At 47.7% G+C, this 70,994-nt stretch overlaps 2 protein-coding genes across 5 annotated transcripts; one reads left to right on the top strand and one right to left on the bottom strand.

The window, feature by feature from the left end:
• The first annotated feature begins 3,267 nt into the window (after positions 1-3,267).
• On the top strand, positions 3,268-23,572 carry dgke (diacylglycerol kinase, epsilon). 3 transcript variants are annotated; one of them, XR_009646057.1, is made up of 11 exons: positions 3,268-4,161; positions 5,143-5,262; positions 6,943-7,086; positions 8,623-8,780; positions 12,994-13,042; positions 13,386-13,499; positions 15,603-15,674; positions 17,525-17,652; positions 21,348-21,459; positions 22,020-22,296; positions 22,825-23,572. XR_009646057.1 is itself a non-coding variant. In XM_060844653.1 (11 exons), the coding sequence occupies exons 1-10, from the start codon at positions 3,439-3,441 to the stop codon at positions 22,191-22,193; spliced, it is 1,794 nt and encodes a 597-aa protein (XP_060700636.1). In that variant the 5' UTR covers positions 3,268-3,438; the 3' UTR covers positions 22,194-22,210; positions 22,825-23,572. The 3 variants fall into 3 exon arrangements, 2 of the variants coding, with proteins under 2 accessions (XP_060700636.1, XP_060700635.1); XM_060844653.1 differs by having other exon boundaries at positions 22,020-22,210; XM_060844652.1 differs by having other exon boundaries at positions 22,020-23,572.
• An 8,573-nt stretch (positions 23,573-32,145) lies between these two features.
• Positions 32,146-70,128, bottom strand: trim25 (tripartite motif containing 25). 2 transcript variants are annotated; one of them, XM_060844650.1, is made up of 11 exons: positions 69,436-70,128; positions 63,255-63,350; positions 59,845-60,078; positions 56,991-57,165; positions 49,122-49,172; positions 45,602-45,694; positions 44,906-44,974; positions 44,200-44,292; positions 38,674-38,742; positions 38,157-38,210; positions 32,146-37,459 (listed from the first exon to the last, which is right to left on the bottom strand). In XM_060844650.1, the coding sequence occupies exons 1-11, from the start codon at positions 70,039-70,041 to the stop codon at positions 36,936-36,938; spliced, it is 2,064 nt and encodes a 687-aa protein (XP_060700633.1). In that variant the 5' UTR covers positions 70,042-70,128; the 3' UTR covers positions 32,146-36,935. The 2 variants fall into 2 exon arrangements, with proteins under 2 accessions (XP_060700633.1, XP_060700634.1); XM_060844651.1 differs by lacking the exon at positions 45,602-45,694.
• Between the last annotated feature and the right edge of the window lie 866 nt (positions 70,129-70,994).

Genomic DNA, 70,994 nt, shown 5'->3' with positions numbered 1-70,994 from the left:
GGCACTGTCGGAGGATCAGTGCTGAGGGAGTGCCGCACTGTCGGAGGGTCAGTGCTGAGGGAGTGCCCACTGTGGGAGGGTCAGTGCTGAGGGAGTGGGTACTGTCTGAGGGTCAGTGCTGAGGGAGTGCCCACTGTGGGAGGGTCAGTGCTGAGGGAGTGGGTACTGTCTGAGGGTCAGTGCTGAGGGAGTGCCGCACTGTCGAAGGGTCAGTGCTGAGGGAGTGGGCACTGTCGGAGGGTCAGTGCTGAGGGAGTGCCGCGCTGTCGGAGGGTCAGTACTGAGGGGGTGCCGCGCTGTTGGAGGGTCAGTGCTGAGGGGGTGCCGCGCTGTCGGAGCGTCAGTGCTGAGGGAGTGGGCACTGTCGGAGGGTCAGTGCTGAGGGAGTGCCGCACTGTTGGAGGGTCAGTGCTGAGGGAGTGTCGCACTGTCGGAGGGTCAGTGCTGAGGGAGTGCCGCACTGTCGGAGGGTCAGTGCTGAGGGAGTGCCGCACTGTCGGAGGGTCAGTGCTGAGGGAGTGGGCACTGTCGGAGGGTCGGCGCTGAGGGAGTGCTGCACTGTCGGAGGGTCAGTACTGAGCGAGTGGGCACTGTCAGAGGGTCAGTGCTGAGGGAGTGCCCACTGTGGGAGGGTCAGTGCTGAGGGAGTGGGTACTGTCTGAGGGTCAGTGCTGAGGGAGTGCCGCAATGTCGGAGGGCCAGTGCTGAGAGAGTGGGCACTGTCGGAGGATCAGTGCTGAGGGAGTGCTGCACTGTCGGAGGGTCAGTGCTGAGGGAGTGCCCACTGTGGGAGGGTCAGTACTGAGCGAGTGGGCACTGTCAGAGGGTCAGTGCTGAGGGAGTGCCCACTGTGGGAGGGTCAGTGCTGAGGTAGTGGGTACTGTCTGAGGGTCAGTGCTGAGGGAGTGCCGCAATGTCGGAGGGCCAGTGCTGAGGGAGTGGGCACTGTCGGAGGGTCAATGCTGAGGGAGTGCCGCACTGTCGGAGGGTCAGTGCTGAGGGGGTGCCGCGCTGTCGGAGGGTCAGTGCTGAGGGAGTGGGCACTGTCGGAGGGTCAGTGCTGAGGGAGTGCTGCACTGTGGGAGGGTCAGTGCTGAGGGAGTGGGTACTGTCTGAGGGTCAGTGCTGAGGGAGTGCCGCACTGTCGGAGGGCCAGTGCTGAGGGAGTGGGCACTGTCGGAGGATCAGTGCTGAGGGAGTGGGCACTGTCGGAGGATCAGTGCTGAGGGAGTGCCGCACTGTCGGAGGGTCAGTGCTGAGGGAGTGGGCACTGTCGGAGGGTCAGTGCTGAAGGAGTGCCGCGCTGTCGGAGGGTCAGTACTGAGGGGGTGCCGCGCTGTTGGAGGGTCAGTGCTGAGGGGGTGCCGCGCTGTCGGAGCGTCAGTGCTGAGGGAGTGGGCACTGTCGGAGGGTCAGTGCTGAGGGAGTGCCGCACTTTTGGAGGGTCAGTGCTGAGGGAGTGGGCACTGTCGGAGGGTCAGTGCTGAGGGAGTGCCGCACTGTCGGAGGGTCAGTACTGAGGGGGTTCCGCGCTGTCGGAGGGTCAGCGCTGAGGGAGTGACGCACTGTCGGAGGGTCAGTGCTGAGGGAGTGCTGCACTGTGGGAGGGTCAGTGCTGAGGGAGTGGGTACTGTCTGAGGGTCAGTGCTGAGGGAGTGCCGCACTGTCTGAGGGTCAGTGCTGAGGGAGTGCCCACTGTGGGAGGGTCAGTGCTGAGGGAGTGGGTACTGTCTGAGGGTCAGTGCTGAGGGAGTGCCGCGCTGTCGGAGGGTCAGTACTGAGGGGGTGCCGCGCTGTTGGAGGGTCAGTGCTGAGGGGGTGCCGCGCTGTCGGAGCGTCAGTGCTGAGGGAGTGGGCACTGTCGGAGGGTCAGTGCTGAGGGAGTGCCGCACTTTTGGAGGGTCAGTGCTGAGGGAGTGGGCACTGTCGGAGGGTCAGTGCTGAGGGAGTGGGCACTGTCGGAGGGTCAGTGCTGAGGGAGTGCCGCACTGTCGGAGGGTCAGTACTGAGGGGGTTCCGCGCTGTCAGTGCTGAGGGGGTGCCGCACTGTCGGAGGGTCAGCGCTGAGGGAGTGCCGCACTGTCGGAAAGTCAGCGCTGAGGGAGTGACGCACTGTCGGAGGGTCAGCGCTGAGGGAGTGGGCACTGTCGGAGGGTCAGTGCTGAGGGAGTGCCGCACTTTCGGAGGGTCAGTGCTGAGGGAGTGCCGCACTTTCGGAGGGTCAGTGCTGAGGGGGTGCCGCGCTGTCGGAGGGTCAGTGCTGAGGGAGTGCCGCACTGTCGGAGGGTCAGTGCTGAGGGAGTGGGCACTGTCGGAGGGTCAGTGCTGAGGGGGTGCCGCACTGTCGGAGGGTCGGTGCTGAGGGAGTGCCGCACTGTCGGAGGGTCAGTGCTGAGGGAGTGCCGCACTGTCGGAGGGTCAGTGCTGAGGGAGTGGGCACTGTCGGAGGGTCAGTGCTGAGGGGGTGCCGCACTGTCGGAGGGTCGGTGCTGAGGGAGCGCCGCACTGTCGGAGGGTCAGTGCTGAGGGGGTGCCGCACTGTCGGAGGGTCGGTGCTGAGGGAGTGCCGCACTGTCGGAGGGTCAGTGCTGAGGGAGTGCCCACTGTGGGAGGGTCAGTGCTGAGGGAGTGGGTACTGTCTGAGGGTCAGTGCTGAGGGAGTGCCCACTGTGGGAGGGTCAGTGCTGAGGGAGTGGGTACTGTCTGAGGGTCAGTGCTGAGGGAGTGCCGCACTGTCGAAGGGTCAGTGCTGAGGGAGTGGGCACTGTCGGAGGGTCAGTGCTGAGGGAGTGCCGCGCTGTCGGAGGGTCAGTACTGAGGGGGTGCCGCGCTGTTGGAGGGTCAGTGCTGAGGGGGTGCCGCGCTGTCGGAGCGTCAGTGCTGAGGGAGTGGGCACTGTCGGAGGGTCAGTGCTGAGGGAGTGCCGCACTGTTGGAGGGTCAGTGCTGAGGGAGTGTCGCACTGTCGGAGGGTCAGTGCTGAGGGAGTGCCGCACTGTCGGAGGGTCAGTGCTGAGGGAGTGCCGCACTGTCGGAGGGTCAGTGCTGAGGGAGTGGGCACTGTCGGAGGGTCGGCGCTGAGGGAGTGCTGCACTGTCGGAGGGTCAGTGCTGAGGGAGTGGGCACTGTCTGAGGGTCGGTGCTGAGGGAGTGCCGCACTGTCGGAGGGTCAGTGCTGAGGGAGTGCCGCACTGTCGGAGGGTCGGTGCTGAGGGAGTGCCGCACTGTCGGAGGGTCGGTGCTGAGGGAGTGCCGCACTGTCGGCGGCTCTCTCTCTCCTTTCCTGCCCGATGCTGCTCTCTGCGGTTTAACGGTCTCCCGTCCTCGAGGGCGGTTTGAATCGGGCGCGCGCCTCCTGTCGTTCCCGCAGTGCGCGCCCTCGCCGCTGCCTGAGCGTGTCCCGCGGTGGGGCCCGGCTGGGCCGGGCCGGGCCAGGCCAATGGCTGGAGCCGGCTCCCAGGAGGAGGCCAGTCCGGCGGCAGAGGGTGAAGCCGAGGGCGAGGCTTCAGTTTGGGCCTGCGGCGAGTACCGGCTGTTGGTGTGGACGGCAGCCGCCGTGTTACTGCCCGTCATACTCACCCTGTGGTGCAGCGTGAGGAGGGCCCGGCGGGAGGAAGCTCTCAGGAGAGGCCCAGGCTTGGGTCTGGGCCTAGGCCTGGGCTCATGGCCCGGAGCCTCGGTGCACAGTTGGCGCTACACCGACCTGTTCACGCGGCCCACTTACTGCAGCGTGTGCGGCCAGGCCACTCTCCGCGGCTCCTACTGCCCTTGCTGCGGAATCTGTGTCGATGACTCCTGCTTGGCCCAGGCCGAGCGGCGGCTCCGCTGTAAGGAGGCGGTGCAGCCGCCCCCGGCCCCGGCCCCGGCCCAGGCCCAGCCCGAGGCCCCGGCCCCGGCCCCCGCCCACCAGTGGGTCCGCGGGAACCTGCCGATCTGTAACTCGTGCTCGGTGTGCGGCGCGCAGTGCGGCTGCCAGCCGCGGCTGTGTGATTGCCGGTGTGTGTGGTGCCAGCGGGTGGCCCATGATGACTGTGTGGGGCAGCTCGCTGCTGCCTGTGACCTGGGCCCGCTCCGCCGCGCCATCATCCCCCCGCGGTATCTCTACATGGCCCAGCGGCGGAGGCGGCAGCGGCGGCCGGCCCCCGGGGAGCAGCTCAGCCAGGTACCCGGGCTCCCCCCGCACTCACACCCACACCCGCACCATCACCATCCTCCCCCCCCCATCATCCTCCACCAACCCCCACCCCACACCTGCTATCATCCTCCTCCCCCCCCGCCATCATCCTCCTCCCCCCGCCATCATCCCTCAACCCCCCATCCTCCACCAACCCCCCACCCCCCTGCCATCATCCTCCCCTCCCCCCCGCCATCATCCCTCAACCCCCCATCCTCCACCAACCCCCACCCCACGCCCGCCATCATCCCTCCCCCCCCGCCATCATCCTCCCCCCGCCATCATCCTCCCCCCGCCATCATCCTCCCTCCCCGCCATCATCCTCCCCCCCCCCCCGCCAGCATCCTCCCCCCCGCCATCATCCTCTCCCCCCCCGCCATCATCCTCCCCCCCCGCCATCATCCTCCCCCCGCCATCATCCTCCCTCCCCGCCATCATCCTCCCCCCCCCGCCAGCATCCTCCCCCCCGCCATCATCCTCTCCCCCCCCGCCATCATCCTCCCCCCCGCCATCATCCTCCCCTCCCCCTGCCATCATCCTCCCCGCCCCGCCATCATCCCTCAACCCCCCTTCCCCCCCATCCCCACCCTCCCCTGTTCGCTCCCCCATCCCCACCCTCCCCTGTTCGCTCCCCCATCCTCACCCTCCCCTGCTCGCTCCCCCATCCTCACCCTCCCCTGTTCACTCCCCCATCCTCACCCTCCCCTGTTCGCTCCCCCATCCTCATCCTCCCTTGTTTACCCCCCCCAATCATCCCCATGCTTGCCCTCCACTGTCCCCATTGTCCCTCTCCCCTCTCCTCATCACCTACCACATCGACCCTTTCCTTCTCCCACCCAACCTCCTCTTCCCTCCATTATCCCACATTCCAATCTGAATTCATATTGTGTGATCGTCTTTGTAATGTGATGCTGGTTGGTGTGCTTTGATTTCTGCACTAACGTGCTTCTACACTCCTCCTCTCTACAGTTCTCCTATATGTGCCCAGAAAACTGGAGCCCAATTCTGGTCCTGGCGAATGCTCGCAGTGGAAACAACATGGCTCAGCATCTGATGGGAGAATTTCAAACACTCCTTAATCCCATTCAGGTAATAATTTGGATCTGTGGGAGCTTCATGATTGACAGGTGAATGAAAGGAACATCAGCAGCACCTTATCTGGCTTTTCAACTTTACATGTGATCCATTTTGAAGATTCAAGTTACAACAATGAATGAGTAACTTGCTTTTGGGGGAAATATCATGTCATAGTGTACCCCGCACATTGTGCTGGTGGTGAGGGATTTATTATTTTCCTCTTTTCAGATGCTAACTAAAACTAATCTTATCTCTTTATGTGGGATGGTGTTAAATGTTTTCACATATTTCTTTGAAGTGTCTCATCTCCGCCTCATTTTATTAAGGGTGCTGTTGTTATGACTCCAGATGATATTATTCCCAGACTGACATCTGGCTTGATAGATCACGTGTTTTTTGGTTTTAACAAGATAGCTTCTCACTGAAACAGAAACCAAGCATGCAAGGCTGCAGATTCTGTTTTCACAGTAAGAAAGTTTATTATGCAAAAACAAATATTCACATCACTCATATATTTAAAGATTTTGAAATGTTACTAACCCTATAAGGAATTCTTTTCTTTATCATCCCTCCTTTTCGCTGTGCTGTTCAGCTCCTAGCCTTCAGAATTGATGCAGTCTTTCGGGGTCCTTCATACAACTGAACTCAAAACTTATTGAGCTTCAAGTAACTCACTCAGTGTTTTAACCAAATACGTCTGATCTGGAGCTTTTACTAAAACCCTAATGTTGGCAGCATGTTGGCTCATTGGTTAATACTACAGCCTCCCTCTGCCACGGACTCAGATTTGATTCCAGCCTCGGGTGAATGTCTGTGTGGAGTTTGCACATTCTCCCCGTGTCTGTGTGGGATTCCTCCGGTTTCCTCCCACAGTCCAAATATGTGCAGGTTAGATGGATTGTCTGTGCTAAATGCAGGTTTACAAGGATAGGGTAGAGGGGTGTGTTTGGTGGAATGCTCTTCGGAGGGTAAATGTGGACTTGATAGGCCGAATGGCCTGCTGCTTCACTATACGGATTCTGTGATTCTAAGGTAGCCTATTTTTTAACAATTCTAAACAATCTACATAAATCAATTCCTGACCTTCCAAACTGCGATCTAATGCATAATGTTTACCATTTTTGATTGTAAAATTCTCCCAACCTACACAAAAAAAAATCATTTGTCAAGAAGGCTTTCTCCTACTATGTTTCAAAAAGTATAACCATGGACTCAGAAATGCTTATAAGTTAATTATTACACCCTTCAGATGCACAGAAATGCCACTGATAAAAAATTTTTAAAACTCAAAATAATTGACATTTTAATGCATTTAAATCACATAATGAAAATATTAAATTTTTGCTGTGTTTGAGGTGATGTGGTTTACTTGGATTTTAATGAGATGTTTGACCAGGTTGCATGAGCAGACTGGTCAGATAATTGAAACCTCATAGGGAGCCAAGGGAAATTGGATTCAAAATGAAGGGTGCTTATCTTTTCTTTTGGCAAGGGCAGTGAGTGAGTTGCTCCTCTCTGTCTGCATTGTGAGGGGGACATTGACATTTATCTGTGTCTGTCTGTGTATGTGAGTGTGCGGGGGGTGGGGGGGTGTCTCTGTGTGTGTGTCCATTCCTGTCTCTCTCTGGTGGATGATGGGTGAATGAGCGGTTGCTGAAATTGTCCCTGAATGTGTGCGTTGTGCCTCTGCAGGTTGTTGATCTTGATTCCACGACTCCGTACAAAGCTCTGCAGTTGTGTACACTTCTACCGAGCCACAAAACGAGAGTGCTGGTTTGTGGGGGAGATGGGACAGTGGGCTGGGTGCTGGACGCCATTGATGACATGAAGTATAAGGTATGAAAAATCATAATAAATGGGAACGAATAAATACTCTGTTTGGCCCCTCAAGCCGGCTCTGCCATTCAATAGCATCACAGCTGATCTGGCTTACTTCACATCCACTTTCCTGCCCTTGCTCCATAACCTTTGATTCCTGACTGAGAATCTACCTATCTCAGCCTTAAATATATGCAAAGACTCTGACCCCATAGCTGTCTGTGGCAAGGGGTTCCAAAGAGAGATAACCCTCAGAGAAGGAATTTCTCTTCATCTCAGTCTTAAATTGGCATTCCTTTTTCCTGTCAGCATTTGCTCTGTCAAGTCTCTTAAGAATCCTGTATGTCTCAATGGGATCATCTCTGTCCTCTAGACTCCCATGAGTAGGGTCCCATTCTGTTTAGCCTTTTCTCATAAGACCAGACCAGGGATCATCCTAATGTAATGTCTCTGAACTGCCACCAATGGAATGATTTCCTTCAACAAAGGGACTAAACCTGTGTTCTTGTACAGTTGTGGTAAGACTTCCCTCGTCTTACATTCCAATCCCTTTGAAGTAAGGGCCATGTTTTAGTCTTCCTGGTTACCTGCTGTACCTAAGTGCTAGCTTTCTTTGTTTCATGTATATCTACTCTGAAGTCCCTTTGTGTTACAGCTTTCCAGAGTTGTTGTTTTGTTCTACCTTCCAAAATGAAAAACTTCATTTCTTCCCACGTTATATTCCATTTGTCGATATTTTGTTCACTTACAAACTCTACCAAAATCTCTCTGTGAACTGTATGTATCCCTCTAGCAATATACCTTTAGTGTCATCTGTAAACTTCGCTATGGTACATTCAATTCCCTAGGAGAAAGTGAGGTCTGCAGATGCTGGAGATCAGAGCTGAAAATGTGTTGCTGGAAAAGCGCAGCAGGTCAGGCAGCATCCAAGGAGCAGGAGAGCTTCTTCAAGGAAGGCATCCTTGCAAGAGAATTCGCAGTAGGTTAAAATCAACTAGGAGAAAGTGAGTACTTTCTCCTGAAGAAGGGCTTATGCCCGAAATGTCGACTCTCCTGTTCCTTGGATGCTGCCTGACCTGCTGCGCTTTTCCAGCAATACAGTTTTCAGCTGCATTCATTTCCCTCAGAGTAAAGCTTCTATTATTCTTTTCATTTGAAAGAAAAGCTAACTCTTTTAAACTGAAAGTAAGGTTTCATCTATACTTTCTCTATCAAACGCACCTGGGACAATTGCAGCACAGAGTTAGATCCAGAGTAAAACTAACTCTACTTTTAAACTGAAAGCAACACTCCCTCTACCTCATTCCATCAAATTTTCCCAGGACAGGTATTGCAAGGAGATAGATACAGAGTAAAGCTCTCTGTATACTTTCTCCATCAAACACTCCCAAAACAGGGACAGCACAAGTTGCAAATTCTATTTTGGATAAATATGGGTTGTAATTTATAGTAGACAATTACTGAAGGTCAGTGATGTGTATCTTATTGGCAGTGCTTGATTCTGATCAAACTCATGTGAGCATTGGCAATAAACCTGATGTTGTCTTTGTTCAGGGACAGGAGCAGTACATTCCATATGTTGCTGTTCTCCCTCTGGGAACTGGCAATGATTTGTCAAACACTCTCGGCTGGGGAGCTGGATACACCGGTGACATCACAACCGAAGAGATTCTTCAGAGTGTTCTAGACGGGGAGGTAACCAGATTAGATCGGTGAGTTCTGGGTTCGCTAGCTGAGAAACATCAGCAATCAGCTTTTCTGTAGGAAAGATGTCCCAGAGAACCTCCTGTGGCTAACCTGTGTAAAGAGATTGCCACGTGGTGGGGATGTGTGGAGCAGTAACGAACACTTGAGCCTAAATGGGTTTTAAAGAGCCTCTTAAAGAAAGAAGATCATTAGGGTGCGGCAGTGGGATTTAGGGAGGCAACTGGGTCAATTAAGAGATGGCTGGTGGTGGTGGTGGGGGGAGGGGGGGTGGGTGGTTAAGACAATAAGAAAATGGAGCAGGAATAGGCCACTGGCCAGTCTGACCTGCTGCACAATTCAGCAGGATCATGGTTGGTCCAACATTCCACTTTCCTGCCTTTTACCTATAAATAACCCTTGGTTTCTCTACAAATCAAGAATCTGTCTATGTCAGCCTTAAATATACATGGGGATTGTACCCCCCCCCCCCCCCCAAGTCTCTATGGCAAAAACTCTTAACCCTCAGAGAAGCAATTCCTCCGTATCTCAGTTTTAGATTCGTACGGGTTTATTCTGAGATGATTCCCTGTGGTCCTAGACTCTCCCATGAGGGGAAACATCCTCTCCTTGTTTACCTTTTCATGCCCTTTGATCCTTTATATCTCAGTGAGTTCACCTCTCATTCTTCTAAACTCCGGTCAGTAGAGTCCCAACCTGTTGAACTTTTGCTCATAAAACAATCTCTCCATTCTGGGAATTGTCCTAGTGAGCTTTCTCTGAACTGCCTCTGGTGAAATGATATGCTTCCTTAAATGAGGCAATCTAAGCTGGGAGAGGTGATATGTCACCGAGGTCTGTACTGTGTGAATTATCTGTTCAGTGTGGGGGCTGTCCGTTTTGTAGGAATGCAGCCGATAACTGGGGAGGGACAGAGCCAGCAGAGGATTTAAAAGCTTGTGGGTTGGAGATGGACAACAAGGTAGGGGTTTTTGGATGAAAGACACTTGCTGCAACATTATATACAATAGAATCATAGAATCCTACACCATTCAGTCCATACTGACCCTCTGAACAACATTCTATCGAGACCTACCCCCATAACCCTGCATTCCTCATGGCTAACCCACCTAGCCTGGACAATATGGTAACTTTAGCTAATCCATCTAACCTGCACACCTTTGGACTGTGGGAGGAAACTGGAGCACCCGGAGGAAACCCACACAGACGCAGGGAGAATGTGCAAACTTCACACAAACAGTCACCAGAGGCGGGAATTGGACCCAGGTCCCTGGAGCTGTGAGGCAGTCGTGCTAACTACTGAACCACTGTGCTGCCGAAACAGAAGGGTTTTGGAGAAGCTGGATTTTCCAGGATGAGAGAACAGTTAGGAAAGCATGGAATGCTTTGGCAGTGAAAGTCCTGATGGAGAGGAGGAGATGGACAAGTGACAGTGTTCTTTGTTTTTCTAACCATTCTCCAGAGCCCCAGTGTTGATGGTGAGATAGAAATGTCACAGTATCCTTGAAGCTGTATACATGTAGCTGGGCACTGGGTACAAGACTGGGCTGCTCATTGACAATGAGTTGGGTGTTTCTCAGCTACAGTGCAGCTGTGTTTACAGCACTTGCATCCTATGTGTATCTGCTATGATTTCACTCTGGCCACTGGAACTATTTCAGCTCCCATTTACATTCCTTACAATACATCTCTAAGAACTGCTGTTGTCTATCTCTTTTGTTGGAATCAGACTGTATGGGCAGATATGCCTCAAACCAACAATTGTAAACAGCAGGACAAGAGAAAGTTAAATCAACAAGTTGAGTTTTAAAATGGAGGACGCAGAGTAACTTTGACCTGTTGGACACAGTGGTCTTTTAATCCAGAGACTCGGGTAACGTTATGGGAACCCGAGTTCAGATCCTGCCATGGCAGATGGTGAAATTTGAATTCAATAAAATCTGAAATTAAAAGTCTGATGGTAACCATGGATACATTATTGATTGCCAGAAAAGCCCATCTAGTTCACTTATGTTCTTTCAGGAAGAGAACTTCAACCCTTACCTGGTCTGGCCTACACCTGACTCCAGACCTACAGCAATATGATTGACTCTTAACTACCCTCTGGGCAATTAGTGATGGGTAATAAATGCTGGCCTACTCCTTATCCCATGAATGAATAAAAACAAAATTGAAGTATGAGTGAGCTGACAGGAAGGAGAAAGTGTGTGGGGGACAGGAGCTATGAGAAAGTAATGGTCACTGGATGCATGTTAGGTAGCAAGATAAGACCTAGAGGACCTACTTACTCGGGGTAGTGTCTTAGGCCCAATCATCTCCGTCTGTTTCATCAATGACCTTCCCTCAATCATAAAGTCAGAAGACTGAATGCTAAGCACCATTTGTGATTCCTCCGATACTGAAGCAGTCCATGTTCAAATGCAACATAATATTCAATGGTGTTACTGTCCCTGAATCCATCACTATTAACATCCTCTGGGTTACCATTGACCAGCAACTCAACTGGACTCACCACATAAATGCAGTGCTACAAAAGCAGGTCAGAGGCTAGGAATGCTGTGGCAAGTACCTGACCACCTGACTCCCCAAAACCTCTCCATCATTCTGCAAGGCACAAGTCAGGAATGTGTTGGTCCAATCCTCACTTGCCTGGATAGGTACAGCTCCAACAACCCCATCCAGGACAGAGCAGCCCACTTGATTGGAACTGCATCCACTCCCTCCTCCACTGACATTCAGCAGCAGTGTGTACTACCTACAAGATGCACTGCACACATTCACCAAAGATCCTCAAATAGCACCTTGCAAACCCATGACCACTTCCATCTAGAAGGATAAGGGTGGCAGATACATGGGAACACCACTGCCTTTATGTTCCACTCCAAGCCACTCACCATCCTGACTTGGAAATATCTTGTCAGTGTTGCTGAATCAAAGGCCTGAAATTCCCTCTGTAAGGGCATTATAGGTCTACCCACAGCAGGTGGGCTGCAGCAGTTCATAAAAGCAGCTCACCACCACCTCAAGGGGCAACTGGGGATTGGGCAATAAATGCTGGGCCTAGCCAATGATGGCCACATCGCACAAATTAATTTTAAAAAGTGCTGTCCTTCCAAGTAATGCATGTGTCCTCAGAGTGAATTTAATGAAAAAAGAATGCTTATGAGAATTGGAGTTTTCATAGGGACAGAAAATGCTATAAGTGCTTGGGCTGAGAGGTGGCAAATGGAGTTCAACGCAGACAAACGTGAGGTGATTCACTTTGGGAAGAATAACTGGAAGGCAGAATACTGGGTCAATAGAAAGATTCTTTGTGGTGTGGATGTGCAGAGGGATCTTGGAGTCCATGTACATAGATCCTTGAAAGTTGCCACCCAGGTTGATAGTGCTGTTAAGAAGGCATAAGTGTGTTAGGTTTCATTGGTAGAGGGATTGGATTCCAGAGCCACAATATCATGCTGCAACTATACAAAATGCTGGTGTGGCCTCTCTTGGAATATTGTGTACAGTTCTGGTCGCCCCATTTCAGGAAGGATGTGAAAGCATTGGAAAAGGTGCAGAGGAGATTTACCAGGATGTTTCCTGGTCTGGAGTGAAGGTCTTATGAGGAAAGGCTGAGGGAATTGGGTCTGTTCTCATTGGAAAGAAGAAGGCAAGGGGTGGATTTGGTAGAGACATACAAGATGATCAGAGGATCAGATAGGGTAGACAGTGAAAGTCTTTTTCTTAGAATGATGACGTCGGCTTGTACAAGGGGGCATAGCTACAAATTGAGGAGTGATAAATTTAAGACAGATGTCAGAGCCAGGTTCTTTACTCAGAGAGTGGTAAGGGCGTGGAATGCCCTGTCTGCCAATGCAGTTAACTCAGCCCCATTAGGGAGATTTAAACAATTCTTGGATAAACACATGGATGATGATGGGATAGTGTAGGGGGATGGGCTTAGATTAGTTCACAAGTCGGAGCAACATCAAGGGCTGCGTCAGAGAGAAAGAGATAAGTATATCAGATCGATGAACTTGCTTAGTATTCTCTGTCACTTGTTCACCTTGTGAGCTTGAAATGAAAATTAATTCTGTGTCTGAAAAGCAACTAGTATCCGGGCGGGCACATTACCTGCATGAAACCATCCAAGCAGTGTGTTCAGGAGAGGAAATATTGTGGGATAAGGATTGAATTGCTTTCTAAGTATGAATTCAATGTTTCCAATTCTCCCCACAGATGGAGTGTGCGGGTGACAAAGGGATTTTACAGCTTCCATAGGCCCAAGGTAACAATCACATCCAGTATCCTCCCCCTCCATACATCAAAGAAGCAGGCATGCGCTCTTCTCTCTCCCTCCCCTCTCTCTCTCTCCCTCCCCTCTCTCTCTCTCTCCCTCCCCTCTCTCTCTCTCCCTCCCCTCTCTCTCTCTCTCCCTCTCCTCTCTCTCTATCTCTCTCTGCCCCTCTCCATCTCTCCCCCACACTCCGTCTCTGGCTCTCTCTCTCTCTCTCTCTATCTGGATTGCAGTCAATGGCTGTAGCACTGTGTGTTCCTGCTGCCTCAGTTAGAAGTCCTGTCTTATAGGCTGTCTGATTACACTGTTCTCTGCTCCTATTCTTGTTCCCTAGATTTACACCATGAACAATTATTTCTCCATTGGACCAGATGCGCTTATGGCGCTGAACTTCCATGAGTGCAGGCAGCAAAGCCCTTTCCTTTTCTCCAATCGGATTATTAATAAGGTGAGCAATTCCATGTACAACACTTGGAATACTGTGTTCAGTTCTGGTCACCTCGTTATAAGGAGGATATGGAAGCTCTAGAGAGGGTGCTGCGGAGATTCACAAGGATGCTGCCTGGACTGGAGGGCATGTCTTATGAAGAAAGGTTGAGGGAGCTAGGGCTTTTCTCATTGGAGCGAAGAAGGATGAGAGGTGTACAAGGTAATGAGAGGCATAGATAAATAGCCAGAGACCTTTCCCCAGGGCAGAAATGGCTTTCACAAGGGGACATAATTTTAAGGTGATTGGAGGAAGGTTTAAGGGAGATGTCAGAGGTAGGTTCTTTACACAGAGAGTGGTGGGTGTGTGGAATGCACTGTCAGCGGTGGTAGGAGAGTCAGATACATTAGGAACATTTAAGCCTCTCTTGGATAGGCACATGGGTGATAGTAAAATGAAGGGTATGTAGGTTAGTCTGATCTTAAAGTAGGATAAAAGATCGGCACAACATCGAAGGCTGAAGGTACTGCATGACGCTGTACTGTTCAATGTAATTCTGTGAATAAGATCAACAGGGTCTGCCTCTTCATTGAATAGTGACAGCACCAATCTGCCACATGTCCAACTGTGACACTGGCGTTCGAAAGTTTTAGAAAGATTGACATAACTGCACAGTTCTTGGCAATGTCTGGAAGGATGTCTGAAACTGTGTTGTGCCTATCCTGGGAGTGTTGGATGGGGACAGTGGGGGAGGTTTGTTGGATGGAGCGTGGGGACAGTGAGGGGGGGGGACAGTTGGAGGGGGGTTGTTGAATAGGGGTGGGGACAGTGGGGAGGGTTTTGTTGGTTGGGGAGTGGGGAGGGTTTTGTTGGGTGGGGACAGTGGGTGGGGGTTGTTGGATGGGGTGGGGACAGTGGGAGATTATGGGGAGTGGGGACAGTGGGGGGGGTTTGTTAGATGGAGCGTGGGGACAGTGGGGGGGAGTTTGCTGGATGGGGGTGAGGACAGTGGGGGAGGTTTGTTGGATGGAGCGTGGGGACAGTGGGGGGGGGTTTGTTGGATGGGGGTGGGGACAGTGAGTGGGGTTTGTTGGATGGGGGGATGGGGACAGTGGGGGAGGTTTGTTGGATGGAGCGTGGGGACAGTGGGGGGGTTTGTTGGATGGGGGTGGGGACAGTGGGGAGGTTTGTTGGATGGGGGGATGGGGACAGTGGCGAAGGTTTGTTGGATGGAGCGTGGGGACAGTGGGGAGGTTTGTTGGATGGGGGGATGGGGACAGTGGGGGAGGTTTGTTGGATGGAGCGTGGGGACAGTGAGGGGGGTTTGTTGGATGGGGGGATGGGGACAGTGGGGGAGGTTTGTTGGATGGAGCATGGGGACAGTGGGGGGGGGTTTGTTGGATGGGGGTGGGGACAGTGAGGGGGGTTTGTTGGATGGGGGTGGGGACAGTGAGGGGGATTGTTGGATGGGGGTGGGGACAGTGAGGGGGGTTTGTTGGATGGGGGTGGGGACAGTGAGGGGGGTTTGTTGGATGGGGGTGGGGACAGTGGGGGGGGTTGGATGGGGGTGGGGACAGTGGGGGGGGTTGGATGGGGGTGGGGACAGTGGGGGGGGTTGGATGGGGGGATGGGGACAGTGGGGAGGTTTGGATGGGGGGATGGGGACAGTGAGGGGGGGGTTGTTGGATGGAGGGTGGGGACAGTTGGGGGGTGTTGTTGGATGGGGGGGTGGGGACAGTTGGAGGGGGGTTGTTGAATAGGGGTGGGGACAGTGGGGAGGGTTATGTTTTCTGTGTAAACGAGTGGTGCAATGTTTAGTTTCAGGTTAAAAGTGTTGAGGCAGCTTTACTGTGTATCTCACCGTCTGCTGTGCTTGCCTTGAGATGAAATTTCCCCGTGGTACTATTGGGACTGTGGGATGGAGCAGGATTTAGTTCAGTACACTGTGTGCACCACTCGCTGTCCCACACTCCACGATTATATTGTATTGTAGCTCTAGTATCCAGGTGTAATCACTCACTCCAGACTGCAGTTCCTGGTAGGTCTTGTGCTAATTGACAGAGTTTCTTACTTTGGATTCAGCCCTGGAATTTCTCACATTTCTGTTATTTATTTCATGAAAAGGCTGTTTATTTCTTCTATGGGACCAGAGACTGTTTAGTTCAAGCTTGCAAGGACCTGGATCAGAAGATTGAGGTGAGTTTGCTGTTGTCAGCATTTCAAAGCTCAAGTTTATTGCAAAGGTGGGTTTGGTGATAGTGTTTGGGCTTGAGTGATGGGTGAGCTCAGTGATAATGTGCACTAGGCTGGAGGGTGTGAACACTGGTGGGTAGGGGCCTTGGTTTGGGCACTGGTCTGAGGCTTTATCTCCCTGCAAGCTGATCCTGTGGCTCAGACCGACAGGAAAACCAGATTCATCTTCCTGGTAAAATAAAATGCTGGAAATTTGAAAGAAAAACAAATTGCTGGAAAAACTCAGCAGATTTTGGCAGCATCTGTGGACAGAAACAGTTTCGAGTCCAGTGACTCCTCTTTAGCACTGGTAGCTAGGAAAAGCTGGTAAATATGTACATGCTGAAGATGTGGGGAGCGGGAAGCCCAGAAAGAGAGACAAAGGGATAGATGATAATATGCTAATGAGAAGAGGTTGACGCTGGGGACAGTAAATAGGTGATAAAGGGTTGGCTGTGCTGCCAGTGTCATTGCCAGGGCCCAGAGTGTGGGCATGAGTAAAGGACAGAGAGGGCAGTGTACAGGTTTTAAAATTATTGAATTCAATATTGACTCATAGAGGCTGCAGGGATCCCAAGCTGAAAATGAGTTTCTATTCTTCCAGCTTGTGCAGAGCTTTCCTGGAGCACCGCAGCTGGCCTGAGGCAGATGTTGGCCAGGAAACACTGTGGCAGGCAGCTGGAAGCATGGGTCATGTTTGTGGACAGAACGTAGGCATTCTGCAGAGTGGTCACCCAGTCTGCAATTGTTCTGTCTGGTGTAGAGGCGAGCACATTGTCAGCAGCGAATATATTAGATTAATTTGAGTGAAGTGGTGGTAAATTACTGCTTCAGCTGGAAGGTGTGTCTAGGGCCTTGAATAGTGAGGAGGGAGGAGGTAAACAGGCAGGGGTTGCACCTTCTGTGGTTCCAATCGCAAGTGGCATCATAACCAATGTAATGGAGATGGAGAAACTGGGAGAATGGAATAAAGTCTTCACTGCAAGCCGGGTGTGAGGATGTGTCATCAAGGTAACTGTGGGAGTTGGTGGGTTTGTAGTGGATATTGGTGACCAGCCTATTACCAGGAATGGGAACAGATGTTGAGGAAAGGAAGGGAAGAGTCAGAGATAGACCAGATGAAGGTGAGAGCAGGGTGGAAATTGAAAGCAAAATGAATAAACTTTTCCAGTTCTGGACTAGAGAGGGAAGCAACACCAATGATGTCATCGATGTACCAGAGAGAGAGTTGTAGGTGGTGGTCAGTGTAGTTCCAGAGCAATGGATGTTCCACATACCCCACCATAAGACAGGCAAAACTGTGCAGGTACCCAGGGCCACCCCTTTGAGAGGAGTTTGAGGAGTTGTTCAAAGTGAGTTTGAGTTTGACCAGGTGGAGGAGGGTGGAGGTAGTAGATGGGGACATCTCAGCTCTTTCTCTCCAGGAGGAAGTGGAGTGCCCTGAGACCATCCTGATGGGGGAATGGCTGTGTCGGGGGAGTGTATGTCCATGGTAGAGAGAACGTGGCTGGAGCCCACAAACTGGAAATTCTGAAACTGACATAAAGTATCAAACGACCCGCAGATTTAAGGGACTAGACAAGAGTAATCTTGGTTTTCTCACATACCAGCACTTCAAAGCTGGATTTCAGTGGCTGTAAGTATCTGGGAAATCCTGGTGGGCTGTGTGTGCTTGTAGAATCCTTCCTGTCACTAACCCTTGTCGGTCACCCCTTTCCTGGTGGGCCCTCTTCGGGAGAAAGGTGCCTCTGCTGTCTCTCTCAATCTGTCCTCCTTTGCTTTTTCTCTTCTGTACCTCCTCACCCAAAACACAGTTGGAGCTGGATGGGGAAAGAATTGCATTGCCGAAACTGGAGGGGATTATCGTTCTCAACATTGCTTACTGGGGAGGGGGCTGTCGGCTTTGGGAAGGCACAGGGGACAAACCTTATCCCCCTGCCAGGTAAGTCCTACTTTAACAATAGGCTGAAAGCAGGTACTGAGAGGCTGCTCTCCCACCTTGAGTGCTGCGATCCTGTGACGTGTGTGGCACTAGCCTGTGCTCTTTACCCCTGAACAGATGTTACATGTAAATGTAACATCGAAGAGTGAGTGAGTCCTTCGGGGTTGAGAGCGAGCGAGTTCACCCCTTTGAGGAGGGGGAGTGAGTGAGTTAACCCCTTTTGGGGGTATTGGGGAGAGAGAGCAAGAGCGAGTTAACCCCTGCGGTGGAGGGGAGAGTTTCCCTTCAGGCAGTGGGGGAGAGGGCAAGTTAACACCTTGTTGGGGGGGGGGGGGGAGGGGGGAGTGAGTTAACCCTTTTAGAGAGAGAGCAAGTCAGCTGTTTCAGGAGAGAGTATGTGTGTGTCAGTCTGTCCTTCATGGGAGGGGAGGGAGAGTTGTACAGAGTGAGTGTTGTGATTTGGGGGTGATTCATTGAAGGAATGGAGTGTGGTGGATTCTCATCATTTAACAAATGTTCTTGGGTCTTTTAGGACAGGGTGTTGTTTGACAAAGAACAAATCTAGTGTTGACTATATCAGTTTAACTACTAACACAAACGCTGACAAAGGAAAGGTCAGCCTAGCTGATAGTAATATTGATATCTAACTGTGATCTGGCTCTGTATCGCAGCTGGAGAGGAGATTGGCAGAGAAGAAAAACAAGGTTGTCAGTGCAGTTATAGGTGAGAGTCGTGTTCCACGTTGTGGTTGGGACAGACTGGAAGACATAAGCTATGGATAGGACTGGACAGTTAGCCAGCTTGTCCATTGTCCACCTCTTGGGAGTAGCAAAAGCTTTCAAGTTTCACAACCTCCTTCCTGTAGCAGGGAGACCAGAATTGTACACAATATTCCAAAAGTGGTCTAACCAATGTCCTGCACAACCACAGCATGATCTCCCAACTCCTATACTCAGTGCACTGACCAATAAAGGAAAGCATACCAAACACCACCTTCACTATCCTATCTACCTGCGACTCTATTTCAAGGAGCTATGAATCTGCACTCCAAAGTCTCTTTGTTCAGCAACACTCCCCAGTATCTTACGTTTAAGTGTGTAAGTCCTGCCCGGGGGAATGATGTGCTTGCCCATTGGCCAATTTGATCAAGATCCCATTGTACTTTGAGGTACCTTTCTTCGCTGTCCACTACACCTCCAATTTTGTGTCATCTGCAAACTTACTAACTGTACCTCTTTTGTTCACACCCAAATCATTTATATAAATGATGAAAAGCAGTCTTTGTGCACACCGCTAGTCACAGGCCTCCAGTCTAAAAAGCAACCATCCACCACCACCCTCTTTGAGCAATTCTGTATCCAAATGGCTAGATCTAACCTTGCTAACCAGTCTATCATGAGGAACCTTATTGACACCTTACTGAAGTCCATATAGATCACATCCATCGCTCTGCCCTCGTCAGTCCTCTTTGTTACTGCTTCAAAAACTCACCTCAGTTAGTGAGACATGATTTCCCTCCCAAAGCCATGTTGACTATCCGTAAAGATTTGAGTCAACTTCATCTTCCAGAAACACAACTGCCAGCTTTCCTACCTCAGAGCAAACTTCTTAGCTGGCTCCATGTCCCTGCTTCAATCTGACTCAAAATCACAACTAGATTCAAAACCCCCAACTCTGCAACCAACTCCCCCCTCAATGTTGGGACTGACTTAGAAATTGTTTAAACAAAAGGGCCCACTGAAGCCTGTTCCAGTAAAAGGTTACTGAGCTGGAATGTTGCATTTCTCTCTCCTCAATAACTTTCTGAACTGCTGAGTATTTCCAGCATTTCCTGTTTGGTTTAGATTTTCAGCACGGGAAGCGGTTTGGTTTTGTAATGAAAGCAGGGACTGATGAAAGGCTGGTTAAACCAAACCTATCCTTAACATGACCCCTGCAATTGTCCAAGACAAAAGACAGACTAGAATAGAAATACTTTATCAAACAGCATCATTAACAGGGAGGTGATGATGTGGGTACCATGTCACTGGACTCTCAGGGTAATATTCTGGGGTCATGGGTTTGGATCCCACCGTAACAGATTGTGAATAGCAAGGGTCTTTGTCTTAGGGTGGAGGAGTTCAAAATTAGGAAGTATATTTTAAGACGAGAGGAGAACATTTTTAAAAGGACATGAGGGGCAATCTTTTTACACAGAGAGTGGTTCATGTGTGGGATGAGCTGCCAGAGGAAGTGGTGGATGTGGGTACAGTTACAACATTGAAAAGACATTTGGATAGGTACATGGATAAGAAAAGTCTCGGGGGATATGGCCCAACACAGGCAGGTGGGACTAGTTTAGTTGGGAAATTTGGTCGGCATGGACTAGATGGACTAAAGGATCTGTTTCAATGCTGTATGACTCTGTGACTGATGTACGTTCAGGCCAGCAATACTAATGAATGAATTTTTTGAAAAGGCACCAATGAATCCTTCCTCTCACTTTTCCTTTTATCAAATCTGCAATTGCCATATCGTGGTGTTCAGTCAGGACAATCACAACTGTCACGATAGTGCCATGTGCAAGTCCAGACAGCAGAACATTAGGCTCCACATCTAGATGTTTCCTCCATTTCCCCAGCTGAAGGGACAGAACCAAAGAATTCTCTATCGGAATAGAAAGTGATGTTTTCCAATCCAAAACTAGGATCCTCGTACTAAACACAGGAAATGGCGAGGTCTGAGTGATGATCTGGTCACAATAGACTATGTATCATCACTAAAAAGCATGATAATGGATAATATTTAAAGAACACATACATTAATCATTGCAGTTATACATTTCTCTCAGGCAAAAGCACCCGACAGGAAACATGGCACAACTGTGGATAAGAAAGGATATTTCAGACAGTATTAGATCCAGACAGGAGTCATATAAAGTTGCTTAGAAAAATAGCAAGCTTGGGGACTGTGAGCAAAGGAGAAATAAGGGGTTAAATAAATGGGGAAAAATAGAAATTAAAATAAGAGACCAAGAAGATAGATGAGAGAAGAATGATAGACGCTGTCTAAATGGGCTTTAGCAAGGCTTTTGACAAGGCAGACTGAGTGGTAAAGTCAGATTACATGGGATCCAGGCAGATGTTGCCAAGAAAATATTTACTAGGATGTTGTCGGGTTAGAGGGCTTGAACTATAGGGAGAGGCAGAATAGACTGGAACTATTTTCCCTGGAATGTTGGAGCCGAGAGGTTAATAAAATCACGAGGAGCATGGATAGGGTAGACAGACGAGGTCTTTTCCCTGACGTGATTGAATCCAAAACTAGAGGGCATATGTTTAAGGTGAGAGGGGAAAGATTTAAAAGGGACCGAAGGTGCATCCTTTTCAGACAGAGGGTGGTGTCTGTATGGAATGAGTTGCCAGAGGAAGTTGTGGAGGCTGGTACAGTACAACATTTAAAAGGCATTTAGATGGGTATATGAATAGGGAGGGTTTATAGGGATATGGGCTGGGTGCTGGCAAACGGGACTAGATATATTTGGGATATCTGGTTGGCATGGATGAGTTGGACTGAAAGTTCTGTTTCTGTGTTGTACGTCTGTATAAGTTGATTATCTGTCATTGTTTTGTAGGATGTAAAGTAATGGCAGTGTGTCCACTGTGGCTGTTTCAGTGAATTGAGCTGAATATATTCTCTGTCCATCTACCTTACAGTCATAGTGACGGGCTGTTGGAAGTAGTTGGTGTCTATGGCTCATTCCATTGTGCTCAGATCCACGTGAAACTGGCCAACCCAGTACGCCTGGGCCAAGCCTACACTGTCAGAGTAAGTACATACCTCTCAGAGCCTGAAGAGCACTCTGGTGGCAGAAACAATCCCAAAACAGGGCTTTCCTGACAGCAGTCACCACTGCAGCTTGAGTCCATGATGATGCAGGTGGAAGTGGGTGCTGTATGCCATGGTGTTTGGGTATATACATTTTTTTTCTTTCAGGATGTTTGGTTTCTTTGGGGCATGCGGTCAGCATGTCAGCCTTTCAGGGAGTGGGGGGGATCCGTGCCTGGCCTTCCGGGAGGGAGAGGGGCCAGGTTTTGGGCTGGGTGGGGCTAAGGGCGCAGGGCCGATGATGGATTTTCCAGGAGGAAGAAGGGCTGGTTTTCTGGAGGGCAGGGGGAAGTGGAGAGGGGAGGGGTGATCCTGGATTTTCCAGGAAAGGGAGGGGCCAGTTTTCCCTGGGCAGGTGGGTGGAGTGTAGGGCGTTGCTGGATTTCTGGGAGGGAGTAGGGCCGGTTTTCTCGGGTGGGGGTGCCTGTCTTTCAGGTTGGGGAGGGCAGCAGCGCTCAGTTGCTGCTCCTGGGTTGAATTTGTTTCTGTGTTCCTCCCAGCTGATTCTGAAGAACTCGGTGATGCCCATGCAGGTTGATGGAGAACCCTGGGTTCAGGGACCATGTTCTGTTGTCATCACTCACAAAACCCAAGCTCTGATGATCTCACCATCAAAACGACAACCAGAGGAGGATGTCCAGGGTGCATCAGCACAAGGCACAGTGGAAAGCTGACACCGACATTCAGAATGGTACAGAGGCAATCCTGTCCAAACTGCCTCCCAACAGGGAAAGATGCACTTTACCAGAGTAACGTTACTCCCTCTCCGCTTGAATGGTGATTAGTAGCCGAGAAACATCAGATACTGTGATTCATGAGAGCTGGAGGGAGGGAGTGTGAGCACTGGGGCTGGGAAAGCCCCTGATCCTTGGGACTGGGGCAACACGATTCCTTTGTGGGATAGGGGAAGTTGATCCATGCAGGACATTGGAGGGACAACAGGAATCAGATGGGGAAGGATTTCTGCAAGTAATTTGAGTTCTTTTGTAGAGAGAGCTTTACTCTGAATTTAACCCCATGCTGTCCCTGTCCTGGAATTGTTTGATGAGGACAGGGTCAGGATTAAAGTGTGTTATCTTCCCAAGTACGACATTTACCAAAGGCAGCATAATATTCCTGTCTGCTCTCCACCACGGTCTTGTTTAGTTGATGCAGCTCCCCCACGAGTGATTTCCAGCAGATCGAGTGAGTTGGTTTAATTTTCACTGTCCCTCCCCTAGACCGCCTTTCTGTTTTTGGAAGTTGTTATTTCTGGATCTTTGATGTTGTTTACAGTATATTTTTTGTCTTGCTGTGTTTGCACAGATTCTGGACCTAATTGAGTCTTTGCACTGTGGCTGTTTACTGTGGTCATTGTTACTGCTTCATCCATATTCATACTGCCGGGGTCTGGACTGCACTGCTGATAGCTGACACTGAGTTGCAGGTCGACGCTGACTAAAGACCGGTTAACATTTCTGTATTGCATAACCAAATGAAAAGTCCCAACCTGCTTCCCAGGAGCTGTTCTCAAACACAATTTGACCCCGAGCCACATCAGGAGATATTAAAACAGGTCTCACAGCCTTGATATAAAGACAGAGAGAGATTTTAAACGCCTAAGAGGTGACTCCGGGTCAAGTTGAGCTCGAGCTTTGTTTGTGACCTTCATGAAAGTGCAGAACCGAGAGGCACCAGGGTCCAGGTTCTGCTACACCCCGGCCTTCACAGCCCCTCATCAGTGGGGGTCAGGAACTGAGGCTGCCCCTGGGGATTAGGGGAATGGAGCAGGGGGTGATGTTTGGGCTATACTGAGCTGTTGTTAACCCCAGTTCCATCCTGATAACGATGGGACTGATGCTGCTCTCAAACCAAATTCTGTCTCCTTTCCTGATTCCGAACATTGTTTCCACGTCACATTTTTATCCTCCGCTGCTTCTGGGAGGTGTAATGTCAAGTGTTCTCATTCCATCTGTTGTAATTTGTGTAAATGGGGAGGGAAGATTAATGTCCTGATTGTGGTCAAACTTTGTGACATCAATAATGTGAAATAAATTTGGGACTAGCTCTGAAAGAGTGTATCTCTTGTCTTCTGCTCCAGGTTAATATATCGAGTCAGAGGTTACAGCATGGAAAGAGACCCTTTAGCCCATTGTGTCAGTACTGGCCATCAAATGTCTATCATTCTTAATCCCACTTTCCTTCACTTGGTCTGTAGCCTTGATGCTCTGGCCTTTCAAGCTTCTCCTCTGTAGTTCTTTAATGTTTTGAGGGTTCCCATCTCTAGCACTCTTGCCTACCAGTGAGATCTAGGTCGCCACCATCCTCTGGATGATTTCTTTTCCTCAAATCCCCTGAACCCCTAGGTGTCTCTGTTCTAAAACACTGCCCAGGTTCCTACCATTAATTGTACAAGTCCTCTCAATTGAGAAAAAGGTTTCAGGATTATGTACATGGTTCAAATTATATATATTTTTAGTATCATTTATTGCAAGTGTAAATTTTTTTGAATTAGTAACGTATGGGTTTTATATGTATCTGAAGGTAATAATTAATGTTTAAATACTTCTGTAGCCATTGTGGCTTCTTTCAAAACAGATTGAGGCATCACTTTAGAATTAATAGTGTGTACATTAGTAGAGATTTACTGTTGTTCCAGTTTAAGCACTGCTGCCTCACGGCGCTAGGGTCCCGGATTTGGTTCCACCCTTGCACAACTGTCAATGTGGAGATTTGAGAAGATTTGTAGCTCAGGTTGAGGTTCTGGATGTAAGTTTGCTCATTGAGCTGGAAGGCTCGTTTTCAGATGTTTCGTCACCATACTAGGTAACATCATCAGTGAGTCTCCGGTGAAGTGCTGATGTTATGTCCCACTTTCTATTTGTGTGTTTAGCTTTCCTTGGATTGCTGATGTCATTTCCTCTGGTGACATTATTTCCTGTTCTTTTTCTCAGAGGATGGTAGATGGGGATCCAAATCAATGTGATGGGTGAGAGAGTTCTATGTTGGAATGTTCATTGTTGGAATGCTATGCTTCTAGGAATTCTTGCGCATGTCTCTGTTTGGCTTGTCCCAGGATGGATGTATTGTCCTAATCAAAGTGGTGTCCTTCCTCGTCTATTAGGATACTAGTAATAGTGGGTCACGTCTCCTCCAACATCGACGATGCCCTCCACCGCATCTCCTCCACTTCCCGCTCCTCCGCCCTTGAGCCCCGCTCCTCCAACCGCCACCAAGACAGAACCCCACTGGTTCTCACCTACCACCCCACCAACCTCCGCATACAACGTATCATCCGCCGCCATTTCCGCCACCTCCAAACGGACCCCACCACCAAGGATATATTTCCCTCCCCTCCCCTATCAGCGTTCCGCAAGGACCACTCCCTTCGTGACTCCCTCGTCAGATCCACACCCCCCACCAACCCAACCTCCACCCCCGGCACCTTCCCCTGCAACCGCAGGAAATGTAAAACTTGCGCCCACACCTCCACACTCACTTCCCTCCAAGGCCCCAAGGGATCCTTCCATATCCGCCACAAGTTCACCTGTACCTCCACACACATCATCTATTGCATCCGCTGCACCCGATGTGGCCTCCTCTATATTGGGGAGACAGGCCGCTTACTTGCGGAACGCTTCAGAGAACACCTCCGGGCCGCCCGAACCAACCAACCCAATCACCCCGTGGCTCAACACTTTAACTCTCCCTCCCACTCCACCGAGGACATGCAGGTCCTTGGACTCCTCCACCGGCAGAACACAACTACACGACGGCTGGAGGAGGAGCGCCTCATCTTCCGCCTGGGAACCCTTCAACCACAAGGTATGAATTCAGATTTCTCCAGTTTCCTCATTTCCCCTCCCCCCACCTTGTCTCAGTCGGTTCCCTCAACTCAGCACCGCCCTCCTAACCTGCAATCCTCTTCCTGACCTCTCCGCCCCCACCCCACTCCGGCCTATCACCCTCACCTTGACCTCCTTCCACCTATCCCACCTCCATCGCCCCTCCCCCTAGTCCCTCCTCCCTACCCTTTATCTTAGCCTGCTTGGCTCTCTCTCTCTCTTATTCCTGATGAAGGGCTTATGCTCGAAACGTCAAATTCTCTATTCCTGAGATGCTGCCTGGCCTGCTGTGCTTTGACCAGCAACACATTTTCAGCTGTGATCTCCAGCATCTGCAGACCTCATTTTTTACTCACGTCTTTTTGTGGCTAGTTGATGTTAATGTATCCTGGTGGCTAGTAGTGTGCCTGTTTGTCTTGATCTAGTTTTAGTTATGATTCTTGTAAGGTATTTTGTAAATGACATTAGTTTTGTCTGCTTGGTTGGGTTCATTGCTGAGAAATTGATGGACTTGTTCATTCTGTAGCTGAAAATGTGTTGCTGGAAAAGCGCAGCAGGTCAGGCAGCAACCAAGGAGCAGGATATTCGACGTTTTGGGCATAAGCTTCATCAGGAATGAGGAGAGGGTGCCAGGCAGGCTAAGATAAAAGGTAGGGAGGAGGGACTTGGGGGAGGGGCGTTGGAGATGTGATAGGTGGAAGGAGGTCAAGGTGAGGGTGATAGGCCGGAGTGGGGTGGGGGCGGAGAGGTCAGGAAGAGGATTGCAGGTTAGGAGGGCGGTGCTGAGTTGAGGGAACCGACTGAGACAAGGTGGGGGGAGGGGAAATGAGGAAACTGGAGAAATCTAAGTTCATCCCTTGTGGTTGGAGGGCTCCTAGACGGAAGATGAGGCGCTCTTCCTCCAACTGTCGTGTTGTTATGGTCTGGCGATGGAGGAGTCCAAGGACCTGCATGTCCTTGGTGGAGTGGGAGGCAATCTTCTTCCTGACCTCTCCGCCCCCACCCCCACTCCGACCTATCACCCTCACCTTGTCCTCCTTCCACCTATCGCATCTCCAACGCACCCCCTCCCCCAAGTCCCTCCTCCCTACCTTTTATCTTAGCCTGCTGGACACACTTTCCTCATTCCAGAAGAAGGGCTTATGCCCGAAACGTCGATTCTCCTGCTCCTTAGATGCTGCCTGACCTGCTGCGCTTTTCCAGCAACACATTTTCAGCTCTGATCTCCAGCATCTTCAGACCTCACTTTCTCCTTGTTCATTCTGTACCCATTCTTTCTGAATACACAGTATCGGTGATTTTCCTCTGCTCTTCACACTTCCTCTGTGCTGCATTGTGTGGTTGCTGGATGAAATAATTACCTATTGCAGCTTGCGTTGTGGATGTTGGGATGATTGCTTCTGTAGTTCAGAACGGAGGAACCTCAATTATCTGAAGCACATAGGCGGGGGAGTGTTTCATTCGGTTAACTTCTAGCCATGCATTGGGATCTTGCGATCTTGTTCGCATGATCTGAAGTTGGGTTAATTAAATGCTGGATAATCGAGATTCCTCTGTCAATGGTCCGTGTGTGTCGCCATTCTGTAGACGCTGGTTTGAAGTTCCCCATTGGCTGTTCTCTCTACTGTGACATCTAGGAATGACAGTTGTTTTCCTCCTCTTTAGTGAATGTTATACCAGTAAGGGTATTACTGATGGTATTGAAGGTTTTCTCTAATTTGTTTCATTTAGTGATGATAAAGGTGTCTTCCACGTAGCTGATCCAAAGTTTGGGTTGGATGATTGGCAGAGCTGTTTGTTCAAGTCTCTGCATTACTGCCTCTGCTAAGAACCCTGATATGGGAGATCCATTGGTTTGTTTGTAGGTTTTGTTATTGAATGTGAAGTGGGTGGTAAGGCATAGGGCCACTAGCTTGACGATGTTATCTTTGCTGATGAAGTTGGCACTGTCTGGTGTTTGTGTCTTTGGTTCTTCTAGTAGCGTGATCAGGGTTTCTTTGGCCAGGTTGATGTTATTGGATGTGAACAGGGCTGTTACGTCAAAGGAGACCATTATTTTATCCTCTTCTATCTTGGTATCTTTGTTCAGGAATTCTTTGCTGGAGTGAATGGAGTGGCATGAGTTTTCTAAGTGTTTTAGTCTTTGATGTAGTTCCTTGGCTAGTCTGTATGGTGTTCCAGGTAGTGAGACTATGGGGCTGAGGAGGGGCTCCTGGTTTTTGTACTTTGGGTAGTCTGTAGAGGCATGGTGTGTTGGATCCATCTAACCTGTCTTGTTTAATTCTCCTGATTTCTGAAGCTTTTTGAGTAAGGCTGTGATTCAGTTCTCTATTTGTGGGGTTGGGTCTATCACCACCTGTTGGTAAGTGTCGGTACCTGCAAGCAGTGCGTCCGCTTTCTCATAGTAGTCTATTCTGTTTAAAATGACAGTCATGTATCCTTTGTCCGCTGGTGGGATTACAATGTTTGTTATCTTCTTTGAGTACTTCTAGTGCTTTCCTTTCTTGTGTATTGAGTATGTATCCTTCCTTTTTCCTGCTTAATATTGGTGTGACTTTCTGTCTGATAGTTTGCTGGGTTTCCTCTAAGAGTTGGTTGTCTTTCAGTGTTGTTTCTAATGCTGCTAAGAAATCTTTTCTGTCCGCATCCTGGAATTTGTAATTTAATCCCCTTAGTAAGGTGGCCTTTTCAGTGTTTGTTAAGGGTCGATCAGATAAGTTTTTTAATCCATGCTTCTGCATTGTCGGTGTTGTTGTTTTGTTTGTCTAGTTTTCCTGCAGGTCTAGTTTATTTGTTCTGTGTTTGTTGTTGTCCACTGCCTACGGCACGTTGTACTGTGTCTGTCCTGTTAGCGAGGAAAGGTTTTTTGGTGCAAAATGTCCCCGTTGTATTTATGGAGTCTGTTGTGGGCATCGTTAATCATCTCTCTAAGTGTGGCTGTGGCCATGTTGCTCTGCTATTCATTTGGCTAGTGGGATGTTGAGGGGAGGTTTGTATTTAAGACATTTAGGTAGTACCTGGTTCCTTGGGTTTTAATGCAGGAAGTACAGCTGCTCACGGGTGGCACTCTGTCAGATGGTATTGGTTTCCCAACTTCAGACCAGTTTTAGTGTATTTGTACCCATAGGTGGTAGTGAGCAGGGAAGCAGACAAAACGTGCCCAGAAACCCTAGCCACTCTCCCCTCCGTCAAAGACATCTTGGAAATGACTCTGGAGAAAGTGAGGATTGCAGATGCTGGAGATCAGAGTTGAGAGTGTGATGCTGGAAAAGCACAGCAGGTCAGGCAGCATCTGAGGGGCAGGAGAATCGACGTTTCGGGCAAGAGCCCTTCATCACAAATGACCCCTTGGCATCACGGTAGCCCACGAACCCACCAACACACTAAAACATCAGCTAATTAACATAAAAGATCCTGTACGGACAACAAGCAAAATATACATTTAAAAATGTCTTGCAAAAATTGTAACAAACACTACAACTAGCCACCAGGATACATGAACATCAACTAGCCACAAAATGACATGACCCTCTCTCACTAGTACCCTCACATATGGATGAGGAAGGACACCACTGCAACTGGGACAACACATCCATCCTAGGACAAACCAAACAGAGACATGCACGAGAATTCCTAGAAGCATGGCATTCTAACCAGAACTCTATCAATAAACACACCGATTTGGATCCTGTCTACCAGCCTCTGAGAAAAAGAACAGGAAATGACACCATCTACCAAAGGAAACCTAAACACACAAATAAGAGTGCAGGGCATGACATCAGTGCTTCACCGGAGGCTCACTGATGATGTTACCTGGTATGGTGACAAAACGTCTGAAAACGAACCTTCTAGGTGAGCAAGAAAACTTGGATCCTGTCAATGTGGAGTTTGCATATTCTCCCTGTGCCTGTCTGAGTTTCTGCTGGGTGCTGTAATTACCTCCCTCAGCTGAACGATGGGCAAGTTAGGTGGATTGGCCTGGTCTACACAGGCTAGGGAAATGCAGGGTTACAGTGAAAGGGTAGTGGGTGGGTCTGGGTGGAATGCTGTTTGAAGGGCCAAATGGCCTGTTTTCATGTTGGAGGGATTCTATGAAAGGTTTTTTAAAAAGTTTTAGGGAAACACCCAGAAGTTGAGAAAGAGTGATTTTTGTTTTGAGCAACTGTGAAGTCCTGGCATAATTAATGGAATTGAAAGATCATCTCCATAATGCTGATCATCAAACTACCATTGTCACAAGGTAAAAAAAACAGTGACTGCAGATGCTGGAAACCAAATTCTGGATTAGTGGTGCTGGAAGAGCACAGCAGTTCAGGCAGCATCCGAGGAGCAGTAAATTCGACGTTTCAGGCAAAAGCCCTTCATCAGGAATAAAGGATGAAGGGCTTTTGCCCGAAACATCAATTTTACTGCTCCTCGGATGCTGCCTGAACTGCTGTGCTCTTCCAGCACCACTAATCCAGAATACTGCCCACCCTGACCACTAGCTGATGAATTCGTACTCCTCCATATTGAACAGCACTTGGAGGAAGCACTGAGGGTGGCAAGGGGACAAACTGTACCCTGGATTAGGGGGTGGGATTTCAAAATCCACCATCAAGAGTGGCTCAGGCTGGTTTGGTCCAAAAGGACAAAGCTGCAAGGCTGGGTCTGCAGGTGGTGGTGGTGAGGGAACCAACAAGGAGGGAAAAACATACTCAACCTCCTCCTCACCAAACCACTCAGTTCCTGATGTCATTACAGCCTTGGTTCAAACATGGACAACTGAGGAGAATCCCAGAGGTGAGGTGAGAGTGACAGCCCTTGACATCAATGTCATGCCTGCAACATAGGAAGGTGGTTATGGCTGTTGGAGGCCTGTCATTTCATCTGCAGGAGTTCCTCAGGGGAATATCCTGGGCACAACCAACCATCTTCAGCTGCTTCATCTCCAACCTTCTCTGCAGTCTGTATCTGTGCAGAGATAGTGGGGATTAAGAATGACAGGTTCCCAGGTCATCACCCTTGGGGTAAGGGAAAGAGTGTACAAATCAAAGGAGTTTATGGCTCAATGTTGACTAATTCATCAAAAATAAACCATATCTGTTTCACTAATTTCCTGTAAGGTTGCTGTGCTTGGGCTCTTACACCCCATCACAAAAAAGCGCATTGCATTGCATTGGGTCAGGAGGATGGTTATTCCCAGTAAATCACTCCATTAGTAGTCTTGCTGCTATGATCCAAATAGGGCCCTTTTGGTACATTGGAAACTTACTTTCCATGGTTGCATGTGACTTCTGCTTTCTCTCTTTACCCCCAGACTACCACCTAACTGCGGTAGTGCTTATTTTTCCCCAGCCCCCATGTTGTGTGTGTGCAGGTGTGAGACAAGGTGTACAAATCTTTATTTATTTTCCACCACTTGGAAGAAAGGAAACAGTCAAGTGGCCAGTGACCAGCAGTGCCCTTCACATCAAAGGGCAAGGCTGTGTGATCAAACAGTGAAGGGGAGGGCAGGGACTAAATCAAAATAGAGTTGGAGGGGGAAATAATGCACTCCACTCCCTACGGCACCCATCTCGCCCTGAACAACTCCAGGGTGTTGGTGGACATCTCATGCTCCTTCTCCAGGGAGACCCAGGCTTTAACCATGGAAGAGGAGCAGGCAGTCGACCCTAACGGCCCGCTGCCTGGACCTATGTATAGCCAGGTTCAGGAGTAGACCCACCAGAAGGTTCTCTGACTTACCCTCTCTCTTCCTCCTCAAGTGCCCAAAGAGCAGGAGCATGGAACTGAAATGCAACAAAAATTCAAAGTTAAAATCAAAAAGGGAGTGCGAATGCCCACACCCAATATACACATGGTCCACAGCACCACAGAACAAGCAGTTGGGCTGGGAGTCCGTGAACCACCACAATCTGCGGTTGCAGGGGACTGCTGCGTGCAGCACCCTCCACCCCAGATCCCCGAGAGAAAGGGGAAGGACTCCCACGTAGACAGTCCTCCACTGGCGATCCCCACCACCTGGTGGCAAATGGGCACGCCAAGGCGTGTCCAGACAGTGGATGAGGGCGAAGAGATGAACGGTGCGCAGCAGCAGTCGTTACAGGGCCCACCGTAATACTTCCTTAAAAGGGACAAACCTAAAATTCCAGAAGCAGCTCAGGTTGTGGGTAACAGGCTCCCTCCAGGCCAATGTGAAATTCTGTCCAGACAGGTGTGAGCGCGGACAGGATCCCACCGCACACCGGAGCATCCTCCCACTGGTGCACTACATTGAATGGCAGTGGCCGTGAACCGGACTTCTACCGCTGCCCTGTCTTGTGCTGAGAACACATCAGCCAAGTGTTTCTTATCCTTCATAATTTCTGTTAAACATTGACTGCAAAGCTGTTTGGGGCTACTGGCAGCCATTTTTGTTATACTGTCATGGGGCAGCCTGAACAGCCCTCTGCTCAATGAAAAGATCCCCAAACCCCACTTAGTTCCAGTCTCAGCAGCATCGTGCCTCAGGGACAGCCAGTTTGTGTGTGGAGGAACCATAACTGTGTGTGTGTGTGTGTGTGTTTTGGGTCCCACTGCACAGAGTCAGTGCGTGTGGGACACATACCCCAGCAAAATGATCTGATGACAGAATGAACATAGGCCCCACAGCGTACTTTTGCTCCCAGCCCAGTTTATTGCCTATCATTCATTTTCCACTTCACAGCACTTCTTACAAATTGTCATGTTCCTTTCTCTTGAAGGCAGACTTAGTGTACTTGAACTCAAAGACCCTCCTCTGCACCAGCACCCTGAAGACGCAGAAAGGATTCTCACACTCTACTTTGGAATATTTATTTCATGATTTTTCAGTATAAAAATAATTGCAGTCCATCCATGAAAATCTGTTTCTCCAATTATTATTCATCACAATCAGTAAATTACCCTTTCCCCAGGCACAACCCAAGTAACGGCTTCAATCACTCACTCCAACCAGTTGCAAATATCATCATTCTTTAGCATTAGTCATAGTTAACAAACACTTGATTTCTACTGAGGAGCTTGGGATCACCTGAGTCCTCTCGGACAAAAATGGATGACTTCAACTTTTCCCGTGTTACATGATTAGGTCACACTGCCCAGGACCGAGCATGCATTGCTGGGCACGGGACAGGAATTTACCCCTTGAATATTCCAGATAACCTTTACAACATTTGTAGAAATGCCTCCAGCTGTATAATGCTTGAAGACATTGAGATACTTGAATAGTAATGAGTATTTCTGTAATACATAAGATGAGAAGTTGAACAAACTGTGGTTTAAATGAAGCCAGAATATTTCAATAACTCCCCTTTTGCTAGTTTCTTAGCTGCAGAAACAATTCCACAAGTGGCTATCTTATTCTGAAAAGAGTTTGAGTAATAAGACACCCCCCCCAAGTAATCGATAAAATGAATTATATTTTCAAAGATTTAAGTTCTGAAACAAATGTCTGCATTTTAAAGTGATGGTGATTCTGCTCAAGAGCTGGGTGATGAAGGAGAGAGCTGGAACTCAAAAGCATGGAAACCTACACAACCACACTGGATTCAAAATAAACAATGTTTCAACACTGGGCAAGGGAGCAAGCACAAGCAGCTGGTGAAAGTGGCAATGGGCAATATTATAATAGGCACTGGAATAGTTCAGTAGAATACACAACACACAACATGTCCACTCAGGTCCACGCACATGTGTCTGCTCCAGTCAAACCTGCCACACTTCCGCATCTGAGCCTATCACTGGAACACTGTTCACTGCCCCTTCTAGGTTCCCCTTCAATACATTATTTCATTCCAGTTCTATGGCAGCAGAGTTTCACCTTCTCCCCACTGTACAGGGAACAGGTTTCTTCCAAATCCCTGACTGGATTTTTTGGGAAGTCTCTTATATCAACTGCTTCTAGTTCTGCTCTCCTCCCCCTACCAAACAAGGAAGAGTTATTTCAGTATCCGTCAAAACATTTCATCATTTTAAAGACTCAAGTAGATACAATGGTAGCTACTACTCACACAATAATACAAGTGTGGTCTGACCAAGGTTCAAGCCAAGTTTAGTGCAGTGCAATCATCAGACTTTCCAACTGGAAATACAGTTTTATGACCTTACTAAACTATTGTCACTGTGATTAGCATATTTTGTACTTTGGAATTTAGTCTGGATACAACACTCTCATATTCTTATCCTTAAAATCAATATGCAACCAGTTTTGCCTGAATATATTTCCTTCCATTTCAGTGTTGAACTTCAATGTATTTCTTTCCATCCACACAGCGATCACAGACTACTTTAACCCTAGTGCCCACCAGCAGTAACCAGCTGTGGTGCTAATTAAATATCTACAAGCAAATCAGAATTAACAGTCAAAGGTGTGTGTGTGTGTGTGTGTGTGCGCACACATGTATACACATGAAGTTGTGGGGAATTAAATCAAAACTGGGCCATGGGGGAGATAAGCACTGTACCCTTGAGGTGCTCCTTTGAAGGCATCGAGAACACTGATGGATACCATGTGCACCCTCTCCAATGGCACAAACTACCATGGAAGTGAGCCCTTTTTATTAAGTTTATTAATGCCCCCTTATAATTGGCTTCAGGTCCTCCTCCTCTACTCTCTACCCCAGTCTGGTGCATCATCATTTATAATTCCAAGATTAACATCATGTGACACCAATAAATGGTGCACACCACCAACATAACCAGGAATAGGCACTGATAACAAATAGTTGTGTAATTAGCTCGAGTAAATGACACAACCAGGCATAATCAATGTGACTAGAATCTGATACCAGAATAATTAGCACAGGGAACCAGTCCATCCATCACTAGGCACAGCCATAACCAGCAGACTGCAACCAAACCAGAGCTAACTAGGCATTGCTGTAACTAGCACTAAGTAACCACGCCTACATTGATTGGCACAAAAATAGCAGTAGATTGTGCAAAATAGTCAAGGTGATGAACTCCTGGGTATCATATGGGTTAATACAGCCTGGATAATTAATTGCAGATTTAAGATTTAACATATGGTATGTGTTAGCTTTTATTGGGGGAGGGATTGAGTTTTGGAGCCACAAGGTCATGCTGCAGCTGTACAAAGCTCTGGTGCGGCTGCACCTGGAGTATTGTGTACAGTTCTGGTCACTGCATTATAGGAAGGATGTGGAAGCTTTGGAAAGGGTTCAGAGGAGATTTACTAGGATGTTGCCTGGTATGGAGGGAAGGTCTTATGAGGAAAGGCTGAGGGACTTGAGACTGTTTTCATTAAAGGGAAGAAGGTCAAGAGGTGACTTAATTGAGATATATAAGATAATCAGAGGGTTAGATAGGGTGGACAGGGAGAGCCTTTTTCTTTGGATGGTGATGGCTAGTATGAGGGGACGTAGCTTTAAATTGAGGAGTGATAGATATAGGACAGATGTCAGAGGTAGTTTCTTTATTCAGCGTAGTAGGGGTGTGGAACGCACTGCCTACAACAGTAGTAGACTCGCCAACTTTAAGGGCATTTAAATGGTCATTGGATAAACATATGGATGAGAATGGAATGGTGTAGGTTAGATGGGTTTCAGATTGGTTCCACAGGCCGGTGCTGGAATGTTTATGTTTTATTTAGCAAGAGTAAGTTATGGACTTGTGCCGGACAGGTGATCATAAAAAGGAGGTGGTTATTCAGCACATTGAATTGTGGAGCGGGCGCTATCTGAGCATGGCAGTTTGAACACTTGAATGCCTTTTACTCAGGTCATCCCCACAGTCCTATAAACCACTGGGAATCAGAAACCTGTCAAACTCTACCTTTAAACATACTCAAAGACAGAACCTCCACAGCCCTGTGGGGTAGAGAATTCCACCTTTAATACGACTTTTCATTCTGCACCCAAGTGATATTCCTGTGATTTTTAAATTGTGGCCCTGGTTTGAGACTCCCAAACCACGGGAATTCTCTTACTTGCTTCTACCCTCGCTATTCCTTTAATTATTCTGTAGGTTTCAATGCGATCACTTCACATTCTTCAAATGAGGAGAATACAGAGCCAGTCGGTCACTCTCCCTTGACAGGACGATGCTGCTCTCCCAGGAACAAGACCTGGTGAATATTCACAGCGCTCCCTCCATGGCAATAACAACTTCCCTGACATAAGCAGACCAAAACTGCACACACTACTCCAGGATCAAAGCCCTGCAGAAGTGGAATGGAAAATATGAATTGTTCCCTTACACCACATCATTGAAAGGCAGTAACTCCAACATCACAGCTTTCCTCTGACTGTTTGATATCATGAGAGCAATGCCCCTGATCTCTAGCCTAGCAGCTCCACACACTCTACACCCTGAGCATAGTCTTCAGGCCCTGACCGCCATGAAGATTTACAACCACTCAGAATTCCCACTGCCAAACATTCAGAGAGATTTGGAAAATGTTTTGGATATTGTCCAGGTGTTGCTGCAAATGGACACAGACTGCTCTGATGTCGGAGGGTCCAACAACTATCCTCACTTAACCTCATAGGAGGAATAGGAGTGGCAGCACGGTGGTACAGTGGTTAGCACTGCTGCCTCACAGCACCAGAGACCCGGGTTCAATTCCCGACTCAGGCTACTGACTGTGTGGAGTTTGCACGTTCTCCCCGTGTCTGCGTGGGTTTCCTCCGGGTGCTCCGGTTTCCTCCCACAGTCCAAAGATGTGCGGGTCAGGTGAATTGGCCATGCTAAATTGCCCGTAGTGTTAGGTAAGGGGTAAATGTAGGGGTATGGGTGAGTTGCGCTTCGGTGGGTCGGTGTGGACTTGTTGGGCCGAAGGGCCTGTTTCCACACTGTAAGTAATCTAATCTAGGTCGTTCAACCCCTCTAGCCTGCTGTACCATTCTGATTGTGGTCTCAACTCTACGTGAGCCTAGACTCCACTGTGAAAACCCATCCAACACTGCTATAAATAGCTTCAATGACCCAGCCTTTTCTCTGAGGAGGGCAACTCCAAAGATACATGACCCTCAAAAGATTTCTTACTTTTGCCTTACACACTAACCCCTCATTTTTAAACACTCTCTATATTCTAATTTCTCCCACAAGAGCAAATACACTGTCAGCCAATTCCCTCCGGGATGTATAAGCTGCAATAAGGCTACCCCTCACTTGAAACCCTGACAGACTTGTCCAATAATTGTGTGAATGAGGTTTGGCCTCAGACATGGCTAAGAGCTCATCTCCAAATGAGGATGTACTCAGACTGGGGTCAAAGCCACAAAGTGAGCTGTCACTCCAATACAACTCTATGCAATTCGCAAATGCATTACCGATAAAGTCGAAATAAAACAGTATGGGATGCTAGAAATCAAATAAAAACCACAATGCTGGAAAAGTGCAGCAGTCAGGCAGCATCTGTTGAGAGGGAATAAGAGGTAGTCTATCAGAGTGAATGGGCCTCTCCACATTCCAATCAAAACTTCACATTTTGTTGTTGTTTCCCCGTCAGATGTGACCAGGCCATTATTGTTGGATTATCATTTTCTCCATACTATATCTTAAAAGTGGAAATCTAACTGGTGAGGATGGGCTGCTGGAGTAATCCAGAGCCACACAAAGCAGAAACATTTAGAACTGAACCAGGGAGAGGGTGGTGCCAATGTTGCCCAGCCAGAAAGCAGGAAAAACCCGGCCTTGAAACCCTACTTCGTAATAAAACAGCCTCATAGAGTCAGTGACCGAATAAAAGGCCACAATCCCTTGGTTATAGTTGAGATGGATTCCTATGATTCTGGGCTGAGAGACATGCAGGATAGCTTCCTGGCCTCTGTGCCAAACAGACAGCTTCTGGCCAAAACTCTCCAAGCACCAGCTCAGTGGGCCCCTTCCTAGACGACTCCTACTCCCTTGCCTTTCCAGGCCAACATAAGCAAGCCCAATTGCCCAGAAATTGCTGCCCTCATTGTCCACCTCCCAGTAATGGCAGCCGCTTGAGAAACTCTGCAGCCCGAGGACCTGCACACAGCTGACAAACCTCCCAGGATGGTCAGGGTAGGGCTGTAACTGGTCAGCCACACTCAGGTGGGTGTAATCATTACGCACGAGCAGCTTCTTGTGCGCAGTCCGGTGATCAAAGGTGATTTTCGATTTATCTGCAGAAAAATCAGAACAAATCCTCATCATTCAATACAGTCATTGCTGTGGAACAGGGAGAGTTACACTGCAGGCAACGGTCTCGTGGTATTACACTGGAAAGTTAATCCAGATACCCAGATAGTGGGGACTTGGGTTTGGATCCCATCACACCAGATGGTGGAGTTTGCATTCAGTACAACGGAATTGCATTCAATAAAAATCTGGAATTAAGAGTTTAGTGATAATCACAAAACCGTTGTCAATTTTTGGAAACCCAGTCAGATTCATTCACATCCTTTACAGAGGGAAATCTGCCGTCCTTATCCAGTCTGGCCTAGATGTGACTCCAAACCCACAACATGGTTGCCTCTGAGCAATTCGGAATGGGCAATACAATGACCACCCAGCCAGAGATGTCCACGTTCTGTGGATGAAGGAGAAACAACACGTCTGGGTCACAATGATCAGAATCCAAGAAATGGACAGATATGGGAACTGCAAAGCACTGCCTCAAACCCACAGTCACAATGAAGCTGGCCATGTGACTGGGGCAGTCCACCCACTGCAGCCTCCCGCCCTCACTAAACCCTGCCACTAACTGTCCCACCGAGGGGAGGTCATTGGGAAGCAGCTGAAGGAGGTTGGGTTTAGGGAGAAGTGGATAAGGAGGAAGGGGGAAGGAGAGAGAGAGAGATTGTTCTGGATGACACTCACACTGCAGCAAGTCAGAACGAGTCAGCGGTAACGTAGCAACATTATACAGTTTCTCTGTGGGGGAGAAACACAGATACATTTTACTCTCTCACATTTGTGTAGTTACAACCCAGAAAAGTGAAACAACTCAAACAGACTGATGGATTTAAAAACTTGGGCAGATTCTGTTAACGTAATCACAAACACACCATTGAGCTTCACACAGTATCAGCACACATGGGATGGTTCACAGTGTAACACTGCACACATGGGTGAGACGTGGGGAACAGATTAATCTGATAAAACCATGCTCTGTGAGGAAGGCTTTGACCAGCAAAAGCACAGCACACACTTCAGCGTCAGAACCCCAGCACATGACATCTGGAAAGATGAGACATCAGACACACTCCCAGCAGATATACAACATCCGATTGCACCATTAACAAAGGCAGCACTGTCCCCCTTTCAATCCATCAGTAAACCAGCAGCGTAGCGGCCCGTGGGGGTTGTCAGAGAGAGTGCTATATCCATCACTTACTGTACTCCTCTGGCTGCACCGCACCTGAACCATGCTTTTGACTGTTTGATGCTTTAGTCTTGGCTGTCTCTGTGGAGTTTGATGAGAAATCATTAACATCTGGAATGGGCTACAATGGATCACTTTATACTATTTTTCTCCCCAATTACCTTATCCACCAGAGTCACTCACCTTTACTCAATACCATGAGATAGTGATCAGGAACCTGAGCTGGTTTCCCATCTCTGTCTGTCACACACAGGAATAACAGTACAATAAACAAGAGCAACACTCGGTGGGAGAGATCCAAACCCCAGCCCAACCCCAGCCCAGAGTTTGAAAAGGCTGATGAAAATATAATCAGTGTCAAAGTGTGAACTGAATGAGAGGGATTGGATCCAGTGTTTTGTTCACTTTAAAGCTGTAAGGAACTGTAAGGATTTCAAGTTCAGAGTCAGAAACACACAGCAAGGGAACAGACCCTTCAGTCCAACTTGTCCTTGCTGACCAGAAATAATCTAGTCCACCCGGCTCATATCCCTCCAAACCCTTCCTATTCATATACCCATCCAAATGCCTTTTAAATGTTGCAATTGTACCAGCCTCCACCACTTCCTCTGGCAGCTCATTCCATACACGTACCACCCTGTGTGTGAAAATACTGCCCCTCAGGTCCCTTTTATATCTTTCCCCTCTCACCTTAAGCCTATGCCCTCTAGTTCTGGACTCCACAACCCTAGGGAAAAGACCTTGTCTATTTACCCTATTGCTCCTCAGAGTCATACAGCATGGAAACAGAGCCTTTGTTCCAAACTAAAGCAGTGCCACCTGCCTGCTCCTGGCCCATACCATACCAACCCTTTCCTATTCATCTCCTTATCCAAATGCCTTTTAAACGTTGTAAATGTACCCACATCCACCATTTCCTCAGGAAGGTCATTCCACACACAAACCACTCTTTAAAAAAATTGCCTCATGTCTTTTGAAAATCTCTCTTCTCTCACCTTAGAAATGTGCTCCCTAGTCTTGAAATTCCCTATTTTAGGGAAAAGTCAACTACCATCAGCTCTACCTATAGAGAGTATATATGTGTGTGCGCATGAGTGTAGATTGGTCTAAGTCTGTGAGAGGATGCATGTGAGTGTGTCTGTGTCTGTAGGTGGAGTGTCTGGGTGTGTATAGTGCAATGGTGGTCACCTGCAGAGTGACATGTCACACTACAGGTGACCACCATTTCACTATACGCACACACACAAACACTACGTACACACAAAAACACTTATACACAGACACACTCACTCACCCTTACAGACACACACTCCCACATGCACCCCCTCACAGACTTAAGACACTCTACACTCACAACCCCCCAACCCAGACACACACACACACACACACCCAACCCAGGCAGACACACAAATACACACACACACACACACACACTCACAACCCCCCAACCCAGGCAGATACACGCACACATATACATATACACTTGTGGGGTGAATTTGTACTTGCAGAGTTACATTGTACTTTGCTCAAAAACTGCATACACTCATGTAAGACTCTGTTATCTCACTTTTTACATTAGAATCAGCCTAAATATTATGGCATAGACAGAGAACACACAGGGCTAACACCTTCAACATACTGTCTAGCTATCACCAATTGTTACAGTTAACCTGAGAATGTAACTTCTTTTAAAACGAGTTTTGTGATCTACACATGAAAGCAGTGAAACGATCACGGTATTTGAACAGATGAAAGACTCAACAAACAATCAAGGTATTTTTCAATGTAATTCCAGTTACATCACTCTAAATTTTTGCTATAAATTCTGTGTTACAATTGAGCCCTCCACAACCACCTGATGAAGGAGCGGCGCTCTGAAAGCTAGTGCTTACAATTAAACCTGTTGGACTATAACCTGGTGTTTTTTAACTTTGTACACCCCACCCCAGTCCTGAAGCAGGGCTCATGCCCGAAACGTCGATCCTCCTGCTCCTTGGATGCTGCCTGACCTGCTGCGCTTTTCCAGCAACACATTTTCAGCCCAACCCAGTCCAACATAGCAGCTCCAAATCATGATTTTGTAAACCTTTATAAGGTCACCCCTCAGCTCTGACGCTCCAGGGAAAACAGCCCCAGCCTGTTCAGCCTCTCCCTGTAGCTCAAACCCTCCAACCCTGGCAACATCCTTTAACTCTTTTCTGAATCCTTTCAAGTTTCACAACATCCTTTCGATGTCTCTCAGTATTCTAAACGTTGCCGAACCAACATCCTGTACAGCTGCAACATGACCTCCCTACTCCCATACTCATTAAGTGACCAATAAAGGACTTGAGGGGGTTTCAAGGTAGTCAGGAAGGAACTGAAGAATAGACTTAGGAGAACTAGAAGGGGGCATGAAAAAGCTTTAGTGGTAGGATTAAGGTGTTTTACACTTTTGAGGAACCAGAGGATGGCCAGAGTGAGGGTTGGGCCGATCAGGGATAGTGGAGGGAACTTGTGCCTGGAGTTAGAGTAAGTATTGGAGGGCCTTAAATGAATACGTTGCTTCAGTATTCACTACTGAGAGGGATCTTGACATTTGAGGACAGTGTGAAACAGACCAATATGCTGGAACAGGTTGATGTTAGGAAGGAGGATGTGCTGGAAACTTTGAAAAACATCAGTATAGATAAATCCCCTCGGCCAGTCAGGATATAGTCAAGGGTGTGGTGCTGGAAAAGCACAGGTCAGGCAGCATCAGAGGAGCAGGAAGATTGACATTTCGGGCAAAGGCCCTTCATCAGGAATGGATTCATTGGAGAGAATTCAGAGACACAAGATTAATGATTTCTCGGAAACCCATAATTTGCTTCGAGATAGTCAGCATGGCTTTGAGGGGTTCAGGTCGTGCTTCATAAACCTTAATGAATTCTTTGAGAATGTGACAAAACACATTGATGAAGGTAGAGCAGTGGTGTACATGAATTTCAGCAAGGTGTTTGATAAGGTTCCCCATGGTAGACTCATTCAGAAAGTAAGGAGGCATGGGATACAGGGAGATCTAGCTGTCCGGATGCAGAATTGGCTGGCCCGTAGTGGTAATGGATGGAAAGTATTCAGCCTGGAGCTTGGTGATAAGTGGTGTACCACAGAGATCCATTCTAAGACTTCTGCCCTTTATTATTTTTATAAATGACTTGGATGAGGAAGTTGAAGGGTGGATTAGTAGGTTTGCCGATGACATGAAGGTTGGAGGAATTGTGGATAGTGTGGAGGGCTGTTGTAAGTTGCAACAAGACATTGCCAGGATGCAGAACTGGGCTGGTAAGTGGCAGATGGAGTTCAACTTGGAAAAGTGTGAAGTCAATCACTTTGTAAGGTCAAATTTGAATGTAGAATATAGGGTTAAAGACAGGAATCTTGGCAGTGTGGAGGAACAGAGGGATCTTGGGGTCCATGTTGGCGTGTTGGAATAGTGTTCAGTTCTGGTCGCTTCATTATAGGAAAGATGCGCAAGTTTTAGAGAGGGTGCAGAGGAGATTTACCAGGATGCTAGAGGAAGCACTGAGGGTGGCAAGGGGACAAACTGTACCCTGGATTGGGGGGTGGGATTTCAAAATCCACCATCAAGAGTGGCTCAGGCTGGTTTGGTCCAAAAGGACAAAGCTGCAAGGCTGGGTCTGCAGGTGGTGGTGGTGAGGGAACCAACAAGGAGGGAAAAACATACTCAACCTCCTCCTCACCAAACCACTCAGTTCCTGATGTCATTACAGCCTTGGTTCAAACATGGACAACTGAGGAGAATCCCAGAGGTGAGGTGAGAGTGACAGCCCTTGACATCAATGTCATGCCTACAACATAGGAAGGTGGTTATGGCTGTTGGAGGCCTGTCATTTCATCTGCAGGAGTTCCTCAGGGGAATATCCTGGGCACAACCAACCATCTTCAGCTGCTTCATCTCCAACCTTCTCTGCAGTCTGTATCTGTGCAGGGATGGTGGGGATTAAGAATGACAGGTCATCACCCTTGGGGTAAGGGAAAGAGTGTACAAATCAAAGGAGTTTATGGCTCAATGTTGACTAATTCATCAAAAATAAACCATATCTGTTTCACTAATTTCCTGTAAGGTTGCTGTGCTTGGGCAGGATAAAAGGTCAACACAACATTGAGGGCCGAAGGGCCTGTATTATGCTGTTATGCTCTGTGCTGTAATCGCCTGTGACTCTGCTTAAGGGTTTTGAAGATTCTGTTGAAAAGAATGAAATTTCCTATTCGGGGTAAAGTTACATTAAGTTTGATGAAGCTCAGGTAGGATAGGTTTACAACCTGCAGTATGTGGGAAATGGGAGATGGTCCTGGCAGTCTAGGTTTGACAGCTGCTGGTACAGCAATGGGTCTGTCAGGCTGGAAGTTGCACGTGCTGTTGGTGGGAATTTCACTTCACTTTGCAGGGGAATGGGGTAATGGAGTGGAACAGAATCGAGGTGACACACAGGCAGAGCTCAAAGTCCAGGCATGAGGGAGTTCAGCATGGCTGTACTGTATTTGTTTTAATGTAAGGAGTATCGAGTAAGGCAGTTGAGTTTCAGTTGCTGTTTACACATGGGAATGTGCTATCATTGCTATCAGAGACATGGTTAAGGGAGGAAGGGGCAGATCTGGACCAGGTCAACATTCCAGAGTCTAGAACCTTCAGGCAAGACAGGGAAGGGTGGAAAAATGGAGATGGTTCATGATGTTTATGAAAAAGTCAATTACTGCACAAAAAAATGATACCATGTAAAGCCCCTGAACTGAGGTCATATGGATAGAATTAAAACAAGGAGGGAGCAATCATCTTGCTGGGGGCATACAACAGATCCACAAACAGGGAGGCAGCTACAGAAGGGAGATACATAGGTAAATCTCAGGGAAGTGCATAAATAAATAAACAAACAGCTGGGGATTTCAACTTTCCTGATATTAAATGGGAGAAACTTGGAGGTGGTGAAATTCTGAAAACGTGCCCAGAAAGTGTTGTTTTCCTTTGTGCGGACTTCCAAGGTCCATATGAGGCAATGACCTTTGGAAGTGGAACTTTGGAGCAGCTCCATATGAACAACCTCGGAGCAGCGTTGTCCAGGAATGCCAGCACTTAGAGAGTGCAACCACACGGATTATGGCACTAGACTGAATTTTAGTGAACAAGAGCAAGCAAGTGGCAGAAGTGGCATCAGGTCAGCATTCTGATGGTAATGACTGTAAGAAAGATTCAAAGTTGTGTTGGAAAAGGAGAAATAAATGTTCGGAATTTTGATAGGATGAGACAACCTTTGGCCATCACAACTGTTGGGAAAACGAAGTGAGAGTGGCGAGGTGCTTGGCCTGGACCCAGTGGGGCCGAACAGCTTCCTTCCACGCTGTTAGCAGCAGCCCTTGCTGGTTTACCCCTTTAACCCCACCTCACATCAGCTGCTCATATCAACATGGGGATGTGCCTTCACCACCACAACACGAAGAGGTGCAGGGAGACAGTGCTCCCATTCTGCCAATCTCGCAGTGACGTTTCTCCTCACTTACTCTTTCTAGCTTGCTTGCCCTCGGGAGGGTTAGCTGTTTGAAATGATTTGGGCTCATTTGCAGATGGTGGCTCCAATGGATCCGAAGGGGAACCTATAGAATGTAAAGGAAACATTAGAATCATATGACAGACATTACCATCACTGTATCATCCACAATCACCATTCTGGGCTTTATTACTGACCAGCCCAGAGAAAGCCAAGAGTTGAGAGTTTCTGTAGCAAGTGCCTCCTAAACTCCCCAAAGCCTATTCACTATGTCCAAGGCACAAGTCAGGAGGGTGATGGAATATTCCCCACTTGCCCTGGATGGGGGCAGCTCCAACAACACGTAAGAAGCTCAACACCATCCAGGACAGAGAAGCCACTTGATTGAAATGGCATCACATCCAAAAACACCTCCCTTCCCCCCCCCCCCCCCCCCCCCAGTGAAACTCTGTAGCAGCAGTGTGTACCATCTACAAGAGGTACTGAAGAATTTCAAAGATCCTTAGACAGCACCGTTCCTACTACAGAGGATGGTAAGGGCAGCAGATACATGGGAACGTCACCCTCTGCAAATTCCTGACGCCCCTCATCCCAGCGTCACGGGGGAGATGACATGTAGCAGTGTCCCTGCAAGCAGGGGAACACCCATTAGCATCACAGCAAGGGGTAGGAGGACACATCACTACGTTACGGAGAGCAAGTTAGTGTCGGTCACTTACTTTCTTCATTTGGCTGGCCTGCAGATGGCTCCTGGTCTGGACTGTTTGATGCTTTAGCCTTGGTTTTCTCTGTAAGGTGTGAAGAGAAATTAAACTCTAGAATGGATTGTCACATGCCCTTTGACACCAGCTCTTCTCCCATCACCCTTTTCACTTTCCCTCCTCATAATTGTGTACCTAGTCTCAGCCTTACCCAACGTCACTGGGATTGTGCTCAGGAGCAGGAGGCCTGGCTGATCGCTCTCCTCTTTAACCCAGAGATCTCTCGACACTGATCCGAAACCCTGCCATATTTCATTTCTCTAAGGGGTGCTGGCCAAGTGTTATTATAGCTAGATTATTAATCTGGCAATCCCCCGGTGTAGGGCTGGGTCGAAATCTTGCCACGTGGATACTGGAATTTGAATTCATTACTGTTGTTGATTGTTGGAAAACCCATCTGGTTTACTAATGTCTTTCAGGGAGGGAAACCCCCTCAGGGCAATTAGGGATGGGCAATAAATGCTGGTGCGGCCAGTGACACCTTCAACCTGAGGTGTGGAGTTTCACTGTGCACTCAGAGCTGAGCACACCCTTTACATAAATCACACCCCACCCTGTATAACACAGGAATGCTCCTTCTCTACAACACGAAGAGGTGCAGGGAGACAGCGCTCCCATTCTGCCAATCTCGCAGTGACGTTTCCCCTCACTCACTCTTTCTAGCTTGCTTGCCCTCAGGAGGGTTAGCTGTTTGAAATGATTTGGACTCATTTACAGATGGTGGCTCCAATGGATCTGAAGGGGAACCTAAAGAATGTAAAGGAAACATTAGAATCATATGGCAGACATTATCATCACTGTATCATCCACGATCACCATTCTGGGCTTTATTACTGACTAGCCCAGAGAAAGACTTGCTGCAAGGGCCCAGGGCCTACAGTCTGTGTGATGAATGACTCCTAACTTCCCAAACTCTGTCCACCAGTTACAAGGCACAAGACAGGGATACTCTCTATTTGCCGGGATGGGCACAGCTTGAACAACACTCAAGACGCTCACACATCAGGACAAAGCAGCCAATTGTCTGGCATCCTGCCCACTACCTTCAGCGATCATTGCCTTTAATACCAATGTTTTGGTTACTCCTTCCCTAACAATACTGGGGATATTCCTCCAACATTTGGACTTCAGAAGTTCAAGGAGACAGCTCACCCTGACCATATCAAGGGCAATTAAGGGCATACAATAAACCTTGGTCCAGCCTGAAGTCACAGGTGCAGAATTATGCCATTGCGTCCATCAAGGCTGTTTCCCCATTCAATGGGATCATGGCTGATTTGATACATTGCCAGCTCCCCTTTTATTCTTTTCCTGATCATCTTTTATTCACTTGATTTAAAAAAACACCTAGCTGACTCAGTCCTGAACATATTTAGTGACAGCCTCAACTCACCTTCTGTAACTCCACAGAAATCCTAACATATAACTTCCCTGCTTCCCACATCCTGAAAGAACTGTAATACATTTCTCAGGCATGATTTCGTCTTCAGAAAGTCACGTTGACTCTGTTTGATCATATTATGTATTCCTAAATGCTCTGCTATTCCATCCTTTATACCAGACACTAACATACACCCAGTAACAAATGTTAAGCTAACTGGCTTTTAGTTAACTGCTTGTAGTCTCCTACCCGTTCTGAATAAGGGATTGGACTGGGACTCTTGTACTCCTCTGACTTTTCCAGAATGTAAGGATTCTTGGAAGATTCCCACCAGTGCATTCACTATCGCTGTAACTATTTCCTTCAATATTCCAGCTTGCATCCCATCAGGTCCAGGTGATGATCAGCCTTTAGCTCCATTACTTCCCCTAGTGCTTTTCTCTCTTGTGATAGTTAGCATGCATTACCCAACGTAAGTATTCAATATTTTGGAGTGCAATTAGTGTTATCCACCATGAAGACTGATGCAAATTATTTCAGTTGCTATGCAATGTCCTGCTTTCCCCACCCTTGTTCTCTAAAGGGCATGCGTTCACTTTGGCCTCCCTATTCCTTTTTACATACTTGAAGCACTTGCTGTCCATTTTTATAGTACTTGCTAGATTAACCCTCCAGTTAACCAGATTAACCCTCCAGTTAACTCCCTCTTAATTTTATTAGTTTTTAAAACATTTTCATTCCTCTCATTTACCACAAACATTTGGCACATTATATGCTTTTCTTCCAATTTACTGCGATCCTTAATTTTCTTGATTGACCATGATCAGTTCACTTCCTTTCTAATGTCCTTCTTCCTCATAAGGATTATTTCTTCATTGTGTATCTGGCATCATTTCCTGGGAAACTCCTTTCCCAGTCCATTGAGCCTGACACACTCAGAATTAGAAGTTTACTGCAGTTGTTTCTGACCCAAGTTTCTCACCCTCAAAGTGAATTTCAAATTCTCAGATTACAATTACTGTTCAAGGGGATCTTTTACAATCCGATCAATTATTAAACATGCCCCTTTACAAACTACCATATCCAAAATATGCTGATCCCTGGTTGGAACCAAGGGATATTGCTCTAGGAAACTGTCCCACACACACACACACACACACACACACACACACAATGAACTCTTCTCATCACTACCTTAGCCAAACTGATTTTCTCAAACATCATAGCATAGAATTACTTTACAGCGAGAGGTGCAGGGTACACTGCAATCTTAGAGAGAGGGGATTCGGGATTATCAGAATGTTAGAGAGGGGGCTGGGGTATATCACAATGTTAGAATGTGGTGCCTGGTACTTTCCTCCCGTAGCTGGTCTGCAGCTGGCCCTTGGTCTGGGTTGTTTGATGCTTCACTTTGGTTTATTGACTTTCAGTGGGATGTTACTCATGCCCCCTACACATTAACAGCAGAGAGGTGGAACGAGTGGAGAGTGTCAAACTCCTGGGAGTGGTCATCCACAACAAGCTTTCTTGGACTCTACATGTGGACGCACTGGTTACAAAGGCCCAACAACGTCTCTTCTTCCTCAGGCAGCTGAGGAAATTTGTCATGACGGTGAATACCCTTACCAACGTTTATAGGTGTGCCACCGAGAGCATTCTGTCTGGATGTTTCACTACCTGGTATAGTAACTGTTCCATTCAAGATCGGAGACGGTTACAGAGAGTGGGGAACTCAGCCCGGACAATCACAAAGGCCAACCTCCCATCTATAGAATCCACCTACCAGGCCCGCTGTCAAGGAAAGGCCACCAGCATTCTTAAAGATCCATCCCACCCTGGCAATGTTTTTCTACAACCTCTACCATCGGGGAGAAGGTACAGAAGCCTGAACACACACACCAGCCGGTTTCGAAACCGTTTCTACCCCACTGTTGTTAGAATACTGAATGGACTCTCAAACGCTTAACATTCACCTGTCCCTGTGTTTCAGTTTTTGCTGCTGTTTACCTATCTGTGCTACTTCACTGTGACCTGCCTGTATTGCTCACAAGACAAAGCTGTTCACTGTGCCTTGGTACACATGACAATAGATTCAATTTTCTCTGAGGTGTGGAGAAATTAAACTCTGTTACACCAGAATTTACAGATAATACCAATAGGGTAACTGCGTCCCCTTTGAGAGGGGAGAAATTATAGAACCATAGAATCCAGTATAGAAATAGGCCATTCAGTCCATTGGATCCATATTGAACCTCGGACGAGCATCCCATCCAAACGTAGCTCCCAATGCTATCCCCATAGCCCCAAAATTTACTATGTCTAATCCACCTAGCCCTGATCTCTCTCGCTCACCCTATTCACCTTCCCTCTCCTCCTCTTAAATGCATATCTAGTCTCAGCCTTATTCAACGTCACTGGGACAGTGCTTAGGAGTAGGAGGCCTAGCGGAATTCCACACACTCTCTAACCCAGAGATGTCTAGACATTGATCTGGCAGGGTTCCATACTGTCCAGGAATGAGCAGGTTAGAGTGGATTCGCCATGGTAAATGTGGAGTTACAGGGACTGTGTCGGGGTGAGTCTGGGTGGGAAGGTCTTTAAAGGGTCAATGGACTGAATGGCCTCTTTCTACACTATAGGGATTCTATAACTCTTCAATGTCCCCATTCTAAGGGAGTTTTGGGGGGCTCTGACCCCATGGTATTATCGCCAGACTGTTAAGCTAGCGACTAACTAACATTGTGTGGGGTATAGCTGTGTATTCCAGTGAGGGTTGTAGTGAATATCACTTACTTGTGTCCATCATCTGGTCTGGATTGGCCAATGCTTTCAGCTTTGTTTTCTCTGTGGTGTAAGAAGACAAAGTATTAATATTGCCCAAAACATTGACATACTATGGAGGCTTTCTATCTTCAACAGGGCTACAGCACAAGCAACAGTTCAACATGTCCACACCTGTCAAAACCAATGACCTAACTATTCTACTGCCTATTGCCAGCACTAGCCCAGCCATGACATCACAAGTGCTTATTTAAATGCTTCTCGAGTGTGCTGAGGGTTTCTGCCTCTACCAACCTTACAGTGAGTACCAGATACCCACCACCCTCTGGGTGAAAAGGCTTGCCCTCACATCTCCTCCAAACCACCTTTGCCTTATCTTTGATCCCTCAATTAAGGGGTCATTTTTCTTCCTGTCTACCCTACCTGTGCCTCAATTTTATACATTTCATCAAGTCCCCTCTCAATTTATTTTGCTCTAAGGAAAACAACTCCCAGACTGTCCAATCTCTCTTCATAAACTCTCCGGCCCAGGGACCACCCTGGTCAGTCTCCCCTGCATCACCTCCAGTGCTATCACATCAAATTCACAAAAGATCCTTGGACAGGATCTTCCAAACCCATGACTCCTTCTATCTAGAAGAACAAGGGCAGCAGATACACAGATCACCACCTCCTGCAAGCTCCCCTTCAAATCACTCATCCAATGTCTACAAGATAAAGGAGCAGAATTAGGCCATTCGGCCCATTAAGTCTCCTCCACCTTTTGATCATGCCCGATGTGTTTTATAACTTCTGCCTTCTTCCTGTAAACTTTGATCTTACTAATCAAAACCTTGACCTGGCCTCCACAGCTTCCTGTTCCAAAAGGAGTCCTAAAGATTCCCCACCCTCTGGCTGAAGCAATCCTTCCTTATCTCAGTTCGAAAGTGTCGCTCCTTCACAGAATCTCATCACTCCTAATGTGAGAAAATTCTGTGCTGATCACTATCCAGACCTCTCCTATTCTTCAAGTTTCACGTAGATCCTCCCTCATCCTTCTCACCTCAGTGATCAGACCCAGAGTCCTCAGCCGCGTCTCTTATCACAAGCCCATAGTCACTGGGATCATTCTTGTACACCACCTTTGAACCTCCCCCAAGGCCGGTACATCTCTCCTTAGATACTGGACCAGACTACTCAATATTCTAAATGTGTTCTGACCAGAGCCTCATACAGTCTCAGCAGCACGTTCCTGGTCTTGTAGGTGAAAGTGAGGACTGCAGCTGCTGGAGATCACAGACAAGATTAGTGTGGTGCTGGAAAAGCACAGCAGGTCAGGCAGCATCAGAGGAGCAGGAAAATCAACGTGTCAGGCTGGAGCTCTTCATCAGGAAATGCTATCCCTGCTCTTGTATTCTATTCCTCTTGCTGTGATTGCATTTGTCTTCCGAACTGCCCACTGAAACCTGCATGTTTACCTGAAGAGAATCCTGAACTCGGACTCCCAAATCCCTTTGTTTCAGATTTCTGAATCCTTTCCCATTTAGAAACTGGGCCTATGTCTCTATTATTCTGACCAAAGTGCATACCCTCTCACTTTCCCACATTGTATTCCATCTGCCACTTCTTTGCCCACTCTTAGTCCTTCTGCAATCTCCCCACTTCCTCAACACCTACCTGTCCCTCCACCTTTGTGTCATCTGCAAACTTACCAACAAAACCCTCAGTTCTTTCACCCAGATTATTAATGTATAAAATGAATAGCTGTGGTCCCAACAGTGACCCCTGCAGAGCTCCACTAGTCACCAGTTGCCATCCTGAAAGGACTCCTTTATCCTTTTGCTCTGCCTTCTGCCAGTCAGCCATTCCTCGATCCATGTCAGTACCTGGCCCCTAACACCACAGGCTCTTATCGTATTTAACAGCCTCCTGTGTGAAACCTTGTGAAAGGCTTTTTGGAAATCCAAATAGATCACGTCCACTGGCTCGCCTTTGTCTAACTTGCTGATTACCACCTCAAAGAATTCCAATAGATTTGTCAGACATGAGCTCCCCTTGATGAAGCCGTGCTGACTCAGCCCTATTTCACCATGCACTTCCCGGTACTCCACCATCTCATTCTTAGAGATAGTGCAGGGGCCCCCTGTGGTCATCTCCCTTTCGAACACAAACCGTTTTGGATACTGTTCGGGAAGATGAGCTGCACAAGCGGGGATAAAAAAGAACAGGAGGGTTATTGTGGGAGGGGATTCCGTTGTAATGGGGACATGCAGCTGCAGGATGCAAACTGCCTCCCCTGTGCTAGGTCAGGGATGGCAATGAATGGCTGTGTGGCATTGTGAAGGGCAAGGATAAACAACAGAGATCCATTTGTTAATAATAACATCGGTAGAAAAGAGGGATGAAGTCCAGCATGCAGAAGTTAGGGAGCTAGGAAGTAGATTAAAGAAGAGGACCCCAAAGGATTCCTTCTGGTGCTATGTACTAGTGAGTACAGAAATAGGTTGGATGAACACGTAGCTACAGAAATTGTGCAAAATGCAAGGTTTTAGATTTCAGGGAAGTTGAGATGACTTCTGTAGACAGCAGAATCTGTACAACGCATACGGGTTGCAACTGAACTGGAATGGAATCCGCATTCTTGCAGAGCTGCTTTGCTCGTGCTGATGGGGAACATTTAAACTAACTTGTCAGCGGAGGAGTTACAATACAAAGAGAGAGTTCAGCAGGGGAGGGCTATGGCCAAAATTAGAAGAGACAGCTAGTCAGTCATGGCAGCATAAAAACTATAGCCCAGTTACGGCACAAGGGAGCTTGGCAAAGGTCAGATGGGATTTATTTTACTACTGGTCATCTGATAGTCAAGGTGACGAGTTAAGGGAACACATTAAACCATGGGAATATGAAGTTATTGCTATCACTAAAACATGGCCATGGCATGGCAGGGGGTTGGGGGGGGGGGGGGGGGGGGGGGGGGGGGGAGTTTCCTGAATAGGAAATGACATCACCACAAACCCCAGGAACCCCATCCAGGAGAAAGATATAAATAGAAAGCAGGAGACAACAGCTTCGCTTCACTTGGAGGTCACCACTGATGATGTTACCTAGCCAGGTAATGAAACGTCTGGATATCAAACCTACAGCTCAGCGAGCAAACCTACACCCTAAACCTCAACCTAAGCGACAAACCTTCACAAACTTTACAAACACAAGAGCAGATATACAGGCAAAGTTCAGTGAAATAAAACTAAAGGGAAGGGAGAGTGGGTGATTTCAACTTCCCCGGCATTAACTGGGGTAGTCATAATGTGAAAGGTTTTAGAGGGAACGGAATTCTTAAACTGTATCCAGAAGAGATTTTGCAGCCAGTCTGTAGAAAGCCCGAGGAGAGAGGGGATGAACTGGGATTTAATCTTAGGCAGTGCAGCTGGCCGAGGGTTTGGAGGATCAAAGGGAAGCATTTTGCAGGCAGCGATCGTAACTCCATTGGTTTCCAGACTGTCCTGGGAAAGGACAAGAATGGGCCTGAAATCAAAATTCTCAATGAGAGGAAAGCTGGGGTTTTTAATAAAATCAGATAGGAATTGGCCAGAATGGACTGGCAGCTGACACTTTCAGGTAAATGTGTCAGAAAACTGGGACCCATTTAAGGGGAAAATAGGGAGAGTCCAGGGTCAGCATGTTCCAATAATTAAAAAGGCAGGATCATCAAGTCCTGTGAACCCTGGATATTGACGGATACATGGGATTGGAGAAAGACAAAAAGGAAGGCTTCTGGCAGATAACAAGGGCTCAAAACAGCAGAGGCCTGAGAGAAGTTCAGAATGTGTGAGGGGAAACTTAGACAGGAAATTAGAGGAGCAAAATGGGCGATGAAAGAATAATGGCAGGTAAAATAAAAGGAATTCCTTTGTTATTTTATAATTAAATAAAGGAGGATATACGATAACTAGGAAACTTAAGGAGCTCAGTGGGAATTTGCATATGGAGCCAGAGGATGTAGGTAGGGTTCTAAATAAATACTTTGTGTCTGTGTTCACTAGTAAAAGGGATGACATGGGTATAGAAATCAGGGAGAAGGACTGTGATACAATTGAAGAAATTAGAGTCGAGGGGAAATTCTGAGTGGTCTCAGATTTAAAAGTAGATAAATCTCCAGGGCCAGATGAAATGTATCCCAAGCTATCGAGTGAGGCAAGGGAGGAAATAGCAGGGGCACTGGCAATAATACTCAATTCCTCTCTAGCCACAGGGGATATGCCAGAGAACTGGAAGACAACTAGTGTGGGATCGTTATTCAAGAAGGGAGCAAAGAATAAACCAGGAAGCCATAGGCCAGTCAGTATGACCTCAGTAATAGGGAAACTACTGGAAACAATTCTGAGGACAAGAATTAAATCTGCATTTGGAGGGGCAGGACTTAATTATGAAGAGACTGGTTTCGTTAAGGGAAGGTCATGTCTGGCCAACTCAGAATTTCTCAAAGGGGTGACTAGGTGTGTCGATGAGGGCATTCAACATTGCCTACTTAGACTTTAGCAAGGCTTTCGATAAGGTCCCACATGGGAGACTGATAGCCAATGTAGAGTCCTTGGAATTCAAGGAAATTTGGCAAGTGAGATACAGAATTGGCTGAGTGGTAGAAAGCACAGGATGATGGTGTGTGTGTGACTGAAAATGTGTCCAGTTGGGTTCTACAGGGATCGGTCTCGCTGGTTGTGGTTTATATAACCAATCCAGATGTGAATACTGAAGGATCAGTAAAAAGACAGTATGAAAAAGTGGTGGGTTGGTAAATAATGAGGAGATGGATAACCTTAGAGTACAAGATGATAAAGACAGGCTGACACAATCCGGAAAAGAGAGAGATAAGAAGTCTCCAGGGCTCGATGGGATCTGCCCTCTGTTATTGAGAGGAACAAGAGGGGAGATTGCTGGGGCCTATACCGAGATTTTTGTCCCCTCGCTAGCCACCAGAGAGGTCCCAGAGGACTGGCGAGTAGCTAATGCTGTTCCTGTACTCAAGAAGAAACATATGGATAATTCAGGAAACTATAAACCAGTGAGTCTCACATCAGTGGCTGTGAAGCTACTGGAGAAAATTCTTAGGGAAATGACTTATGTGCATTTGGAAAAGCATAGCCTAATAAAGGATGGTCAACATGGCAGGGCAGCTCATGTCTTATTAAAATGATTGAATTGTGAGGTGACAAAGGTGATCAATTAGGATAGAGCAGTGGCTGTTGTCTACATAGATTTTAATAAGGCTTTCGACAAGGTCCCTCATGGTAGGCTCATCCAGAAGATTAATATGCATAGGATCCATGGTGACTTGGTTGGGTGGATTTAGAATTGGCTTGCTCATAAAAGACAGAGGGTAGTGCTGGAAGTGTGTTTTTCAGGCTGGAGGTCTGCGATTAGTAGGGATCCGTACTGGGATCTTTTCTGTTTGAAATATATATAAATAACTTGGAAGAAAATGTAGATGGGTGAGTTAATAATTTCCACACAATACAAAGATCAGTGGAGCTGTGGATAGTGTAGGAAGTTGTCAAAAGGATACGGGGGATATAGAACAATTGCAGATATGGGTGGAGAAATGGGAGATGGAGCTTAATCTGGGTAAGTGTGAGGTGCTGCACTTTGGGAGATCAAATATTAAGGCAAAGTGTACAGTTAACAGCAGGACCCTGAACAGCTTTGATGTACAATGGGATCTTGGGGTTCAAGTCCATAGCTCCCTGAAGGCAGCCACACAAATTGATAGGGTGGTAAAGGCAGCTTATGGCATGCTTGCCTTTATCAGTCAGGGAATTGAGTACGAGAGTCAGCATGACATGTTGCAGCTTTTTAACTGCTGTTAGGCATTAGAGTACTACAGCTGATAAATGTGTTGCTGGTTGAAGCACAGCAGGTCAGGCAGCATCCAAAGAACAGGAAATTCGACGTTTCGGGCCAGAGCCCTTCATCAGGAATGAGGAGAGGGTGCCAGGCAGGCTATATAAAAGGTAGGGAGGAGGGACTTGGGGGAGGGGCGATGGAGATGTGATAGGTGGAAGGAGGTCAAGGTGAGGGTGATAGGCCGGAGTGGGGTGGGGGCGGCGAGGTCAGGAAGAGGAGGCAGGTGCTGAGGAAGGAGATGTGGCTGTGGTAGCGGGTCTGTTTGAGAACGTGGCTGGACGTGTGCAGAGGAGATGACCTGGGGGGTGCAGTGAGAGAGAGAGACTCACTGAAATCTTTGTAGAGGGAGGAAGAGAGCTTCTTCAAGGAAGGCATCCTTGTAAGAGGATTCGCAGTAGGTTAAAATCTTCAAGTAAAAAGTGAGGTCTGCAGATGCTACATTCAATTCTGGTCACCACATTACAGGAAGGATGTGGAGGCTTTGGAGAAAGTGCAGAAGAGAAAAGGTTTATCAGGACACTACCTGGATTAGAGGGATGAGCTCTAAGGAGAGGCTAGAAAAACTCTGGTTGTTTTCTTTGGAGCAGTGGAGACTGAGGGGAGATTTGATAGAAGTCTATAAAATTATGAGATGCACAGATAGATTCTGACATCAATCCTTTCACCACCAGAAACTGAAATGTCTAAAACTAGGGGGCATGCTTTTAAGGTGGAGGGGGTTCAAATGAGATGGGAGGGGCAAATTTTTTACACAGTGGTAGGAGTCTGGAACACACTGCCGGGGGGGATAGTGGAGACAGATACAATAGGAGTATTTCAGGGACTTTTAGATAGGTGCATGAATATGCAAGGAATGCAGGGATATGGACCAAAGGCAGACAGATGGCATTAGTTTAATTTGGCATCACATTCAACTGTTCTATATTCAAATGCACTTGGGAATGACAAGCAAGGTAAGGGATATACATGAAAGGGGGGGGGGGGGGGGGGGGAAAGGACCCTGGGAAGCATGAGGACTCAGAGGGACCTTGGTGTGCATATCCCCTGACCCTGAAAGGAATAGGGCAGGTAGAGATAGTGGTTAAGGAGACATATGATATGTTTGCCTTTACTGGCCAAAGCACAGAATTAAGGAGCAGGGAAGTGACGTTGGAGCTACATAAAAAGTTGGTTAGGCCACAGCTAGAGTATTTTGCATAATTCTGGAATCCACATTGTAGGAGGGATGAGATTCAACTGGAGCAGGGGCAGAGCTGATTTGCCGGGATATTGCATGGAATGAGAGCTTCAGTTATGAAAAGAAATTGGATAAAATGAGAAGCAAAAACAGAAAGTGCTGGAAAACCTCTGCAGATTTGATAACCTTTATTCCTTTACTTTCCTACTTAATACTAGTAAGGACTGTTACGTTAACTTTACCTTTATTTCTGTATTTCTTTATTTATAATACAAAGTTCTTTCACTACTTTCTTCTGGTTCTCATACTTTCCTTTCTTGCACATGCAGCCTGAGAGTTAGAGGTCTACAGCACAGAAAAAGGTTCTTCAATGCATCGGGTCCACGCTGGGATTCTGCTCAATCTTGCTCAGCAACATTTCAACATGCCCCTTCCTAGGTCTCCTAATAGCTTCAAGATCCCTGCACACTTGGTATTCTCCGCAAGAGCCACTTGATCTTCTCCCTTTGTATCGTCTAAAAGCCTCTTTTTTTCCTTGTTATGTAGTCCCAAATACTCCTAGGTATCCAGAATTCTTGGGGCTTGTTGTTCCTACATTTCACAACTGTGGTCTCACCAATCCCATTTGAACGTTCCCCTCGCCACCCAACAGTGTGGGGTGACAGGAAAAGAGCAGAGAAGTGGGGATGGGAGGGAGACGATCTGATGGGTTAGACGACCTCCTCCATGCAGTAAGCATTTGCTGACACCGCTGTAAGGAGCAGCAGCTGCCAGAAAAGATGGTGCACATGAAACTGATCTAAATCTGGTATGTTTCCACTCACCGGCCCGATCCACTTGATTGATTCTCTGCTGCAGTGGAGCTTTCAACTCCCGAACCAGAACCTGCTTCAATTCAGAAACCACTTTTTGAACAAGCTCCACTTTCCTGACATTCACTTCAACAGGACTGGGGGGTGTGCAAGCTTTCAACGAGATTGCAGGCAGTTCAGCAATGTTCTGAAAACAAACACCAGCATTAATCTTGAACACAGAACTCACCACTAAATCAGAAGACAACTGATCATATTCTGAAAATAGGAACTCATCTCCAACATTCAAAAAAGGGCCATTCAGCCCACTCCATCATTCAATTTGATCCTAGCTCATCTACTTCAGTCGGGGAATTGAGGGATATGGAGCCAGGCCAGGAAAGTGGAGATGAGGAATGCTGAATCAGCATTGATTGTAATGAATGGTGGAGCAGGCTGAAGGGGCCAAGACAGCCTACTCCTGTCATTGTTTCTTATTCAACATTTCCCTAAGCTGTTTACAATACAGAGAAATCTAGTAAGTAAAGTCCTGTATCTCCTCAGTGTCTGAGCCTCCATGGCCCTCAGATAGAAAATCCCAAAGATTCACCATCTCCATGAAGAAATCCACGGTGGCACAGTGGTTAGCACTGCTGCCTCACAGCGCCAGAGAGCCGGGCTCAATTCCAGCCTCAGGCAACTGTCTGTGTGGCGTTTGCACATTCTCCCCGTGTCTGTGTGGGTTTCCTCTGGGTGCTCCAGTTTCCTTCCACAGTCCAAAATTGTGCAGGTTAGGTGAATTGGCCATGCTAAATTGCCCATGGTGTTAGGTAAGGGGTAAATGTAGAGGAATGGGTCTGGGTAGGTTGCTCTTTGGAGGATTGGTGTGGACTTGTTGGGCTGAAGGGGCCTGTTTTCAAACTGTAAGTAATTTAAATAAAAAATCCCTCATTTCAGAACTAGGTGACCTATCACTTAGCCTGCGACTTTGTTTGCATGATCTCAACTGCCAGCCAGAGAGAAACATCCTCCCAACTACCCTATCAAGCCCTCAAAGAAGTTTGTTTGATTAGATTAGATTTTTAGATTATATTCCCTACAGTGTGGAAACAGGCCCTTTGGCCCAACTAGTCCACACCGACCCTCTGAAGAGCAACCTACTCTGACCCAATTCCCTCTGACTAATGCACCTAATACTACGGGCAATTTAGCATGGCCAATTCACCTAACCTGCACATCTTTGGACTGTGGGAGGAAACCGGAGCACCCGGAGGAAACCCACGCAGACAAGGAGAATGTGCAAACTCCACACAGAGAGTCGCCTGAGGCGGGAATTGAACCTGGTGCTGTGAGGCAGCAGTGCTAACCACTGAGCAACCATGCCATCCTTTGCTTGAATTACATCACCTTCCATTCTTCCAAACTACAGAATGTAGGTCCAGTCTAGGTAATCATACCTAATAGGACAATTCTCATCCCAGGAATTAGTTCAAAACATTTGCAGACTGACAATGTTAAATGTCAAGCCTTTTGCTGAGGCAGTTCACAGTAGAGGGGAACATGTAGGTGATAGCACTCCTATGTATCTGCTGTCCATGTTGTTCTAGATGGAAGTGGTTGTGAGTTTAGAAGGTGCTGTCTAAGGAGCCTTGGTGGTTCCTGCATTGCACCTTGTTGATGGTCCACATTGCTGCTACTGAGCATCAGTGTTGGAGGGAGTGAATGTTTGTGGACGTGGTGCCAATAAGATTAAGTGCCTGCTTTGTTCAAACTTGCGTGTTGTTGGGGTCAGGGCTGCTCTTATCCAGGCAAAAGGGGAGGATTCCATCACACTCCTGATTTGTGCCTTGTAGATGGTGGACAGGCTTTAGGGAGTCAGGTGGCGAGTTACTCACTGCAACATTTCTAGCCTCTGATCTACTCTTGCAGCCACTGTATTTATAAAAGACAAAAAAAAACTGCAGACGCTGGAATTCAAAGTCAACAGGCAGGTGGCTGGAAGAACACAGCAAGGCAGGCAGCATCAGATGGCAGAGAAGTCAGTGGTTCAGGTGGAACCCTTCTTCAGGGTGAGGGGCGTAAAGACTCCTGAAGAAGGGTTACACCCAAAACATCCACTTCTCCACCTTCTGATGCTGCCTGCCTTGCCCTGTTCTTCCAGCCACCTGCCTGTCTACTTTGTATCTATAAGGCCAGTCAATTTCAGTTTCTGGTCAGTGATAACCCCAAAGATTTGATAATGGGGGATTCAATAAGGGTAATGCGAATGAATGTGTAACGTTGGTTATTAGATAGTCTCTTATTGAAGAGGATTATTGCCTGGCACTTGTTTGACATCAATGCTACTTGTGAGCCCAAACCTGGATATGGTCCAGGTCTTGCTGCATTTGAACATGGACCAGTTTGGGCCAAAGGGTCTGTTTCCATGCTATATTATTCTATGACTGCTTCAGTATCGGAGGAGTCATGAATGGTGCTTAATATCATGCAATCATCAGTGAACATCCTCACTTCTGACCTTATGACAGAGGCAAGGTCATTGATGAAGCAGCTGAAGATGGTTGGGTCTAGGACACTACCCTGAGGGACTCGTGCAGAGATGTCCTGGAGTTGAGATGACTGACCACCAACAACCACAATCATTTTCTTATGTGCCAGGTATGATTCCAGCCAGAGAGTTTGCCAATACCCATTGATTCCAGTTTTGCCAGGACTCCTTCCTGCCACACTCGACAAACGTAGCCCTTTTGTCGAAGGCTATCACACACCTCATCTCAAACTCTTACACCAACACAACAACTGCTTAAAAACACTTCCTCATCCAGCATTTGTGTTAGAAAACGGACACTGTTAGAAACTGGAAAAAGACTACTAAAGAAAGTCAAACCTTCCAGAAGTGCATGCTCCCAGTGTGGGAGAGCAGTGAATCTAGCTGCTCCTTGTATTCCTTCAGTTTTTCGAGCTGGGTGTTGATCTGATCAACTGCATCAGCAACTTGGCTCGCTGCTTTATTCTCCTCTTCCTCAATTAGTTTAGCTGCAATCTTCTCCTCTTTCTCAATTAGAGTTTTCATCTCATTGAATTCACTGGAAAGTGACAATTTCTGCTTCATGGAGGAATCCTAACAATGAAGATTGAAAGTTCAGGGTTTCATGCAGAACTTTACTTGTCATAGATAAGGTAGCAGGACAAGTGACTAAAGTGTTATTGAAGGAGCAGTTTGGGACCAGTGACCATAATTCCATTAGTTTTAAAATATCTACAGAAAAGAATTGGCCTGGTCAACAGGTTCAAGTTAACCAGGGCCAATTTTGGTGGTATTCAAAGTTAAAAATCACAACACCAGGTTATAGTTCAACAGGTTTATTTGGAAGCACTAGCTTTCAGAGCACTGCTCTCCATCAGGTAGCTGTGGAGCAGAACCATAAGACACAGAATTTACAGCAAACATTACAGTGTCATGCAACTGAAATGATAAATTGAACAAACCTGGATTGCTGTTAAGATTTTCATCTTTGAGAATGCGTTGCAGGTTTCGGTTCATTGAAACTACTTTTAAGTCACATTCTCGAAATAACTTAAGGTTTTTACAAATAAGGTGACATCTTGGCTCAGACAATGCAGTAAAGCTATATATTAGAGTATGTCTGTATCCCAATCTTGAGTCGGACTGGTTCTATTTCCAAAGTGTAATTTACAAAATATTACATGAATTCACTACCTGTAGATTGTATTTTGCTCAGAAAATGCACAATGTATCTGCAAATACAAATTCATCCCATAGACTTTTACATGTGCGCTTGCATGAGAGAGAGAGAGAGAGAGTGTGCATGTGCGTGTGTGTGTGTGTGTGTTTCTGTGCATGCAAGCTTGGTAAAGTGTGTGTGACAGTGTGATGGAATATAAGCCTGTGAGAAGGTGTCTAGGTGGGTGTGAGCGTGAATGGGGGTGTGTATGAGAGAGAAGGTCTGTGTGAGTGTGACTATGTTAAGAGTGTGTGTGTATGCGTGAGAATAGTGAATTGGGGTCACCTGGAGTGTGACATGAAACCAAGGTCCTGGTTGAGGCCATCCCCATGGGTACCGCACTTGGCGTTGTTACCTGTGCCGAAATCTGCCTTAGAGGATGGTCACCTGAAGATCCGAGGCCAAATGACCCTGACCACTGAAGTGTTCCCCGAGGGGGCTGGGGCAGTTTGCGCAAAGGATCGTGGGTGGTTTCCAAAATTTAGTTAGAGGGCTCTGGCCAGTACATTCCTGATGGAATGAAGGGTACGCCTGGCAGGAGTGAGGAACCCTGCACGATTAGAGTTATTGAGGCCTGGTCTTGAAAACGGACACATTGTATAAGCAGCTGGGACCAGGTGAATTCCTTGAACATAGAGGGTGTCAGAGTATATGCAAGAGAAATCAGGAGGGCTAAAATGGGACACAAGATAAGGTGACAGAGAACCTGAAGAGATTCTACATGAAGGGCAAAAGAGTAACTAGGGAGACAACAGGGCCTATTAAAGACCAACAAGATCGTCTATGTGGGGAATCACAAGAGATGGGCAAATTTTAAAATGCATATTTCTTGTCAGTATGTACTGCTGTCGAAAAAGGTATAGATAGTAAGGAACTTAGGGGAATAAATAGTCATGCCTTGAAGCGGCCACATTCGAGAAGGTGCTAGAAGTCTTAAAATGCGTTAAGGTAGATAAATCGCCAGGACCTGAGGAAGCGTATTTCAGGAGTTTGTGGGAGTCTAGGGAGGAAATTGCGAGGCCTCAAGAGGAGATAGTTGTTTCATGTGAAATGCCTGAAGTTTGGAGATTGGAAATGCCTGGGAACTACAGACTGGAGAGCCTCATGTCCAGAGTGAGTAAGTTGTTAGAGAGGATTCTGAGAGACAGGATCTGTAGGCATTTGGAGAGGCAAGGACTCATTTGGGATGGTCAGCATGGCTTTGTGCGCGGGAAATCACATCTCACAAATTTGATTGAGCTTTTTGAAAGGGTGACTGAGAAAGTAGAGAGCAGTGCAGAAGATGTGGTCTTCCTGAATTTTAACAAGGTCTTTGACAAGTACCGCATGGTGGGTCGAGTAAATTTCAAGATTCAGGGAGAGTTTGTGGTGTTCGAGGGTTGTTTTCAGACTGGAGGCCTGTGATCAACAATATACCACAGTGCTGGGTCCACTGTTCTTAGACATTTATATAAATGATTTGGACGAGAATTTAGGCGATCTGGTTAATAAGTCAGCAGATGATTGGTGGCATAGCGGACAGTGAAGTTGATTATCTGGGAATGCAGTGAGACCTTGATCAAGTGGGCCAGTAGGCTGAGGGACAGCAGATAAGAGTTTAATTTAGATAAATGCAAGGTGTTGCATTTTGGGAAGGCAAGCCAGTGTAGGGCTTACACAGTCAATGGTAGAACCCTACGGAGCATTATAGAACAATGAGATCTAGGGGTACAGGTTCATAGCTCCTTGAAAATGGAAGCACAGATTTTCAGGACAGTAGAGAAGATTTTCAGCATGGTCGCTTTCATCAGTCAGAGCATTAACTATAGGAGTTGGGATGTCTTGCTGCAGCTGTACAAGACATTGGTGAGGCCACATGTGGAGCACTGGATGCTGTTCTGGTCACCCTACTCTAGCAAGGATGTTACTAAACTAGAAAGAGTGCAGACACATCTGCTGAGAAGTTACCTGGACTAGAGGCTCAAGTTATGTGGAGATTTTGGATTGGCTGGGATTCTTCCCTGGAGCATAGGAGACCGAGGAGTAACCTTATGGACATTATAAAATCATGAGAAGTGTAGATACCTTACACCTAAGATTGCCAGAAGGACTCTCATCCGGCAACCCAGTCTAGGAATTGCAGACATACAAAATCATTGACCCTCAGGCAGGAATTCACATGCAATACCTTGAATTTCAGCCAGGGATTCACACAATACAAACACCAACACCACCCCAACCCCCTCCCCCTCAGCCTAGAGCTCATTAGTATCCAACTGGAAACCACCAGAGCCCTGAAACAGTCCTCAATATCCTTGCTCCTCCCACCCTCACTCCTAACATTGACCCTCAATGCCCCTGCACCCCTCCTCACTCCTGACACTGATCCTCAACATCCTTACATCCCCCAACTCCTAACACCAACCCTTAATATACCCACCCCAACACTGACCTTCAATGTAACCCCATCTCACTTCCAAAACCGACCCCCAACATACACCAACACACACCAAGACAGCCTCAACGCGCACACTCCACCCATGATTTTAAGAGCCCGATGGTAACCACATACCGTGAGGTGTTGTTTCTTATACCGCACAAGTTCCAGGTGATGTTGTAATTGGATGATTTGATATTGCAGATTCTTTCGCTGGGTCTTCAGGTCTGCCTGAGGAAGGATTCATTCTAATCAATGTCATGTTATCAGTGGATCATTTCAAACTTATTAAAACACTAGCACCACAACCGCTCCACACCTCATGCCTAAGAAAGCCACTCAGGACTGGGACACAACCCCTGGAGAGCAATGCTTGGAGCTTCTCTGGGTCACCAGGATAATACCAGAGCTAAAAGGTTTAAATGAAAAGGTGGCGCAGACAGGAGTAGTATTCCCTGGAAATAGAGAATTAGTCAGAAGCTCAGGTGCACAGAAAAATGACAAACAGAATCCAGTGGAGGGGCGTGGGATAATACAATAGAACATAGAACAATCCAGCGCAGAACAGGCCCTCGATGTTGCGCTGACCTATGAACTATTCTCAGCTCGTCCCCCTACACTATCCCATCATCATCTATGTGCTCATCCAAGGATTGTTTAAATCTCCCTAATGTGACTGAGTTGACTACACTGGCAGGTAGGGCATTCCACGCCCTTACCACTCTCTGCATAAAGAACCTCCCTCTGACATCTGTCTTAAATCTATCACCCCTCAATTTGTAGCTATGCCCCCTCGTACACACTGAAGTAATCATCTTCAGAAAAAAACTTTCACTGTCTCCCCTATTTAATCCTCTGATCATCTTGTATGTCTCTATCAAATCCCCCCTTAGCCTTCTTCTTGCCAATGAGAACAGACCCAAGTCTCTCAGCCTTTCCTCATAAGACCTTCCCTCCAGACCAGGCAACATCCTGGTAAATCTCCTCTGCACCTTTTCCAATGCTTCCACATCCTTCCCAAAATATGCAGACCAGAACTGTACACAATATTCCAAGTGCGGCTGCACCAGCGTTTTGTATAGTTGCAGCATGATATTGCGGCTCTGGAACTCAATCCCTCTACCAATGAAACCTAATGCACTGTATGCCTTCTTACCAGCACTATCCACCTGGGTGGCAACTTTCAGGGATCTATGTACATGGACACCAAGATCCCTCTGCACATCCACACTACCAAGAATCTTTCCACTGACCCAGTACTCTGCCTTCCTGTTATTCTTCCCAAAGTGCATCACCTCACATTTAGCTGCATTGAACTCCATTTGCCACCTTTCAGCCCAATTCTGCAGTTTATCCAAGTCCCCCTGCAACCTGTAACATTCTTCCACACTGTCCACTACTCCACCGACTTTAGTATCATCCGCAAATTTACTAATCCATCCACCTATGCCTGCGTCTAAGTCATTTATAAAAATGACAAACAGCAGTGGTCCCAAAACAGATCCTTGTGGCACTCCATTAGTAAATCGGACTCCAGGCTGAATATTTTCCATCAACCACCACTCGCTGCCTTCTTTCAGAAAGCCAGTTTCTGATCCAAACTGCTAAATCGCCCTCAATCCCATGCCTCTGCATTTTCTCCAACAGCCTACCATGCGGAACCTTATCAAAGGCTTTACTGAAGTCCATGTATACCATGTCAACTGCCCTACCCTCATCTACACGCTTGGTCACCTTCTCAAAAAACTCAATGAGGTTTGTGAGACACGACCTGCCCTTGACAAAACCATGTTGACTATCTGAAATCAAATTGTTGCTTGCTAGATAATTATAAATCTTATCTCTTATAATCCTTTCCAAAACCTTTCCTGCAACAGATGTAAGGCTCACTGGTCTATAATTACCTGGGTCATCCCTACTGCCCTTCTTGAACTAGGGCACAATATGTGCAATCCTCCAGTCCTCAGGTACTAAACCTGTAGACAATGACGACTCAAATATCAAAGCTAAAGGCTCTGCTTTCTCCTCCCTAGCTTCCCAGAGAATCCTCGGATAAATCCCATCCGCTGCAGGGTATTTATCTACTTTCACTCCTTCTAGGATTGATAACACCTGTTTGTAACTAACCTTGATCCTTTCTAGTCTAATATCTCATGCCTCATTTTTCTCCTCAACAATATTCTCCTTTTCCTGAGTAAAAACCGATGAGAAATGTTCGCTTAGCACCTCTCCTACTTCCACAGGGTCCACACTCAACTTCCCACTTCTGTCTTTGATCAGCCCTATTCCGACCCTAACCATCCTTTTATTCCTCACATACCTATAGAAAGCTTTAGGGTTCTCCTTTATTCTAGTTAGGAAAAGGAAAACAAATCAAAGGTTTGGACAGGAACAGAAGGATAATGATGGGTGTAGAGGAACAAAATGAGCTTGGTGTGTATGTCTCTAGATCCCTGAAGGCAGTGAGATAGGAAGATAGGGTGGTTTAGCACAAGTTAAGCCACAGCTGAATTAGTTGCCTCATCACTGCATCATAGGAAGTGATCACATTGGAGAGGTCAATTAAACAGATCAAAGTAGTCGCAAAGAATTGGACAAATCAAGACTCGGAAAGATAGCCCAAAGAGGAGTTCAGTAGAACTCAACTTCAGATCAAAGTTTTAAACTCAATGCTTCTCTCTCCACAAAAGCTAAGGTTCTCCAGCACTTTGTTTATATCCCTATGTTTATATCCCTATGTTTATATTGCTTGCTCTTCTTAATAAACAATATCCCATTTGCTTTGCAAGTGAGGATGGTAAGTTGCTTTGATGAGAACTTCATGGCATCCCTTTTTATCTGCTGCTCTTGTCCTTCGAGATAGTAAGAGGTCGTGCACATAGAATGTGCTGTCCAAGGAGCCTGAATGAATTGTTCCAAATCTGAGTTACAGACCAAGGGTTGGCATTGGTCACAATTACTGATATGATGGGCAAAATGGTGTGTTGTTATTTACTATCTTTAGTCAGTTAGGAGAAAGTGAGGACTGCAGATGCTGGCGATCAGAGCTGAAAACGTGTTGCTGGAAACATCCAAGGAGCAGGAGAAGCAGGAGCACTCCTGAAGGGCTTATGCCCGAAACGTCGAATCTCCTGCTTCTTGGATGCTGCTTGACCTGCTGCGCTTTTCCAGCACCACATTTTTCAGCTATTTTTAGTCAATGCCAACATATCAAGACATTTTAAGATGACTAAAGGAGTGGTTAATGCTGGCTTAGAGAAACCATCACCTCTGGTATACAGATAAGAACATAGGGGGCAAAATCTTAAACATGGAGCTAGCCCTGGGACATTTGGAAGCTGTGGACCAGACCGAGGAGATTGGAATCTGCAATTTGACAAAAACCTGTCAAGGTTGGGGATCAACTGAAATTGATAGATGTGTCAGGAAAGAGCATTAACAGGATAGGTAGGTAAATGGATTAAACCAGAAATTGTGGGAGAACTCTGGCAGCACCTGGGGAACAGAGTTAGCAGTTCAAATCCACTGAACCCTATTCAGATTAATATACAAATTAGGCATGATCTAGCAAAATGACAGCATAGACTTGAACCGAATAGCCTCCTCCTGTTGCATGAGCCAACTTAATACACCCTGAACATGGAAGGGTATTTAACAACATCATAAATTGACTTTGCCAGAACTTTACTGGACTTTGAGGCATCATCTTTTACAATGACATTCAGAATGTTAGTCTTTAGGTCACCTCAGTTAAATGCCATTAATCGAATACTCTGTACACAATCTGTAGAGGAAGCTTTTCTCTCAAAATCCCCTGGTTATTGCACAAGTGATTGCGTCCACATCACGGCATACTGATCAATGATCAAACAGCTAATAAAAGAGCAAATATTAGTTACTCAGTAATCCTGCATTCAACTGCAACAAACCACAAGCAGAACCAGCAGCTCATATCTCTACCAAACACCACTTAAATGTGAATGTTTGTCTCTCTATTATCCTTTCAGGCAGAGTTCCAGGATCCTTCCATTCACAGGGGAAACAGCAGTGCCATTTCCCCTTAGCCAAACACTTCAAATCGCTGCCAATAGATACTATCGCAACTATTAAGGGAAATAGTCCCATTCTTTCTTGATCCTCAATTTTATACACTTCAAATGAATTTCCCCTCAATCTTCTGCTCTTCCCCTTAAGTGCTGAACAAGAATTCCTGTCAATATCCTTCGCTCACTCGTGTGCAAACTGATCTTTCCTTACAACTGTTGAGGGATCCCTGGCTGTGTCTGAGTAAATAAAAACCAACAGAATTGCAGATGCAGTAAATTAGAAACAAAAACAGAAGTGGTGGAAAAACTCAGGAGGCCTGGCAGCATCTGTGAAGAGAAATCAGACTTAACATTTCGGATCAAGTGATCTTTCTTCAGAACATAGACTTGTGCCTGTCTGATGTTTTATACTGTTCCAGTTTAACTTGCTGGATGGAACAGGCTCAAGGGCTGAGAACAAAAGCAGGACTAAAAGGACAACGATTGTCAAACTTGCTCTTGCACTGGATAAACTGGACCCTGCCACGTAACATCATTCGTGAGCTGCCAGTAGATGAACATTGAGCAATCCTCCACCTCTCTCAACACCAACTGACATGTTCAGGATTAATGTTAGTTTTGGTTTCTCAATCAAAGCTAATTTGTAAACACCCGGATATTACAAAGCCTGCCAAACCACCACCCATAACAGCACCAGTAGCAGGCACTCAGCTACAGGCTCAAAACAGACAAGCAGCATGTAGGTCTCTGTCATCAGGGAACAGGACAGGGACAGGGAGGGGAAGTGGGAAGAGGAGAGAGCGAAGGAGCCATGGGAGAATTGGGGTGTTGAAAGACAACATGAGGGGGAAGTGCTAGGATCCCAGTAATTCAAAAATATACACTCCTGATTTATATGAACATACTATCTCCAAGTCTGTAGATGGCATGAGGTTGGGTGGGGGAGTGAGGTGTGAGGAGAACGCAGAGATACTTCAGTGATGTGGACAAGTGAATGGACAAATGCATGGCAGAGGGAGTACAGTGTGAGGTTGTCCACTTTGGGAGCAAAACAGCAAAATCTGAATGACTATAAATGGACAGGGAGCAATGTTCGAATAGCCCTAGGTGTCCTTATACACCAGTCACTAAGAAGTAAACAGGCAGTCGAGGAAAATGCTATCTTGGTCTTAATAGCAAGGATTCAAGTACACAATTACCTTATAACCACAATCACCAACATCCCTTGTCCCTGCTCCACACTTGCTCCATTACCACCCTTCTTTCCTGTTTCCTCAACTCTATGCTCTCCCTCCCCATATATTTGGAATAGAGGTTTGGGCCCTGGGGTATCTGAGGAAGCTGTGCTGACATTGGAGGGAGTCCAGAGCAGGTTTACAAGAATGATACCAGGGATAAAGGACTTGTCGTGGGGAGTGGTTGATGACTCATGTGTACTCACTGGAGGTTAAAAGCATGACGGAGATCTGATTGACGTGGACAGAATAAGGAGAGGACTGGATAAAGTGGACGTGGAGATGATGTTTTCAGTAGAAGAACCTAGCACCTGAGAGCACAGACTGATTGAAGGGACCCTGTAGAACCGAGATGAGGAGGAATTTCTTCAGCCAAAGGGTGGTGAAACTGTGGATGGTCTCTACCAACTCGCCTATCCCTAGCAACTCATTCACCAACCTCCCTTCAATGACTTCACTGTCATCATCAACTGCCCACCATGTCTGCCCCTCATCCTCCACCATAGTCCCCATCCCTCTCCTGTCCCCAGACACCCCCACACCTCTCCTGCCACCTTTCTTCACTCCGCCAGTGGTCACTTGTTTATCCTACTCCATCTTCTCTCTTCCTGTCCCTCTATTTACACCAATGTCCCCTTATTTCCCCTCAACCTCCACCCTCTCCCCTGCTAACACTCTCACCCACAGTCCCATTGTTTACCCCACTTCTCCCTGCCCCCTACAGTCCCCTTGCCTCTTGTCCCTTTTCCGCTATCCAATGTCCGCTTACTTACTCCCCCATTACCCCCACTCCCTGACAGCCCGCCCTTACCCAAATGCCCCCTCACTGCCCAATGTCACACACCCCCTGCCCCCAAACTCCTGCCCCCAAGGTCACCTCACCCCCTGCCTCCCCATGCACCCTGACCCCCCGATGCCCCCTGACCTCCTGCCCCCGATGCCCCATGACTTTCTGCACCCCACAATGCCCCCAACCTCCTGCCCCCCTGAGGTCACCTCACCCCTGCCCCCCTGCACCCCCCGATGCCCCCTGACCTCCTGCTGCCTGAAGGCCTCCTCCATCCTGTCGGTCTGACAGCCGCGGTGCTCCAGGATGCAGACGGCGCAGATGCAGCTGCGGTGGGGGCGGCAGTAGAACTCGAGCAGGTTTCCGTGTTGGGGGCACAGGCGCTCGGCCAGGTCAGCGAGCGGGGGCTGCAGGTTGTGGCTCCGGAAGGCCGCGCTCTGTTGGTGCGGGACAAGGTGCTCGCTGCAGAATGAGGCCAGGCAGGTCAGGCAGCTGCGGACGGCCGGCGCCCCGGCCCCGGGAGGGCAGGCATCACAGGCCACGGCGGCCGGGAGCTCGGCCTCGGCCTCAGGCTCGGCCTGAAGGCGCTGGCCCCGGCCCCGCTCGAACTCCGCCACCACGGCGCACAGCACACGGTTCGGCTGCAGCTCGGGCCGCTCCGGGAAGTGGCGGCGGCACTGCGGGCAGGTGAAGCCCAGGAGGTACCGCCGGTCCCCGGCCCAGAACTGCGACAGGCAGCTCCGGCAGAAATTGTGGCCGCACGGCGCCGTCACCGGCTCCCGGAACAGGTCCAGGCAAATGGCGCAGGTCAGCTCGGCCTCCAGGCGCTCCGTGTCCCCGGCTCCCGCCGCCATCACCGCCACCGCCACCGCCGCGAGAGCCAACTGTCACTGGGCAGCTCGGGGCCGCGCACTGTTCCCGTGACCGCGCCCAGCCCCGCGGCACCGCCCCCTTCCCATCACCTCCCCCCGTGGCACCGCCCCCTTCCCATCACCTCCCCCCGCGGCACCGCCCCCTTCCCATCACCTTGCCCCCGCGGCACCGCCCCCTTTCCATCACCTTATTCCCGAGGCACCGCCCCCTTTCCCGCTGGACCGTCCCTTTTCCATCACCTCCCCCCACGGCACCGCCCACTTCCCCGGCACCGCCCACTTTCCATCACCTTCCCCCCGCGGCACCGCCCCCTTCCCATCACTTCCCCGCGGGACCGCCCCCTCCCCCACGGCACCGCCCTCTTCCCCGCGGGACCGCCCCCTACTGTCTGCTCCTTGCCCTTATCTCTCCCCTCCCGGCGCCATCTTGGGTAAGGCTGGTGGCCGGTGGCCTTCAACACATCATTGATGAGGAATATCTCGCCTAGATTATCCCCGCCTCTTACCTTCAAACAACCGCCAAAACTTAACCAGACCATTGTTCTCGGCAAACTGGCCAGCCTTCAGGACAACACCGACCACAACACTGAACCCTGCCCCAGTAACCTCTACACCACATGTCAGATCACCAGCATGGTTACTCCCAAAACATGTGGCAACACCACACACAGCAGATTCTCATATGACTCTGCCAGTGTCGTCTGTCTCATAGCCTGCTAGCAAGGATGCCCCAAGGCATGGTATATTGGTGAGACCAACAGATGCTGCCACAACAGATGAATGGACATAGTCAACTGCTGTCTGGCAATTGTTGCACAATCCCAGTCAGGGAACACTTCAGTGGTCAAGGATATTTCAGCCTCTGATCTTCGGGTAAGCATCCTTCAAGGCAGCCTTTAAGATATATAACAATGTAGAATCACCAAACAGAGGCT

The sequence above is a fragment of the Hemiscyllium ocellatum genome, chromosome 25 (genome assembly GCF_020745735.1).
Source record: "Hemiscyllium ocellatum isolate sHemOce1 chromosome 25, sHemOce1.pat.X.cur, whole genome shotgun sequence".
NCBI classification, from domain to species: Eukaryota; Metazoa; Chordata; class Chondrichthyes; order Orectolobiformes; family Hemiscylliidae; genus Hemiscyllium; species Hemiscyllium ocellatum.
This window is presented reverse-complemented; position numbering and strand designations above follow the sequence as displayed.

Coding starts and splice junctions, on each gene's coding strand:
- dgke (XM_060844653.1), top strand. CDS start 3,439: ATGGCTGGAGCCGGCTCCCAGGAGGAGGCCAGTCCGGCGGCAGAGGGT. Junction 8,781..12,993: donor GAGGTAACCAGATTAGATCG/GTGAGTTCTGGG, acceptor TTCTCCCCACAG/ATGGAGTGTGCGGGTGACAA. Junction 13,500..15,602: donor CCAATCGGATTATTAATAAG/GTGAGCAATTCC, acceptor TTTCATGAAAAG/GCTGTTTATTTCTTCTATGG.
- trim25 (XM_060844650.1), bottom strand. CDS start 70,041: ATGGCGGCGGGAGCCGGGGACACGGAGCGCCTGGAGGCCGAGCTGACC. Junction 49,173..56,990: donor CAATCAAGTGGATCGGGCCG/GTGAGTGGAAAC, acceptor CTTACACCACAG/AGAAAACAAAGCTGAAAGCA. Junction 37,460..38,156: donor TCGTTCTGACTTGCTGCAGT/GTGAGTGTCATC, acceptor ATTTTTCTGCAG/ATAAATCGAAAATCACCTTT.